We start from the raw sequence: 72,089 nt of genomic DNA, 5'->3' as shown, positions 1-72,089 counted from the left end.
GAATCTTAAATCAAGGAAGAGAAATGTCATAGTGTACTCTTGTATGGTCAGACAATGACTAGAGTATTATAGCCAGTTTATGCAGGACATTGGCCCTCTGGAAAGTATTAAAGACAGTTGGAAGTCTAGAAACTCTGACCTGTTAGGAGATTTAAGGAAAATGAGATGTTTAACTTGAGAAAACGTAATTTTAAAGAATATAACAGCTATCTTCAAATCCTAGAAAAGTTGTCACCTAAAGAAAATAATCAATTTATTGTATATTTCTTTAGTGGTCAGAACAAGGTTTCATGGAAGTTACAGTGAATCGAACATAACATTTATAATTGCCTAAATATTGGGCAGGCTGCCTTGGAAAGAATTAGGTTTAAGCAAGTCTGGAAAATCACTTATCGGAATAAATGCAGAAATAACTCCTATATGACTTTCTGGAAAAGACGTGAAGGTGAACTAAATCTAGATTATTTCTAAGGTCCCCTACAACTCCAAAATCTATGAAAAGTGACAAAAGTCATATAAGGCTTTGAAAGATAAGTAGGAGTTAAGCTTACTATGAAAGAGGCAGAGGACACATATGTGTATTATTTATGCTATAGTGAAAGAGTAAAATATAGCAGAGTAAAAGTTGTGTATTTCCTTACAGTGCTGTATACATAATAGGAGACAAATAACAACCTGGAGACTACTGAATTCAGTTTTGAAAGGTGTATTTGTTTTATTTATTTTTTATTTATTCATTTATTTTTGAGATGGAATCTCACTCTGTCGCCAGGCTGGGGTGCCATGGTGCAATCTCAGCTCACTGCATCCTCTGCCTCCCGGGCTCAAATGATTCTCCTGCCTCAGCCTCCCGAGTAGCTGGGATTACAGGCGCATGCCACCACGCCCAGCTAATTTTTGTATTTTTAGTAGAGATGGGGTGAAAGGTGTATTTTCAATGTTATCAGGGATCCTGAATAAAATCTGGCCTGTCCAAATTCCACCCCCCACAGGCTACAACTACAGGGGATGGAATCTTGAGAAAGGTAGGAAAAAGGTGAGCTACGAAAAAGGAGGTGTCACCCAAGACAAGAGCAATATTTCCATAAAAAATGAGTGGTCAAGAGTGGCAAATATAATTCGACAGTTCGAAGTAACACAAGACTGAAAAATGTCCTTTGGATTTGACAGTTAGAAGTTACACCTTAATTTCAGTAGTATGTTGGTACAAGCTAGATTTTCGAAAATCAAGGCAGTGCACCAATCCATTAAGATAAGTGAACACCTCCAGCAGGCAATCTGAAAACGCTGAAAAGAGTACCCATGCCAGGAAATTGTTGTGGATCGCCCCCTTCTCTGTTCCTTGGCTTATTTACAGATTATACTTCAGACTACTCTTGTGAATGTTTATCTGCCTATTCTGGATTTTTTGCTATCCTGTTGACAATTTACCACTAACTGCCACCTGACAAACCCTTTAATGTGGCTTTGTTTTACCAAAGCCCTTGACAGAAACAGTGGCAGCTCTGCCCAATCCAATTTCTCCAAGGAGCCTCTAGGTCTATCTCTGCACCCAGTAGGTGAGTGTAGACTATGTTTTGAAGCAGATTGGCTGGGAAAGAAAAGATAAAGATGAGAAAGGCTTGAAGATAATATTTTGGGACACATTCATAGGCTGAGAGGAATGGTCCTGTGGAGAAGGAATGGAGAGAGGGTCTCCCTGTTCCCAGCAATTCTTCCAGTGCCACTGAAAATTTTCTTCCTTAAAATTAATTTTGTATCACTCTACAAAATTTATGAACGGGGTGGCGGATGGGGGGGCAGGGCCAAAATGGCCGACTAGAAGCAGCGACATTCAGAGGCTCCCATCAGAAAAAACCATAATAAGCGTGTGAATCCTTTATGGGCAACCAAGTATCCAGGTTCTCTCATCAAAATTGACTTGAAGGCTGGTGTAACCCACGGAGAGAAGGAAGAGCAGTGTGGTGCGGCAGTCCACCTGAGAGCCACACAGGGAAGGGGAACCCCCTCTCCCCAGCCAAGGGAGGTGGTGAGTGAGTGCGCTACCTAGCCAGGGAAACTGTACTTTTTCCACGGAACTGTGCAACTCACGGATTGGAAGATTCCACTCACAAACCCACACCACCAGGGCCTAGCGTCCCAACTCTGGAACATGCAGATGCTTATAGCCTCTTAGCTGGAATCTGCTTAAGCCTACCCAACTCCCAGGGGTGGGGTGAAGGGACGACCAGCACCGGATGTGGCTGTGGCTGCCTGCTGTCTAAGCCCTTTGAGCTCCTTGTGGGAGGGGCAGCCACTGGCACTGGGACTCGCAACTGCCTAACATGCTAAGCTCTGTAGGTGAGGAAGGGCAGCACCCATTAGATACTCCACAAGAAGATCAACCCCAAGACACATACTCATCAGATTCTCCAAGGTCAAAATGAAGGAAAAACTGTTAAGGGCAGCCAGAGAGAAAGGCCAGGTCACCTACAAAGGGAAGCCCATCAGACTAACAACAGACATCTCAGGAGAAACTCTACAAGCCAGAAGAGATTGGGGGCCAATATTCAACATTGTTAAAGAAAAGAATTTTCAACCCAGAATTTCATATCCAGTCAAACTAAGCTTCATAAACGAAGGAGAAATAAAATCCTTTCCAGACAAGCAAATGCTGAGGGATTTCGTAACCACCAGGCCTGTTCTGCAAGAGCTCCTGATAGAAGCACTAAATATAGAAAGGAAAAACTGGTACCAGCCACTGCAAAAACACACCAAAATATAAAGACCAATGACTCTACAAAGAAATGGCATCAACCGGTTTGCAAAATAACCAGACAGCATCATGATGACAGGATCAAATTCACATACAATATTAACCTTAATGTAAATGGGCTAAATGCCACAATTAAAAGACACAGGCTGGCAAACTGGATAAGGAGTCAAGACCCATCAGTGTGCTATACTCAGGAGACCCATCTTACACGCAAAGACACACATGGGCTCAAAATAAAGGGATGGAGGAAAATTTACCAAGCAAATGGAAAGCAAAAAAAAAAAAGCAGAGGTTGCAATCCCAGTCTATGACAAAACAGACTTTAAACCAACAAAGATCAAAAAAGACAAAGAAGGGCATTACATAATGGTAAAGGGAATGATTCAAAAAGAAGCGCTAACTTTTCTGAATATATATGCGCCCAATACAGGAGCACCCAGATTCATAAAACAAGTTCTTAGAGACCTATAAAGAGACTTAGACTCCCACACAATAATAGTGGGAGACTTTAACACCCCACTGTCAGTATTAGACAGACCAACGACACAGAAAATTAACACGAATATTCAGGACTTGAACTCAGCTCTAGATCAAATGGATCTACTAGACGTCTACTGAACTCTCCACCCCAAATCAACAGAATATACATTCTTCTCAGCGCCACATGGCACTTATTCTAAAATTGACCACATAATTGGAAGTAAAACACTCCTTAGCAAATTCAAAAGAAATAAAATCATAACAGTCTCTCAGACCATGGTGCAATCAAATTAGAACTCAGGATTAAGAAACTCACTCAAAACCAAACAATTTCATGGAAATTGAACAACCTGCTCCTGAATGACTCTTGGGTAAATAAGGAAATTAAGGCATAAATCAAGAAGTTCTTTGAAATCAATGAGAACAAAGAGATAACGCAGCAAAATATCTAGGACGCAGCTAAAGCAGTGTTACGAGGGAAATTTATAGCACTAAAATCCCCATATCAGAAAGCTAGAAAGATCTCAAATCGACACCCTAACATCACAATTAAAAGAGCTAGAGAGACAAGAGCAAACTAATCCAAAAGCTAGCAGAAGACAAGAAATAACTAAGATCAGAGAAGAATTGAAGGAGATAAAGACACGAAAAACTCTCCAAAAAAAATCAACAAATCCAGGATCTGTGTTTTTTTTGAAAAAGTTAATAAAATAGACTGCCAGCTAGACTAATGAAGAAGAAGAGAGAGAAGAATCAAATAGACACAATAAAAAATGATAAAGGGGATATCACCACTGACCCCACAGAAATACAAACTACCAGAGAGTACTATAAACACCTCTATGCAAATAAACTAGAAAATCTAGAAGAAATGGATAAATTCCTGGACGCATACACCCTACCAAGACTAAACCAGGAAGAAGTTGAATCCCTGAATATACCAATAACAAGCTCTGAAATTGAGGCAGTAATTAATAGCCTACCAACCAAAATTTTACAATCTACCACCCATCTGATGAAGGTCTAACATCCAGAATTTACAAAGAACTTAAACATATTTACAAGAAAAAGACAATCCTATCAAAAAGTAGGCAAAGGATATGAACAGACACTTCTCAAAAGAAGACATTTATACGGCCAACAAACATATGAAAAAAAGCTCAATGTCACTGATCATCAGAGAAATGCAAATCAAAACCACAATGAGATACCATCTCATGCCAGTCAGAATGGCAATTATTAGAAAGTCAGGAAAAAATAGATGCTGGCGAGGCTGTGGAGAAATAGGAAGATTTTTACATGTTGGTGGGAATGTAAGTTACTTCAACTATTGTGGAAGACAGTATGGTGATTCCTCAAGGCTCTAGAACAAGAAATACCATTTAACCCAGCAATCCCATTACTGAGTATATACCCAAAGGAATATAAATCATTCTACTATAAAGACACTTGCACACATATGTTTATTGCAGCACTATTTACAATAGCAAAGACATGGAACCAACCCAAATGCCCATCAATGATAGACTGGATAAAGAAAATGTGGTACATATACACCATGGAATACTATGCAGCCAAAAAAAGGAAAGAGATCATGTCTTTGTAAGGACTTGGATGAAGGTGGAAGCCATAATTCTCAGCAAACTAACACAGGAACAGAAAACTAAACACTGCATGTTCTCACTCATAAGTGGGAGTTGAACATTGAGAACACATGGACAGAGAGGGGAACAACACACACTAGGGCCTTTTGTGGGTTGAGGGGGTAAGGGGAGGGAACTTAGAGGATGGGTCAATAGGTGCAGCAAACCACCATGGCACACGTAGACCTACATAACAAACCTGCACATTCTGCTCATGTATCCCTTTTTTTTTTTAGAACAAAGAAAAAAAAAATTACGAACCTCCCAGTAAAAGTCAAACCCACAATTTTAAGGCTAAAATCCTTAAATGACTTAATAAGATGTAACTACACCATCTACAAGATGGCACCCCATCAGTGATCAGATACAGGCAAGCATCAGCAGGCAAAACCAAAGAGGAGCTCAGCGAGTGGTGTTAGTTTTGCCCAGTTCCAAAGTTCCCTCCAACTCATGGGGCAAAACTAGCCAAATGATCAATAACAGATGGGTTCTAAAACATGGAGGGACCACGAAGTGACTTCTTCAATCACTCTAAAGCAGTGGTTCTCAAATTTTGGCATCTATCAGAACCACCTGGAGGCCTTGTTAAACACAGACTGATGGGTCCACTCCCAGTTTCTGATTCAGCAGCTCTGTGGTATCAGAAATTGCATTTCTAGTAATTCCCAGTTGATGCTGATGCTGCTGGTCTGGAACCCACACTTACAGAACCAGTACTAGTCTATAGCAGTAATTCTCAACATTGCTGAATATCAGATTATTTAAAATCCCAATTTCCAGGTGATATTCCAAACCCAATAAAGCTGAGTTACTGAGATAAGATGTAAGTATCAGTGTTTCTAAATCTCCCCCAACTGATTCCACTTCCAATATGCAAACAAAATTGAGAACTACTACTCTGAATTCTTCTTCCTTATGAGTAGAGCACAGCTGGCACTTGAATGACTTGTTTATATGTTTGGATAACTGTCTTTGTGAAGCTTATGATCCTGAGACCTCATCACCTAAACTTCCACTAGCAGATCTGGGTTAGAGCATAGAAATCAGCATTTCAACATTCACACCACCACCACCCACAGTTAATTCCTTTGCACATAGTACAAGAACCACATTTTGAACTTTAGATGATAAAGTTGAAGCTCCTTGTCAAAGCATACAAAGATGGCTGTAATTTGGCTCCTGTATCCTTCATAATCTCCCTCCTTAATCTTTTTTTTTTATACTTTAAGTTTTAGGGTACATGTGCACAATGTGCAGGTTACTTACATATGTATACATGTGCCATGCTGGTGTGCTGCACCCATTAATTCGTCATTTAGCATTAGGTATATCTCCTAATGCTATCCCTCCCCACTCCCCCCACCCCACAACAGTCCCCAGAGTGTGATGTTCCCCTTCCTGTGTCCATGTGTTCTCATTGTTCAATTCCCATCTATGAGTGAGAACATGCGGTGTTTGCTTTTTGTCCTCGCGATAGTTTACTGAGAATGATGATTTCCAATTTCATCCATGTCCCTACAAAGGACATGAACTCATCATTTTTTATGGCTGCATAGTATTCCATGGTGTATATGTGCCACATTTTCTTAATCCAGTCTATTATTGTTGGACATTTCAGTTGGTTCCAAGTTTTTGCTATTGTGAATAGTGCCACAATAAACATACGTGTGCATGTGTCTTTATAGCAGCATGATTTATAGTCCTTTGGGTATATACCCAGTAATGGGATGGCTGGGTCAAATGGTATTTCTAGTTCTAGATCCCTGAGGAATCGCCACACAGACTACCACAATGGTCGAACTAGTTTACAGTCCCACCAACAGTGTAAAAGTGTTCCTATTTCTCCACATCCTCTCCAGCACATGTTGTTTCCTGACTTTTTAATGATTGCCATTCTAACTGGTGTGAGATGGTATCTCATTGTGGTTTTGATTTGCATTTCTCTGATGGCCAGTGATGATGAGCATTTTTTCATGTGTCTTTTGGCTGCATAAATGTCTTCTTTTGAGAAGTGTCTGTTCATATCCTTCGCCCACTTTTTGATGGGTTGTTTTTTCCTTGTAAATTTGTTTGAGTTCATTGTAGATTCTGGATATTAGCCCTTTGTCAGATGAGTAGGTTGCAAAAATTTTCTCCCATTTTGTAGGTTGCCTGTTCACTCTGATGGTAGTTTCTTTTGCTGTGCAGAAGCTCTTTAGTTTAATTAGATCCCATTTGTCAATTTTAGCTTTTGTTGCCATTGCTTTTGGTGTTTTAGACATGAAGTCCTTGCCAATGCCTATGTCCTGAATGGTATTGCCCAGGTTTTCTTCTAGGATTTTTATGGTTTTAGGTCTAACATTTAAGTCGTTAATCCATCATGAATTAATTTTTGTATAAGGTGTAAGGAAGGGATCCAGTTTCAGCTTTCTACATATGGCTAGCCAGTTTTTCCAGCACCATTTATTAAATAGGGAATCCTTTCCCCATTTCTTGTTTTTGTCAGGTTTGTCAAAGATCAGATAGTTGTAGATATGCGGCGTTATTTCTGAGGGCTCTGTTCTGTTCCATTGATCTATATCTCTGTTTTGGTACCAGTACCATGCTGTTTTGGTTACTGTAGCCTTGTAGTATAGTTTGAAGTCAGGTAGCATGATGCCTCCAGCTTTGTTCTTTTGGCTTAGGATTGACTGGGTGATGTGGGCTCTTTTTTGGTTCCATATGAACTTTAAAGTAGTTTTTTCCAATTCTGTGAAGAAAGTCATTGGTAGCTTGATGGGGATGGCATTGAATCTATAAATTACCTTGGGCAGTATGGCCATTTTCACGATATTGATTCTTCCTAGCCATGAGCATGGAATGTTCTTCCATTTGTTTGTATCCTCTTTTATTTCATTGAGCAGTGGTTTGTAGTTCTCCTTGAAGAGGTCCTTCACGTCCCTTGTAAGTTGGATTCCTAAGTATTTTATTCTCTTTGAAGCAATTGTGAATGGGAGTTCACTCATGATTTGGCTCTCTGTTTGTCTGTTATTGGTGTATAAGAATGCTTGTGATTTTTGTACATTGATTTTGTATCCTGAGACTTTGCTGAAGTTGCTTATCAGCTTAAGGAGATTTTGGGCTGAGACAATGGGGTTTTCTAGATATACAATCATGTCGTCTGCAAACAGGGACAATTTGACTTCCTCTTTTCCTAATTGAATACCCTTTATTTCCTTCTCCTGCCTCATTGCCCTGGCCAGAACTTCCAACACTATGTTGAATAAGAGTGGTGAGAGAGGGCATCCCTGTCTTGTGCCAGTTTTCAAAGGGAATGCTTCCAGGTTTTACCCATTCAGTATGATATTGGCTGTGGGTTTGTCATAGATAGCTCTTATTATTTTGAGATACGTCCCATCAATACCTAATTTATTGAGAGTTTTTAGCATGAAGCGTTGTTGAATTTTGTCAAAGGCCTTTTCTGCATCTATTGAGATAATCATGTGGTTTTTGTCTTTGGTTCTGTTTATATGCTGGATTACATTTATTGATTTGCATATATTGAACCAGCCTTGCATCCCCGGGATGAAGCCCACTTGATCATGGTGGATAAGCTTTTTGATGTGCTGCTGGATTCAGTTTGCCAGTATTTTATTGAGGATTTTTGCATCAATGTTCATCAAGGATATTGGTTTAAAATTCTCTTTTTTGGTTGTGTCTCTGCCCGGCTTTGGTATCAGGATGATGCTGGCCTCATAAAATGAGTTAGGGAGGATTCCCTCTTTTTCTATTGACTGGAATAGTTTCAGAAGGAATGGTACCAGTTCCTCCTTGTACCTCTGGTAGAATTCAGCTGTGAATCCTTCTGGTCCTGGACTCTTTTTGGTTGGTAAGCTATTGATTATTGCCACAATTTCAGATCCTGTTATTGGTCTATTCAGAGATTCAACTTCTTCCTGGTTTAGTCTTGGGAGAGTGTATGTGTCCAGGAATTTATCCATTTCTTCTAGATTTTCTAGTTTATTTGCGTAGAGGCATTTGTAGTATTCTCTGATGGTAGTTTGTATTTCTGTGGGATCAGTGGTGATATCCCCTTTATCATTTTTTATTGCGTCTATTTGATTCTTCTCTCTTTTTTTCTTTACTAGTCTTCCTAGCGGTCTATCAATTTTGTTGATCCTTTCAAAAAACCAGTTCCTGGATTCATTAATTTTTTGAAGGGTTTTTTGTGTCTCTATTTCCTTCAGTTCTGCTCTGATTTTAGTTATTTCTTGCCTTCTGCTAGCTTTTGAATGTGTTTGCTCTTGCTTTTCTAGTTCTTTTAATTGTGATGTTAGGGTGTCAATTCTGGATCTTTCCTGCTTTCTCTTGTGGGCATTTAGTGCTATAAATTTCCCTCTACACATGCTTTGAATGTGTCCCAGAGATTCTGGTACATTGTGTCTTTGTTCTCATTGGTTTCAAAGAACATCTTTATTTCTGGCTTCATTTCATTATGTACCCAGTAGTCATTCAGGAGCAGGTTGTTCAGTTTCCATGTAGTTGAGCGGTTTTGAGTGAGTTTCTTAATCCTGAGTTCTGGTTTGATTGTACTGTGGTCTGAGAGACAGTTTGTTATAATTTCTGTTCTTTTGCATTTGCTGAGGAGGGCTTTACTTCCAAGTATGTGGTCAATTTTGGAATAGGTGTGGTGTGGTGCTGAAAAAAATGTCTATTCTGTTGATTTGGGGTGGAGAGTTCTGTAGATGTCTATTAGGTCTGTTTGGTGCAGAGCTGAGTTCAATTCCTGGGTATCCTTGTTGACTTTCTGTCTCGTTGATCTGTCTAATGTTGACAGTGGGGTGTTAAAGTCTCCCATTATTATTGTGTGGGAGTCGGAGTCTCTTTGTAGGTCACTCAGGACTTGCTTTATGAATCTGGGTGCTCCTGTATTGGGTGCATATATATTTAGGATAGTTAGCTCTTCTTGTTGAATTGATCCCTTTACCATTATGTAATGGCCTTCTTTGTCTCTTTTGATCTTTGTTGGTTTAAAGTCTGTTTTATCAGAGACTAGGATTGCAACCCCTGCCTTTTTTTGTTCTCCATTTGCTTGGTAGATCTTCCTCCATCCTTTTATTTTGAGCCTATGTGTGTCTCTGCACGTGAGATGGGTTTCCTGAATACAGCACCCTGATGGGTCTTGACTCTTCATCCAATTTGCCAGTCTGTGTCTTTTAATTGGAGCATTTAGTCCATTTACATTTAAAGTTAATATTGTTATGTGTGAATTCGATCCTGTCATTATGATGTTAGCTGGTTATTTTGCTCGTTAGTTGATGCAGTTTCTTCCTAGTCTCGATGGTCTTTACATTTTGGCATGATTTTGCAGTGGCTGGTACCGGTTGTTCCTTTCCATGTTTAGTGCTTCCTTCAGGAGTTCTTTTAGGGCAGGCCTGGTGGTATCAAAATCTCTCAGCATTTGCTTGTCTGTAAAGGATTTTATTTCTCCTTCACTTATGAAGTTTGGTTTGGCTGGATATGAAATTCTGGGTTGAAAATTCTTTTCTTTAAGAATGTTGAATATTGGCCCCCACTCTCTTCTGGCTTGTAGAGTTTCTGCTGAGAGATCTGCTGTTAGTCTGATGGGCTTCCCTTTGTGGGTAACCTGACCTTTCTCTCTGGCTGCCCTTAACATTTTTTCCTTCATTTCAACTTTGGTGAATCTGATAATTATGTGTCTTGGAGTTTCTCTTCTCGAGGAGTATCTTTGTGGCGTTCTCTGTATTTCCTGAATCTGAATGTTGGCTTGCCTTGCTAGATTGGGGAAGTTCTCCTGGATAATATCCTGCAGAGTGTTTTCCAACTTGGTTCCATTCTCCCCGTCACTTTCAGGTACACCAATCAGATGCAGATTTGGTCTTTTCACATAGTCCCATATTTCTTGGAGGCTTTTTTTGTTTCTTTTTATTCTTTTTTCTCTAAATTTCCCTTCTTGCTTCACTTCATTCACTTCATCTTCCATCACTGATACCCTTTCTTCCAGTTGATCGCATCATCTCCTAAGTCTTCTGCATTCTTCACGTAGTTCTCGAGCCTTGGCTTTCAGCTCCATCAGCTCCTTTAAGCACTTCTCTGTATTGGTTATTCTAGTTATACATTCGCCTAAAGTTTTTTCAAAGTTTTCAACTTCTTTGCCTTTGGTTTGAGTATCCTCCTGTAGCTCGGAGTAGTTTGATCGTCTGAAGCCTTCTTCTCTCAACTCGTCAAAGTCATTCTCCGTCCAGCTTTGTTCCGTTGCTGGTGAGTAACTGCGTTCCTTTGGAGGAGGAGAGGTGCTCTACTTTTTAGAGTTTCCAGTTTTTCTGCTCTGTTTTTTCCCCATCTTTGTGGTTTTATCTACTTTTGGTCTTTGATGATGGTGATGTACAGATGGGTTTTTGGTGTGGATGTCCTTTCTGTTTGTTTGTTTTCCTTTTAACAGACAGGACCCTCAGCTGCAGGTCTGTTGGAGTTTGCTAGAGGTCCACTCCAGACCCTGTTTGCCTGGGTATCAGCAGCGGTGTCTGCAGAACCGCGGATTTTCGTGAAACACGAATGCTGCTGTCTGATAGTTCCTCTGGAAATTTTGTCTCAGAGGAGTACCCGGCCGTGTGAGGTGTTAGTCTGCCCCTACTGGGGGGTGCCTCCCAGTTAGGCTGCTTGGGGGTCAGGGGTCAGGGACCCACTTGAGGAGGCAGTCTGCCCGTTCTCAGATCTCCAGCTGCGTGCTGGGAGAACCACTGCTCTCCTTAATCTTTTCCTTTTGCTTCCGTCAACCTTATTTCCTCCCCTTTCCAAGCAGCACCTATGCATTTCCAGCCACATGCCAGTCTCCTGGTCTACAATGCCCTTTCACCTTTCATCACATTTAATCAGTTTATATCCACCCACAATGAATATACAACAAATAAAATAAGAAAGATGCCAAAGGCAGGAAATATTTTTTAAGGTATAACATTTTAAAACTTGCATATATTAAAAACATTAATATGAAAAATGTAAATTTGAAGAAACATTAGCAACTTAAATGTTAGAAAAATTTTTATCCTTAATTTTAAAAGAAAAAATTCTCGTGGAGCAGCAGGAAAATGATAAAAGCCATAATAGAGAATAGGCAAATGAAAATTAAAAAGAGGTAATTTAAAAAACAAAAAAGGTAGCCAATAAGCACATGGTAACAGTGTTCAACTTCATTAGTAAACAAATAGATACAAGTTAAAACAACTTGTCAGGTTGGCAGAGACAAAAATGCAAAGCACCCATTGATTATAAAGGGGTGGGAAAGAGGCATTCCTACACACTTCTGATTTGGAGCGGAAATTGGTATAAACTTTCAAGACACTAATTTGACTATATGAACAAATGCCTTTAAAAAGTTATTTCCTCTAGAAATGTTTTTTACAGAAATAATCACGTACATTATGCATGGGTTGCTCAATTGGGATTTTTTCTAATAATCATTTATAGTAGCCTAAATTTGAAAATAGCTTAAATAATCAACAAGAAGAGATAGAATGCTATATATCAAGGAAAGAACAATGGAAGTACCTAATGGCATAGAACAGAGGTTGGCAAAATTTTTCTGTAAATGGCTAGAGAATACATATTTCAGACTTTACAGGCCCTACAGTATTTGTCACAGCTACTCAACCCTGCCACGGTAGCATAAAAGCAGCCACAGGCAAGATGTCAATGAAAGGATGTGGCTATATTTCAATAAAAGTTTATTTTAGGACACCAGAATGTGAAATTCAAATCATTTTCATGTGTCATAAAGTCTTCTTCTTCTTTAGATTTTTTTTTCAACCACTTAAAATGTAAAACCCATTCTCATCTCACAACCTCCACGGAAACAGGTGTACTTTACCAACCCCTGGCATAGGAAAATGCTCATAATATTGTTAAGGGATTAAAGTAAGTTACATAAAAGTCAATATGGAGAAAAGACTGGAATCAGATATCTGGGGATGGAACCCTAAGTTTTTTCATAGCTCTCTAGGGACAGCCAGGTTTGAGAGTCATTGCAATAAAATGTTAAATAGTGGTTATTTCTGAGGAATGGAACTATGAATGACTTATTTCTTCTTTGTGCTGTTTGTATTTTCCAGATTTTTTATGATGAACAGGCATTACTTTGCCTATCAGTAAATTATTAAAATGACTTTAAATTTTTTTAGCTTAGATCAGAGCATTTCAACCTTGCCACTATTGACATTTGGGGCTGGATCATGATCAATACTTCGTCATGATTGCAACAAAAGCAAAAATTGACAAATTGGATCTAATTAAACTAAAGAGCTTCTGCACAGCAAAAGAAACTATCATCAGAGTGAACAGATAACCTACAAAAAGGGAGAAAATTTTTGCAATCTATCCATCTGACAAAGGTCTAATATTCAGAGTCTACAAGGAACTTAAACAAATTTAGAAGAAAAAATAACCCCATTAAAAATAAGCAAAGGACATGAACAGACATTTCTCAAAAGAAGACATTCATGCAGCCAACAAATATATGAAAAAAAAAGCTCAACATCACTAATCATTAGAGAAATGAAAATCAAAACCACAATGAGATACAATCTCACACCAGTCAGAATGGCGATTATTTAAAAATCAAGAAACAACAGATACTGGCGAGGTTGCAGAGAAAAAGGAATGCTCTTCCACTGTTGGTGGGAATGTACATTAGTTCAACCATTGTGGAAGACAGCGTGGCAATTCCTCAAAGATCTAGAAGCAGAAATACCATTTGATGCAGCAATCCCATTAGTGGGATTTACATATCCCAAAGGAATATAAATCATTCTATTATAAAGATACATGCACGTGTAGGTTCTTTGCAGCACTATTCACAATAGCAAAAACAGGGAATCAACTAAAATGCCCACTGATGATAGACTGGATAAAGAAAATGTAGTACATACACACCATGGAATACTATGCAGCCATAAAAAGGAGAGAGAGAGAGAGCATCAGGAAGAATAGCTGATGGATGCTGGGCTTAATACCTAGTGATGGGATGATCTGTGCAGCAAACCACCATGGCACATGTTTACCTATGTAACAAACCTGCACATCCTGCACATGTACCCCAGAACTTAAAACAAAAGTTGAAGAAAAAAAAATACTTTGTCATGGGTGGTTGTCCTGTGCATTTTAGGATGGTTAGCAGCATCTCTGGCCTCTACTCACTAGATACTACCAGCACTTCCCCAGTGTGACAACCAAAAACATCTTCAGATATTGCCTAACGTCACTTGGGGGATAAAATCACCCTCAGTTGAGAACCAATGACAGAAGATATATCTGAACCTCTAGCATTTTTTTTTTGAAGGAAGAAAAGATTGAGTACTGCACTTGTTTTTCTAATCTTTAGGCCTCTTTGAAAATCCTTATGTCTGAGTCACACAGGAATAATATATTAGTAATGATAGTGCTTATGAGAGTAAACATTTGTAATTAAGATTGTACTGAGGCATATTTATGGTCAAGCAATTTTTTACAAAGGTTCCAAGAAAACACAAGGGGAACGGACAGTCTCTTCAATAAATGTTGTTACGATAACTGAATATCCACAGGCAGAAGAATGAACTTACCTCACAACGTATACAAAAATCAACTCAAAACAGATTAAAGACTTAAACATAAAACCTGAAACTATAAAACTACTAGAAGGAAACGTAGGGGGAAAGCTCCATGACTTTACCCTAGACAATAATTTTTTGGATATGACCCCAAAAGCACAGGTAACAAAACAAAAAATAGACAAATGGGATTATATCAAACTAAAAAGCTTCTGTGCAGCAAGGGAAACAATCAACAGCGTAAACAGACAACATACAGAATGGGAGAAAATATTTGCAAATCATATATTTGATAAAAGATTAACATCCAAAATATACAAGGAACTCACAATAGCAAGAAAACAAATAACCCAATTACAAAATAGATAAAGAACCTGAATAGACATTTCTCAAAAGAAGACTTACAGATGGCCAGCAGGTAAATGAAAAATGTTCAACATCACTAATCATCAGGGAACTGCAAATTAAAACCTCACACCTAATAGAATAGGGATTATAAACCAGGTACAGTGAATCATACCCTGTAATCCCAACAACTCAGGAGGCCGAGGCAAAAGAATTGCTTGAGCCCACGAGTTTAAGGTTGCAATGAGCCACAATCAAGCCACTGAACTCCAGCCTGGATGATAGAGCAAGATCCCAACTCTAAAAGAAAAAAAGAATAGAGATTATCAAAAAGACAAATGATAGGTGTTGACAAAGATATGCAGAAAAGGGAACCCTTGAACACTGTTGGTGGGAATGTAAATTAGTATAGACATTATAGAAAAAAATACGGAGGTTCTTCCAAAAATTAAAAATAAAACTACCATATGATCCAGCAATCCCACTACTGGGTATATATCCAGAGGAAATGAAATCAGCATCTCGAAGAGATATATGCACTCCCATGTTCATTGCAGCATTATTCACACTAGCCAAGATATATAATCAACCTGTGTCCATCAATGAATGAATGGATAAAGAAAATGTGGTATGTATACACACAACGGAATACTATTCAGCCTTTTCAAATAAGGAAATCTGTCATTTGCAACAACATAGATTAACCTAGAAGACATTATGTTAAGTGATGTAAGCCAGTCCCAGAAAGACAAATAATGTATGATCTTGCATACGTGGAATCTAAAAAAGTTGAACTCATAAAGGCAGAAAGTAAAATGATGGTTACTAGGGGATAGGGGTTGGGGGGTTGTGGATATATCGGTCAAAGGATACAAAATTTCAGTTAGACAGGGAGAAATAAGTTCAAGAGATCTATTGTACATTGTGGTGACTATAGTTAATAACAATATCTTATATTCTTGAAAAGTGCTATAAGAATAGATTTTGTGTTCTCACCACAAAAAATGCTAAGTATGTAAAGTAATGCATATGTTCATTAGCTCCATGTAGCCATTCTACAATGTATACATATTTCAAAACATCATGTTGTACATGATAAATATATATAATTTTTAATTGTCAACTTTTTAAAATAAATAATTTTGAAATGATTATAGTGGCACTTGCCACATAATTTCTTGTTTTTACTTTTTCACAACTGTCTGATTAATCAATATTCTGGCCCTAAAAACCCTTCAGAAGGGTGTATTTGTTGACTTCTTGAGATAAATGTATTGAATCACATGAGTTTTATAACTACAGTTATAAAATGAGCGTTTTTTTCACAGTTACAATGAGGTGACTTAGGCTCCTGCAATTGACAATGTAAAAGTGTGTTTTGTAAGCTTATTTTTATATGACATGAGGAAATGTTTTACACCCAAACTTTTTATTATAAAATATTTCAGACATACAAAACAGAAGTGAGAATTATATACCAGCCATGGACTAGCCACCAGACCAGCAGAAACCTTATACATACAATACAAAACCTGTACTGCCCATCTAATACATTTTCATCTTCCCAAAAGTAACCACTCTCCCAAGTTATCACCCCATACATTTATTTATACTTTTTAAAATGGTTACACAGTCTGGTTTTAGCTATATAACCAGCAGGGTATATCCCTCAGTAAATTTGTGCCTTAGCTCCCCTGAGACCAAGGTACCTCATATCTTAGCTAACAGATCTTAGTGGGTTAAAATCAGAAGGTGAAGTACATCCTGTGTGAATAAGGGCTCTGAGAACTGCACCTGGAAGGCTCGGCTTTCTCTATGAGCATCTGCATTTTCTTTATCCTGCTGTGCCATATCTTTATCTTTCTTAAATCCTTATATGAGTAGAGTCTTATGAGTCCTTTCAGTTATCCAACCTAGTGTAAACCTTCAATGATATTTTATCCGTGTTCATAGAATCGGATTACATTTATTCAAGGTAGATGAGGTGTATTTTTTATATGCCTTTTGGAAAGAGGATTTAAATTTTTTCTCATCCTTCATACTGAAAACTGTTTAAAAATGTATACAGTCACTATAAAACAACAATAGATAGCGCAGGTGATAATGACAAATTTTCCTCCTTGCCAATTTGTAGTATTTCTTCATTTTTGAAAACCTAAATGAATGTGCTTTCCCTTAATAAAATGTTTATATTTAAAAAATTGCTTTTCTTATCTCCAGTTGTAAAAACTGATTATTGTGCAAATGTTCTGATGAACATAATTTACACTCATAAATGGATTTCTGGTTTTTAAGATGAAAGCCTGAAAAAATCATTTTGACAATGTGCAGTAAGATCCCCTGGCCATGTCTTGATCTTCTCCCAGCTTGATTATGGCTCATGGTATGTTCTTCCTTTGCCTCAGGGCCAGTCTGAAATGCCCTCCTCCATCTCTCTGCTGATATAAGTTCTAGTTTCCATTTAAGAATAATCTAAATCATTTACAAGAACTATATTTGTAATGTATTTAAATTACTGATGTGAAAATTTTGAGAGAAAAAGGAGAAAGAGGAAGGGAGGGAGGAAGGGATGGAGGGAGGGATGGAGGGAGGGATGGAGGGAGGGAGGGAAGGAGTGGGGACAGGGAGGGAAAAAAAGAGGGTAGCTGAATCCTGAAGCTGTAGACATCTAGAGCTTGTACTAGATTGTTAGATTTATGGACAAACCCTTACTTTCTTTCTTTCTTACTTCTTCATGTACCTTTGTAATAAACCCTCATTAAATGAGGTAGCCTGAACATAGTTCTATTCCTTGCAAGCTAAAAAGGCTAATTAACAGAGATGTATAGGCTGTGCAGAGCATCAAAACACAAAAAATAATGAAACTGATTTAAATGCGACAGTAGGATATTTAACATAAATGTTTTTCTTCTCCCTCCTATCTGCGCCCCTTCCCAGAAGTAGATATTAAATAGTTTGGCATATCACCTTTCAGTCCTTGTTCAATGCATTTCCTTAAATATAATTATTTATGTTCATGTTCCATTTTCAATTTTTAATTAATGAGATAATGAAAAGTAAAAAAAAAAATAATCATCTAAAGTTTCATCTTCTCCATAAAAGTCTTACTGGACTGCCCCAAAGCTTTCCTATAAATTCCTTTAGAACACTATACCAGTGTCATTCAGTTGGCACTTAATGTGCATAATATTAGTACTATATTCCATTAGATAGACATGTAGCCTTTACAGAAAAATTTTAAGTTCTAGAAGAACAGATATCTTGGCTGGGCATGGTGGCTCATGCCTGTAATCCCAACACTTTGGGAAGCCAAGGTGGGAGAATCATTTGATGCCAGGAGTTTGAGACCAGCCTGCGCAACATAATAAGATCCCATCTCTACATTAAAAAAAAGAATAGATATCTTATCCTATATCTCTTGCTTTATATAGTTTTATGTTGACAATGCCTAAAAATCACTTTGCATATATTAAGAGCTTGAATAACATTTATAGATTTGTTTGATAATAAAGAACACAAAGGAGAACATTGTGTTCAAGAATTTGGGTTCTGCAAAGGAATATAAATCATTCTACCATAAAGACACATGCATGTGCATGTTCAGCACAGCACTATTCACAATAGCAAAAACATGGAATTAACCTAAATGCCCATCAATGGCAGACTGGATAAGGAAAATGTGGTACATATACACCATGGAATTTTATGCAGTCATAAAAAAGCATGAGATCATGTCCTCTGCAGCAACATGGATGGAGTGGGAGTCCATAACTTTAGGCAAATTAACACAAGAACAGAAAACCAAATATCACATGTTCTCACTTATAAGGGGGAGCTAAACAATGAGTACACATGGACACAAAGAAGGAAACAGAAGACACAAGGGCCTATCTGAGGGTAGCGGGTGCGGATTGGAAAACTACCTATTGGGTATTATGCTGGTTACCTGGGTAACAAAACAATCTGTACACCAAACCCCCATGGCATGCAATTTACTCATGTAACAAACCTGCAGGTGTACCCCTTGAACCTAAAAAAAAAAATGCAAAGAAAAAAAAGGCCTTGGGTACTGGATCCAGGATTGGTTGCATTGCTTACTACGAACTATTTACTTAACCTGTCTGCCTCTGTTTTCTCATTCACAAAATAAGGATAATTATAAAGTCTACCTCACTGATTGTTTTAAAAATTTGTAAAGATTAAATGAGATAATGCAAAGTGGCTTACCACACAGTAAATCACTAAGATCAGTAAGATCAAGAAGGGTATTTCCTCTTGCCCAACAATTATACTAGCTTCTTCAAGATGAGGAGATGATATTAATATATAAAATAAGAGCAACTCTACAGAATATTTGTTCCTATTCCCCAGGAACAAATCGGCTTGCAAAAGTTAATTTTTAAATCCACTATTTAGAACATCCAAATAAGCATCAGCAAGTCTGAAGGGACTGAAACCTGTAGACAATATACTGGATGATGCTGGTAATATTCTTTCTATATAATTCTGCTTTTCTTCTATCACAAAACATGTATTGTATCTAATACATAAATATAAACACTCCCAACAAATCAGTCCACACCAGAGAATTATAATTAGTTAATTCATGAATTGGGTGCTTTAGTACTTCATTATCAAATATATTTTTGGTTCATATTACATGTGCTTACTAAATCCACTACTGTCTATGAAGGCATTTTTAAATATTTAGCCTTCTTGCATTTATATTCAGTGACTAATGAGCACAAATTAGATTCAAGGCACTGGGTAGGCTATCTGAGGCATTTAAGAATGAATAAAACATATTAGATTCTCTTAAGAATCTGTATTCTCTTACAGGAGATTAAACACATACACAAATATCCATAATATAATGATGGGTAGGATAGCTGTCAAGAAAGAACTAAAAGAATTGAAATAAGGAAGAAATCACTTCCAGGTAAACAGCAGGGTAAAGTGGTGGTAGCATTTGAAGTGACTTTCAATCCACAGAGAAGTATGGAAAGATAAGAAGACATTTCACAACTGGGGCACTATCTCAAATAATATATTCAACCGTTTAAATTTGGAAATACTGAATTACTGATACCCATAACTAATATATAGGATCTAATTGAAACTAACAAATTTATTTTTTGAAAACAGAAGAGAAACAGAGCAATAATCATGAATTCAATTATTCCTTATTATGGACTTGATAATTCAAAGCCTTTGGCACTAGTTAGTAAATACACAGATTGCAAAGATTTATAACACGTCCTCACTAATAGCAAACTTTTGGGTCAGAATACACATACACACACACCTTGAATTATCTGCACCTTGTACTTAAAACCTGGGAGAAAATATTCTAATTTCCAACATCTTATTCCTTAATCTTCGAGTGCTTTAGAATATGAGAACACATGGACACAGGGAGGGGAACATCACACACAGGGCCCTGTCAGGGAGTGGGGGGATAGCGGAGGGATACCATTAGGAGAAATATCTAATGTAGGTGACGGGTTGATGGGTGCAGCAAACCACTATGGCACATGTATACCTATGTAACAAACCTGCACATTCTGCACATGTATCCCAGAACTTAAAGTATAATTTTTTAAAAAAAGATATTATTCAAATGCAACCAAAAACAGAATATACCATTCCCACCAAGCAATGAGCCATGCAGTGTACAGACCATATCTGGAATGTCACGTCCAATTTTGACATGTGACAATTTAAGGAGAACATTAACAAATAACCATTTGTACAGAGTAAGGCAAACAGAACAGTGAGGGTCCAGAAATTATAGTTTATAAAAGCTGGATACAACACTGGAACATCAGATTGATAAACCAAGTTCTTAGAGATCCACAAAGAGACTTAGATAACCACACAATAATAACAGAGGACTGCAACACCCCACTGACAGTATTAGACAGATTATTGGAGTAGAAAACTATTCAGGGCCTAAACTCAACACTTGATCAAATGGACCTAACAGATATCTACAGAACATTCCACCCAAAAACAGCAGAATATACATTCTTCTCATGTGCACATGGCACAAATTCTAAAATCAACCATATGTTCGACCATAAATCAATTCTCAACAAATTCAAAAACAACAAAAGCATATCAACCACAGTCACAGACCACAGCACAATGAAAATAGAAATCAATACCAAGATCTCTCAAAACCATATAATTACATGAAAATTAAACAACCTGCTTCTGAATGACATTTGGGTAAACAATAAAATTAAGGCAGAAATCAAATTATTTGAAACTAATGAAAACAAAGATAAAACATTTAAGAATCTATGGGACGCAGCTACAGCAATGTTAAGAGGAAAGTTTGTAGTGCTAAAGGCCCACATCAAAAAGTTAGAAAGTTCTCAATTAACAACCTAACATGACAGACACCTAGAGGAACTAGAAAAACAAGAGCAAACTGGGGGTGGAGCCAAGATGGCCGACTAGGAACAGCTCCAGTCTACAGCTCCCAGCGTGAGCGACGCAGAAGACAGGTGATTTCTGCATTTCCAACTGAGGTACTGGGTTCATCTCACTGGGGAGTGCTGGACAGTGGGTGCAGGACAGTGGGTGCAGCACACCAAGCGTGAGCTGAAGCAGGGAGAGGCATCGCCTCACCCAGGAAGCACAAAGGGTCAGGGAATTCCCATTCCTACTCAAAGAAATGGGTGACAGACGGCACCTGGAAAATCAGGTCACTCCCACCCTAATACCTCACTTTTCCAACGGGCTTATCAAATGGCACACCAGGAGATTATATCCTGCACCTGGCTTGGAGGGTCCTACACCCAGGGAGCCTCGATCATTGCTAGAACAGCAGTCTCAGATGAAACTGCAAGGCAGCAGAGAGGCTGGGGGAGGGGCGCCCACCATTGCTCAGGCTTGAGTAGGTAAACAAAACGGCCAGGAAGCTCGAACTAGGTGGAGCCCACCACAGCTCAAGGAGGCCTGCCTGCCTCTGTAGGCTCCACCTCTGGGGGCAGGGCACAGACAAACAAAAGATAGCAATAACCTCTGCAGACTTAAATGTCCCTGTCTGACAGCTTTGAAGAGAGTAGTGGTTCTCCCAGCACACAGCTTGAGATCTGAGAACGGACAGACTGCCTCCTCAAGTGGGTCCCTGACCCCCAAGTAGCCTAACTGGGAGGCACCCGCCAGTAGGGGCAGACTGACACCTCACACAGTTGGGTACTCCTCTGAGACAAACCTTCCAGAGGAACGATCAGACAACAGCATTTGCGGTTCACCAATATCCGCTGTTCCGCAGGCACTGCTGCTGATACCCAGGCAAACACGGTCTGGAGTGGACCTACAGTAAACTCCAACAGACCTGCCACTGAGGGTCCTGACTGTTAGGAGGAAAACTAACAAACAGAAAGGACATCCACACCAAAAACCCATCTGTACATCACCATCATCAAAGACCAAAGGTAGATAAAACAACAAAGATGGGGAAAAAACAGAGCAGAAAAACCGGAAACTCTAAAAATCAGAGCGCCTCTCCTCCTCCTAAGGAATGCAGCTCCTCACCAGCAACGGAACAAAGCTGGACGGAGAATGACTTTGACGAGTTGAGAGAGGAAGGCTTCAGAAGATCAAACTACTCCGGGCTAAAAGAGGAAGTTCGAACCAATGGCAAAGAAGTTAAAAACTTTGAAAAAAAATTAGATGAATGAATAACTAGAATAACCAATGCAGAGAAGTCCTTAAAGGACCTGATGGAGCTGAAAACCATGGCACGAGAACTATGTGACGAATGCACAAACCTCAGTAACTGATATGATCAACTGGAAGAAAGGGTGTCAGTGATGGAAGACAAAATGAATGAAATGAAGCATGAAGAGAAGTTTACAGAAAAAAGAATAAAAAGAAACAAAAAAAGCCTCCAAGAAATATGGGACTATGTGAAAAGACCAAATCTACATCTGATTGGTGTACCTGAAAGTGACGGGGAGAATGGAACCAAGTTGGAAAACACTCTGCAGGATATTATCCAGGAGAACTTCCCCAATCTAGCAAGGCAGGCCAACATTCAAATTCAGGAAATACACAGAACACCACAAAGATACTCCTCGAGAAGAGAAACTCCAAGACACATAATTGTCAGATTCACCAAAGTTGAAATGAAGGAAAAAATGTTAAGGGCAGCCAGAGAGAAAGGTCAGGTTACCCACAAAGGGAAGCCCATCAGACTAACTGCTGATCTCTCAGCAGAAACTCTACAAGCCAGAAGAGAGTGGGGGCCAATATTCAACATTCTTAAAGAAAAGAATTTTCAACCCAGAATTTCATATCCAGCCAAACTAAACTTCATAAGTGAAGGAGAAATAAAATACTTCACAAACAAGCAAATGCTGAGAGATTTTGATACCACCAGGCCTGCCCTAAAAGAGCTCCTGAAGGAAGCACTAAACATGGAAAGGAACAACCAGTACCAGCCACTGCAAAAACATGCCAAACTGTAAAGACCATAAAGGCAAGAAAGAAACTGCATCAACTAATGAGCAAAATAACCAGCTAACATCATAATGACAGCATCAAATTCACACATAACAATACTAACCTTAAATGTAAATGGGCTAAATGCTCCAATTAAAAGGCACAGGCTGGCAAATTGGATAAAGAGTCAAGACCCATCAGGGTGCTGTATTCAGGAAACCCATCTCACGTGCAGAGACACACATAGGCTCAAAATAAAAGGATGGAGGAAGATCTACCAAGCAAATGGAGAACAAAAAAAGGCAGGGGTTGCAATCCTAGTCTCTGATAAAACAGACTTTAAACCAACAAAGATCAAAAGAGACAAAGAAGGCCATTACATAATGGTAAAGGGATCAATTCAACAAGAAGAACTAACTGTCCTAAATATATATGCACCCAATACAGGAGCACCCAGATTCATAAAGCAAGTCCTGAGTGACCTACAAAGAGACTCAGACTCCCACACAATAATAATGGGAGACTTTAACACCCCACTGTCAACATTAGACAGATCAATGAGACAGAAAGTTAACAACGATATACAGGAATTGAACTCAGCTCTGCACCAAACAGACCTAATAGACATCTACAGAACTCTCCACCCCAAATCAACAGAATAGACATTCTTTTCAGCACCACACCCCACCTATTCCAAAATTGACCACATAGTTGGAAGAAAAGCCCTCTTCAGCAAATGTAAAAGAACAGAAATTATAACAAACTGTCTCTCAGACCACAGTGCAATCAAACCAGAACTCAGGATTAAGAAACTCACTCAAAACCGCTCAACTACATGGAAACTGAACAACCTGCTCCTGAATGACTACTGGGTACATAATGAAATGAAGGCAGAAATAAAGATGTTCTTTGAAACTAACGAGAACAAAGACACAACATACAAGAATCTCTAGGACACATTCAAAGCAATCTGTAGAGGGAAATTTATAGCACTAAATGCCCACAAGAGAAAGCAGGAAAGATCTAAAATTGACACCCTAACATCACAATTAAAAGAACTAGGAAGGAGATCCAAGATGGCCGAATAGGAACAGCTCCGGTCTACAGCTCCCAGCGTGAGCAACACAGAAGACAGGTGATTTCTGCATTTCCATCTGAGGTACCGGGTTCATCTCACTAGGGAGTGCCAGACAGTGGGCACAGGACAGTGGGTGCAGCACACCGTGTGCAAGCCGAAGCAGGACGAGGCATTGCCTCACTCGGGAAGCACAAGGGGTCAGGGAGTTCCCTTTCCTGCTCAAGGAAAGGGGTGACAGACGGCACCTGGAAAATCGGGTCACTCCCACCCGAATACTGCGCTTTTCCAACGGGTTTAGGAAACGGCGCACCAGGAGATTATATCCCGCACATGGCTCGGAGGGTCCTATGCCCACACAGTCTTGCTGATTGCTAGTACAGCAGTCTGAGATCAAACTGCAAGGCAGCAGCAAGGCTGGGGGAGGGGCGCCCACCATTGCCCAGGCTTGCTTAGGTAAACAAAGCAACCGGGAAGCTCCAACTGGGTGGAGCCCACCACAGCTCAAGGAGGCCTGCCTGCCTCTGTAGGCTCCACCTCTGGGGGCAGGGCACAGACAAACAAAAAGACAGCAGTAACCTCTGCAGACTTAAATGTCCCTGTCTGACAGCTTTGAAGGGAGCAGTGGTTCTCCCAGCACACAGCTGGAGATCTGAGAACGGGCAGACTGCCTCCTCAAGTGGGTCCCTGACCCCTGACCCCCGAGCAGCCACATAGTTGGAAGTAAAGCCCTCCTCAGCAAATGTAAAAGAACAGAAATTATAACAAACTGTCTCTCAGACCACAGTGCAATCAAATTAGAACTCAGGATTAAGAAACTCACTCAAAACCGCTCAACTACATGGAAACTGAACAACCTGCTCCTGAATGACTACTGGGTACATAATAAAATGAAGCCAGAAATAAAGATGTTCTTTGAAACCAACGAGAACAAAGACACAACGTACCAGAATCTCTGGGACACATTCAAAGCAGTGTGTAGAGGGAAATTTATAGCACTAAATGCCCACAAGAGAAAGCAGGAAAGATCCAGAATTGACACCCTAACATCACAATTAAAAGAACTAGAAAAGCAAGAGCAAACACATTCAAAAGCTAGCAGAAGGCAAGAAATAACTAAAATCAGAGCAGAACTGAAGGAAATAGAGACACAAAAAACCCTTCAAAAAATTAATGAATCCAGGAGCTGGTTTTTTGAAAGGATCAACAAAATTGATAGACCGCTAGCAAGACTAGTAAAGAAAAAAAGAGAGAAGAATCAAATAGACGCAATAAAAAATGATAAAGGGGATATCACCACTGATCCCACAGAAATACAAACTACCATCAGAGAATACTACAAACACTTCTACGCAAATAAACTAGAAAATCTAGAAGAAATGGATAAATTCCTCGACACATACACTCTCCCAAGACTAAACCAGGAAGAAGTTGAATCTCTGAATAGACCAATAACAGGATCTGAAATTGTGGCAATAATCAATAGCTTACCAACCAAAAAGAGTCCAGGACCAGAAGGATTCACAGCTGAATTCTACCAGAGGTACAAGGAGGAACTGGTACCATTCTTTCTGAAACTATTCCAATCAATAGAAAAAGAGGGAATCCTCCCTAACTCATTTTATGAGGCCAGCATCATCCTGATACCAAAGCTGGGCAGAGACACAACAAAAAAAGAGAATTTTAGACCAATAGCCTTGATGAACATTGATGCAAAAATCCTCAATAAAATACTGGCAAACCGAATCCAGCAGCACATCAAAAAGCTTATCCACCATGATCAAGTGGGCTTCATCCCGGGGATGCAAGGCTGGTTCAATATACGCAAATCAATAAATGTAATCCAGCATATAAACAGAACCAAAGACAAAAACCACATGATTATCTCAATAGATGCAGAAAAGGCCTTTGACAAAATTCAACAACGCTTCATGCTAAAAACTCTCAATAAATTAGGTATTGATGGGATGTATCTCAAAATAATAAGAGCTATCTATGACAAACCCACAGCCAATATCATACTGAATGAACAAAAACTGGAAGCATTCCCTTTGAGAACTGGCACAAGACAGGGATGCCCTCTCTCACCACTCTTATTCAACATAGTGTTGGAAGTTCTGGCCAGGGCAATGAGGCAGGAGAAAGAAATAAAGGGTATTCAATTAGGAAAAGAGGAAGTCAAATTGTCCCTGTTTGCAGACGACATGATTGTATATCTAGAAAACCCCATTGTCTCAGCCCAAAATCTCCTTAAGCTGATAAGCAACTTCAGCAAAGTCTCAGGATACAAAACCAATGCACAAAAATCACAAGCATTCTTATACACCAATAACAGACAAACAGAGAGCCAAATCATGAGTGAACTCCCATTCACAATTGCTTCAAAGAGAATAAAATACTTAGGAATCCAACTTACAAGGGACGTGAAGGACCTCTTCAAGGAGAACTACAAACCACTGCTCAATGAAATAAAAGAGGATACAAACAAATGGAAGAACATTCCATGCTCATGGCTAGGAAGAATCAATATCGTGAAAATGGCCATACTGCCCAAGGTAATTTATAGATTCAATGCCATCCCCATCAAGCTACCAATGACTTTCTTCACAGAATTGGAAAAAACTACTTTAAAGTTCATATGGAACCAAAAAAGAGCCCACATCGCCCAGTCAATCCTAAGCCAAAAGAACAAAGCTGGAGGCATCACGCTACCTGACTTCAAACTATACTACAAGGCTACAGTAACCAAAACAGCATGGTACTGGTACCAAAACAGAGATATAGACCAATGGAACAGAACAGAGCCCTCAGAAATAATGCTGCATATCTACAACTATCTGATCTTTGACAAACCTGACAAAAACAAGAAATGGGGAAAGGATTCCCTATTTAATAAATGGTGCTGGGAAAACTGGCTAGCCATATGTAGAAAGCTGAAACTGGATCCGTTCCTTACACCTTATACAAAAATTAATTCAAGATGGATTAAAGACTTAAACGTTAGACCTAAAACCATAAAAACCCTAGAAGAAAACCTAGGCAATACCATTCAGGACATAGGCATGGGCAAGGACTTCATGTCTAAAACACCAAAAGCAATGGCAACAAAAGCTAAAATTGACAAATGGGATCTAATTAAACTCAAGAGCTTCTGCACAGAAAAGAAACCCCCATCAGAGTGAACAGGCAACCTACAGAATGGGAGAAAATTTTTGCAATCTACTCATCTGACAAAGGGCTAATATCCAGAATCTACAATGAACTCAAACGAATTTACAAGAAGAAAACAAACAACCCCATTAACAAGTGGGCAAAGGATATGAACAGACACTTCTCAAAAGAAGACACTTATGCAGCCAAAAGACACATGAAAAAATCCTCATCATCACTGGCCATCAGAGAAATGCAAATCAAAACCACAATGAGATACCATCTCACACCAGTTAGAATGGCGATCATTAAAAAGTCAGGAAACAACAGGTGCTGGAGAGGATGTGGAGAAATAGGAACACTTTTACACTGTTGGTGGGACTATAAACTAGTTGGACTATTGTGGAAGTCAGTGTGGCAATTCCTCAGGGATCTAGAACTAGAAATACCATTTGACCCAGCCATCCCATTACTGGGTATATACCCAAAGGATTGTAAATCATGCTGCTATAAAGACACATGCACACGTATGTTTATTGCGTCACTATTCACAATAGCAAAGACTTGGAACCAACCCAAATGTCCAACAATTGTAGACTGGATTAAGAAAATGTGGCACATATACACCATGGAATATTATGCAGCCATAAAAAATGATGAGTTCATGTCCTTTGTAGGGACATGGATGAAGCTGGAAACCATCATTCTCAGCAAACTATCGCCAGGACAAAAAACCAAACACCGCATGTTCTCACTCGTAGGTGGGAGTTGAACAATGAGAACACGTGGACACAGGAAGGGGAACATCACACACCAGGGACTGTTGTGGGTTGGGGGGAGGGGGGAGGGAGAGCATTAGGAAATATACCTAATGCCAAATGACGAGTTAATGGGTGCAGCACACCAACATGGCACATGTATACATATGTAACAAACCTGCATGTTGTGCACATGTACCCGAAAACTTAAAGTATAATAATAATAAAAAAAGAAAAGAAAAACAAGAGCAAACCAACATCAAAGCCAGCAAAATAAATAAGATAACCAAAATCAGAGATGAACTGAATGAAATGGAGATGAGAAAAACCATACAAAAGATCAATAAATCCAAAAATTGGTTATTTGAAATAATAAATAAGGTTGATTAGCTGCTAGCTAGACTAATAAAGAAAAAAAGAAGATGCAAATAAACACAGTCAGAAATGACAAAGGGAATATTACCACTGACCCCACAGAAATTTTTTTAGAAAGGCCTCAGAGACTATTACATGCACACAAACTAGAAAACCTAGTAGAAATGGTTAAATTCCTGGAAACATACAACCTTCCAAGATTGAACTACGAAGAAACTGAAATCCTGAACAGACCAAAAATGAGTTCCAAAATTGAATCAGTAATAATAAAAAAACACTACCAACCAGGAAAAGCACTGGGCCAGAGAGAGTCACACCCGAATTCTACAAGACATAGAAATAACTCATACCAATCCTACTGAAACGATTCCAAAAAAATTGAGGAAGAGGGATTCCTATCTAACTCATTCTATGAGACCAGCATCATTCTCATGATGTACCAAAACCTGGAAGAGGCACAACAAAAAAAGAAAACTTCAGGCCAATATCCCTCATGAACATAGATGCAAAAATTCTCAACAACATACTAGCAAACTGAATCAAGCAGCACAAAGAAAAGCTAATCCACCACAATCAAGCAGGCTTTATTCCTGGGATGTAAGGTTGGTTCAACACACAAAAATCAATAAATGTGATTCATCACATAAATAAAACTAAAAACAAAAAACACGTGATCATCTCAATAGATGCAGAAAAGGCTTTTGATAAAATTCAACATCGCTTTATGTTAAAAACCCTCAACAAACTAGGTATTGAAGGAACATACGTCAAAATAATAAGAGCCATTTATGACAAACCCACAGCGAACATTATACTGAATGGGTAATAACTAGAAGCATTCCCCTTAAGAACCAGAACAAGACAAGGATGCCCACTCTCACCACTCCTATTTAACATAGTACTGCAAATCCTGGCCAGAGTAGTCAGTCAAGAGAAAGAAATAAAAGGCATCTAAATTAAAAAAAAAAAGAAGTCAAACTATCTCTCTTCACTGACAATATGATGATTGTATATCTAGAAAACCCCATAGTCTATGCCCAAAGGCTCCTCAATCTGATAAACAACTTCAGCAAAGTCTCAAAAAACAAGATCAATGTACAAAAATCAATAGCATTTCTATATACCAGTAAGGTCCAAGCTGACAGCCAAATCAAGAATGCAAACCCATTCACAATAGCCACAAAAAGAATAAAATACCAGGGAAGTGAAAGAGCTCTACAACGAGAATTATAAAACACTGCTGAAAGAAATCAGAGATGACACAAACAAGTGGGAAAACATTCCATGCTCAGATAGAATTAGTATTGTTAAAATGGCCATACTACCCAAAGCAATGTATAAATTGGATGCTATTCCTATCAAATTACCAGTGACATTTCTCACAGAATTAAAACTATTCTAAAATTCATATGGAAACCAAAAAGAGCCCAAATAGCCAAAGCTATCCTAAGTAAAAAGAACTAAGCCAGAAGCATCATACTACCCAAATTCAAACTGTGCTTCAAGGTTACAGTAATTAAAACAGCATGGTACTGGTACAAAAACAGACACATAGATCAATGGAACAGGTGAGAGAACCTAAACATAAAACTGTACACCTACTGTCATCTAATCTTCAACAAAGCCAGCAATAACAAGCAATAGGAAAAGACTCCCTATTCATTAAATGGTGCTGGGATAACTGACTAGCCATATGCAGAAGATTGAAACTGGGCCCCTACCTTTCACCATATACAAAAATTAACTCAAGATGGATTAAAGACTTAAATGTAAAACCTGAAACTATAAAAACTCCAGAAGAAAACCTAGGAAATACCATCCTGGACATAGGCCCTGGTAAAGATTTCTTGACAAAGACACCAAAAGCAATTGCAACAAAAACAAAATTAGGTACAAGTGGCACCTAATTAGACTAAAGAGCTTCTGCACAGCAAAAGGAACTATCAACAGAGTAAAGAGACAATCTAAAGAATGGGAGAAAATATTTGCAAACTATTCATCTGACAAAGATCTAATATCCAGAATCTATAAGGATCTTAAATCAACTAACAAAAAACGAACAATCCCATTAACTAGTGGGCAAAGGACATGAACAGATAATTTTCAAAAGAAGACATACACATGGCCAACAAGCATATGAAAAAATGCTCAACATCACTAATCATTAGAGAAATGAAAATCTAAACCACAATGAGATACCATCTCACACCAGTCAAAATGACTATTATCAAAAACTCAAAAAATAACAGATGCTGGCAAGGTTGCAGAGAAAAGGGAACACTTATTCACTGCTGTTGGGAATGTAAATTAGTTCAGCCATTGTGGAAAGCAGCATGGCAATTTCTCAAAGAACTTAAGACAGAAGTACTATTTGACCTAGCAATCTGAGTATTGGGTATATACCCAAAGGAATATAAAACATTGTACCATAAAGACACAGGCACATGTATGTTCACCAAAGCACTATTCGCAATAGCAAAGACATGAAATCAATCTAAATGCCCATCAGTGGTAGACTGGATAAAGAAAATGTGGCATATATACACCATGGAATACTACACAGCCATAAAAAACAACAAGATCATATCCTTTGCAAGATCATGTCTGTGTTGCTACACAGATAGAGCTGGAGGCCATTATCCTAAGCGAACTAACACTGGAAAGGAAAACTAAATACCACATGTTCTCACTTAAAAGTGGACATAAACATTGAGCACACATGCACACAAAGAAGGGACCAACAGACACTGGGAGCTACTCGAGGGTGGAGAGTGGGAGGAGGGTGAGGATCAAAAAACTACCTATCAGGTACTATACTTATTACCTGGGTGACGAAATAATCTGTACACCAAACCCCCACGACACACAATTTACCTATGTAACAAACCTGCACATTTACCTGTGAACCTAAAAGTTTAAAAATAAACAAATACCGGAGGCTTTAAAAAATCTTTTAAAGTGAAGTGAATAAAGCATTTTATGTAGCATTAAAAAAACATTAAAAATGGGCAAAGCACATGAAGAGACACTCCTGAAAAGAAGACATACACATGGCCAACAAGCATATGAAAAAATGCCCAACATCACTAATCCTTAGAGAAATGCAAATCAAAACCACAATAAGATACCATCTCATACCAATAAGAATGCTTATTATTAAAAGTCGCAAAATAACAGATGCTGACGAGGTTGTAGAGAAAAGGGACTACTTATACACTGCTGGCGTGAATGTAAATTAGTTCAGCCACTGTGGAAAACAGTTTAGAGCTTTCTCAAATAACTGAAAACATAATTACCATTCAACCCAGTAATTCCATTATTGGATATATACCCAAAGGAATATAAATCATGCTCTCATAAAGACACATGCACATGCATGTTCATCACAGCACTATTTGCAATAGCAAAGACATGGAAACAACCTAGCTGCCCATCAACAGTGGATTGGATAAAGAAAATGTAGTACATATACACCATGAAATGCTACACAGCCATAAAAAAAGAAATCATGTCCTTTACAGCAGCATGGATGGTGCGAGAGGCCATTATCCTAAGCAAATTGATGCAGGAACAGAAAACTAAATACTGCATGTTCTCATTTATAAATAGGAGCTAAACATTGAGTACACATGGACACAAAGAGGGAACAATAGACACTGGGGCCTATTTGAGAGTGGAGGGCAGGAGGAAAGTGAGGATGGAAAAACTACCCATCAGGTACTATGCTTATTACCTGGGTAACAAAACAATCTGTACACAAAACCCCCGTGACACGCAATTTACCCATGTAACAAACCTGCATGTATACCCCCAAATCTAAAATAAAAGTTGGAAAGAGAATAAATAAATAAATAAAAATCTTACTCTCAACAGATAAAATGAAAACAAAAAATAACAATAACAATGGGACGGCATAAAAGGGCATAAATAGCCCAAGGTGAGAAGACTAAGGGTGGACTATCTGAGCTATATTTAAATATTTGATGAACTCATGTGTTTTACTCTGGCGATGAGTAGCAAATAATTTGTTATTTTTAATTATTGAAGTTTGGACATTTGCAAGTGATTTATATAAACCAGAAAGGGGTCAATGTTACCAGTTGTTCACTCCTTCATTTGCATTTCGGTGTTTACTTAAATGATCCAAAGGTGTAGTTATAATATAGCCAGTTACATATATTATCTATAATCCCATATATGTGTCAGACAGTGACCTCTCTAAGGCTAAAAGACCGTTATACAAAAGGGCTGACATCTGCTGTTCTAGAGCTAATGAGTAGAATTAGAAGTAGGCAGATATGAACTCAACCTAAAAAATCACTTTAAAGCTGTTCATCAAGGAAACAATCTTCCTAAAAAGTATTAAGCTGTTCAGTACTGAAAGTGTCCAAGCCAAATCTACAGGGTTCCCTGACTTGTTCTAATAGGACCACAGGGATGACTTCTTAGACCCCTTGTAACAATAAGAACCCATGGAATAGAATAGATGAAAATGTCTGGAAAACACATTGTAGTTCTTTTTTTTTTTTTTTTTTTTTTTTGAGACAGAGTTTCGCTCTTGTCTCCCAGGCTGGAGTGCAATGGCACAATCTCGGCTCACACTCACTGCAACCCCTGCCTCCCAGGGTCAAGCGATTCTCCTGCCTCAGCCTCCCAAGTAGCTGGGATTACAGATGCCCACCACCACGCACAGCTAATTTTTGTACTTTTAGTAGAGACGGGGTTTCACCATGTTGGCCAGGCTGGTCTTGAACTCCTGACCTCAGGTGATCCACCCACCTGGGCCTCCCACAGTGCTGTGATTACAGGTATGAGCCACCACACCCGGCCACATCGTAGTTCTTTAACTCCAAAACAAATATTTGCCAAGGCCAAAAAATTGCAACAATCTTTCCTCTCTCTGAGGGAGCTTTCTAGGAACACAATCCCTTCCATAATGGGTATAGTAGAGAAAACCCTGAGAACTGTGAGTCCCATCCCCTACATGGAAAATTCTTAGACTCACTTACAAATTCAGGATTATAGGAAATGCTATCACTCACAACTTATTAGAAGAATAGGAACAAGGTTTCTCTAAGGAAAAATCATACACAACTAGGATAAAAAAGCATTTGAATAAGGGACAACTCGTAGATAATTTGTTTAAAATCTTAATTGTTTTGTCAAGCATAGAGAGCTGAATTAAAGACAGGCAATCAAAGGCAGTGATTATAAAGCACTTATCTAGTTGGAGTCATGCTAACAATGGGATCCCCTAGCCATCATGTAGCACTGATATTATTTTGACATTTTTATAAACAATCTGTGAGAGGAAGACATCTCCACATTTGAAGAATAAATTTTGCTTTTCCAAGTACTGAGCTGTCAAACTGGTTGGGGATAAACTGCCTAAAAATGTCACATGATTGAAGGAGTGGGCAGCAGAAAAGAGGAAGATGGGCTTCAAGGTGAATGCCAGGTAATACTTTTAAGCAAAAATTACCCCAAGAATCAACCACTTAATAATGAATGACTCTCGAATCTCTATATCTATTTCTGACCTCCCTTCATGAAGACCAGGCTTTTATAGCCATCTGCCAATTATATATTTCCACCTGTATGCCTTGCACACACATCAAACTCAAGATATCCCAATCTGAACTCTTTATCTCCCCTTCTCCTCTCACTTCAAATCCTCCTTCTGTATTCTCTAACACATTTGCTGAACCATCAATCATCAATTGCTCAAACTAGAAACATGGGAGTCAACATCCACCAGTCTACCTATAGCAAAGACTGCCAGCTGTCCACCAAAATCTATGTGATATATACCATACATCCCAGTCTCACTTGTGGTTTAGGAGTTGTCTTATGACAAGGTTCTCACACTTTCCCCTTCCTAAGGATGAGAATGGCAATAATCAAAGCAATCATGGAAGCTATATGTTGAAGGTGGTCTAGGTGAGATCACCTGGGATCCCTAAAAGATGAATCAGATCTATCCACTACTGCCATCAGCAGCACTCTAAAACACACACCAAACCTAAGAGAGGAATAAACTTTGAAGGTGTGAGCTATTCGATTTTGAGATCTCTTTGTTATGGCTGTTTGGCCTAGCCTGACTAATACATTACCCTTATCTCCCCATAATCATGAATCACTAAGTTCTGCTTCCTACATATTTCTCAAGTTCATTTCCTTCTACCTCTCCCTACTTCCATGAACAAAGTTCCTTATCACTTTGCTGTTTCATCACCTCTTTATATATGTCTCTCACTCCAGGCTTGCTCTGGATATCTTGCTCAACAGGATACCTGTTGAGTTTCTAACCAGCCTAAATTTATCTATTACATCTTCCTAACAGCCTGTGGGGAGGCTGTCCTAAAGGGAACCATGTCTCCCTCATTGATGTAGCAGCCTTCTTGAGTTAAATAAACACCATCCCCCAGCCTCAATGGAGGTCCTTGATGAAATAAACCATTCAAATAATTCCATCCTCCTTGGGACACTGATTGGTTCAGTAGTGAACATGTACAATCAGAAATCCGGTTGAGAGCATGAGAGGTGCTCTATATGTTTTTCTTTCTTTCTCTCTCTCTCTCTATCTCTCCCTCTCTTTCTCCCACTCTCCCTCTCTCCCTCTTTCCTCCCACTTTGGACATGGTCAATGAAGTTTACAGTCCCAGGAGCTGTTGGCAGTCATCTGGCAACCAGGAAATGGTAGAGATAACGCATGAAATACAAAGTTGAGGTGGAAAATGTGTTTTTGGTGACATCATTGAGCTGCTTGGTCAAACCTACCTTTCTACCTCTAGGCGTTCCACTCCTGTGTGTCAATAAATTCCCTTCTTATTTAATTCAACTTGAGTTTGATTTTCTTTTACTTATAATGCAAAGGGTACTAATTGAAACACTCCTTATTCCAATTTTAGTTCATCCTCCACATAACCCACCAGAACAATGTCTTTAAAATGAAAAATTGATCAAATAACTCCCCACTTAAGATCATTCAAAGCTTCCATTGGGCCCTTCATCCCATCTACCTCTCCAAATTCATGATACGGTCTTCCTACCTGCATAATTCACACCCAGAAATAGTAAGAAACTTTTTGTTCCAAGAACAATAAACTGTTACCCTACACCACACTACCTTCTCAGAACTGGTTTCCCTATGACTCAGTAATTTCCTCCTCCTAGATGGATGCAGTAGCTCTTGAAATTACATACATCCTTATTCACGTTAAAAGAGAGACAGAGACACATTATTAGAGGACATTCATTGCAGTACCGTGTGCATTAGTATAAAGCTGGCAACTCAAATGTACATCCATGAGACAATAAATTAATTATGACATTTATATAGAATTATAAGACAATAAAATAAATAACATATATCAACATGGAGAAATCTCAAACACATGATGTTGAGGAAAAATGTCAAAGAAGAACTCACACAGTGTCACCGAAACATGCAAAACAATAATGTTTATTGTAGAAGTAAAAATACCCTTGAAAAGGATATTTCTGGGGAAAGAGGGAGACAAATGATATTAGGGAGAGTATACAAGCAGCTTCAAATCTGTATGTAGTACTCCACTTCTAAAACAGGATGTAAAAGAAATGTTGCAAAAAGGATAAAGTACAGCACGGTGGGTGGTGTTGTACAAGAATGTTTGTTCTAATACTCTTTAAAATTTTTGCATGCTTGAAATATTTTCTAATAAAATATATTTGTATCTATTATGTAAAATATATTTAAAAGCTTTCTTACCTTCCTTCTCCAACCTCATTACCTACATTAAAGTTGGCTTCATAGCAATTGGTCTATGACTAGGATAATGATGAAGATCTGGTCTCTAAACTTCAAAAAAGATACAATCAAGCTAAGGAAGGTTCACAAAAAGCAACTGAAATAGCACACTGTGTTGGTGGGACAGTAAAGAAACAGCTTCTTGTAAGCCGCTCGTAGGACTATAAATTTATACACTCTGTGAGAATGCCTTAACAATGTCTATTAAAGGAAAGGAGAAAGGAAAGGTGAAGGAGCCTGAGTCAGTTTATGGGGGATTTTTAGTAATGCTTCTTGAGGAACTGTTTTGATGACCTCAAGCTATTAATAAAGGTTTCTGGGCAACTCAAATGCATAATTTGCTAATCAATATGGCAGGAGGTAAGACAATTTTATTTCTTTACTCAAAGTTTTACTTCAGATTTCTTTTTTTTTATACTTTAAGTATTAGGGTACATGTGCACAACGTGCAGGTTTGTTACATATGTATACATGTGCCATGTTGGTGTGCTGCACCCAGTAACTCATCATTTAACATCAGGTATATCTCCTAATGCTATCCCTCCCCCCTCCCCCCACCCCACAACAGGCCCCGGTGTATGATGTTCCCCTTCCTGTGTCCATGTGTTTTCATTGTTCAATTCCCACCTATGAGTGAGAACATGCAGTGTTTGGTTTTTTGTCCTGGCAATAGTTTGCTGAGAATGATGGTTTCCAGCTTCATCCATGTCCCTACAAAGGATATGAACTCATCATTTTTTATGGCTGCATAGTATTCCATGATATATATGTGCCACATTTTCTTAATCCAGTCTATCATTGTTGGACGTTTGGGTTGGTTCCAAGTCTTTGCTATTGTGAATAGTGACGCAATAAACATACGTGTGCATGTGTCTTTATAGCAGCATGTTTTATAATCCTTTGGGTATATACCCAGTAATGGGATGGCTGGGTCAAATGGTATTTCTAGTTCTAGGTCCCTGAGGAATTGCCACACTGACTTCCACAATAGTCCAACTAGTTTATAGTCCCACCAACAGTGTAAAAGTGTTCCTATTTCTCCACATCCTCTCCAGCACCTGTTGTTTCCTGACTTTTTAATGATCGCCATTCTAACTGGTGTGAGATGGTATCTCATTGTGGTTTTGATTTGCATTTCTCTGATGGCCAGTGATGATGAGGATTTTTTCATGTGTCTTTTGGCTGCATAAATATCTTCTTTTGAGAAGTGTCTGTTCATATCCTTTGCCCACTTTTTGATGGGGTTTTTGTTTTCTTCTTGTAAATTCGTTTGAGTTCATTGTAGATTCTGGATATTAGCCCTTTGTCAGATGAGTAGATTGCAAAAATGTTCTCCCATTCTGTAGGTTGCCTGTTCACTCTGATGGTAGTTTCTTTTGCTGTGCAGAAGCTCTTTAGTTTAATTAGATCCCATTTGTCAACTTTGGCTTGTGTTGCCATTGCTTTTGGTGTTTTAGACATGAAGTCCTTGCCCATGCCTATGTCCTGAATGGTATTGCCTAGGTTTTCTTCTAGGGTTTTTATGGTTTTAGGTCTAACGTTTAAGTCTTTAATCCATCTTGAATTAATTTTTGTATAAGGTGTAAGGAACGGATCCAGTTTCAGCTTTCTACATATGGCTAGCCAGTTTTCCCAGCACCATTTATTAAATAGGGAATCCTTTCCCCATTTCTTGTTTTTGTCAGGTTTGTCAAAGATCAGATAGTTGTAGATATGTGGCATTATTTCTGAGGGCTCTGTTCTGTTCCATTGGTCTATATCTGTGTTTTGGTACCAGTACCATGCTGTCTTGTTCTTATAACAGGAAATCTCCTTAACCATAAGGTTTATCTATAAAAACTCTAACACTTACATTTCTACTTACATAGCAGCCAAAGAGTTGCTGGGTTGCTAGAAGACAATTTTTCATAAAATTAAATCTGGCTCACCACGTCTAAATCAAATAATTTCAAAAGGCCTAAGAGAGGTTAATAAAAACCACACAAGTAGAAATTGTACACTCTGCTAACAAAAGCAACTGGATGATAGAATATAGAAAAATAGAGAGACAGACAGTGGACATTTAGGTGCATATAGGCAAGTTTACACTAACCACTATCAGCTTTGTTTCTGATTATGGGAGTGTAAAGAATCACATATAAACATGAAATAAGGCTCTCTACAATTTTTAAGTTTGCAGTTGCAAATTTTCCTAAACACAAATGTCATAGTTAGTATGGTAATTTGATTATATCAGTCACTAATGTTGAATAATCACATCATAAATTAAGAATATACTGAAATTCTGAGTATGTATTGTGTAGGTGTCAAAACTAGCTTAATTATAATCTTACCATGCCTTTAAATCATAGTTCAATTAGGGAATAAAAGATATTTTAAGGAAATTCTGAGAAGAAACAATTTTAAGTTCCTGAAGAGAGATAAGATACCAAATATTCCATGGTATGAAGAGATGGAGAAAGCAGCAAATCTTTTTCTTAACACTGATTAAAGGCACTACGTAGTGTAATTTTCAATTCTGTTAAATATCATTAACCTCAAGATTAAATGGAAGCCTAAATATAATGTTTGTTCTGATTCATAAAACACTCACTCTATTCAAGAACACTGGCATGCCACAATCAGATTTGCAATTATTTATTAACTGCTGCACTGCCCATAATCTACAACACAAAGAACCAAGAGTCATACAATGCATTGTTCAGTAAAAGTCATTGACGGCTTGTCAGTAAACTATCAAGCCAAAGCCCTCCAGGAATGCCAAGGGAGAGAGGTCATGGAAATCAAAACAAGTGTGGTTATGAAAATGGTTCATTTACCACAACCCATAATTTATACTAGAAAACTTTTAAGCTATTCTTGTGGTTGCATTTTGAAAATATTTGTTACGTGCCTGCCCTCTGCTAGGGACTGAAAATGCACAGCAATACAAACTTCTCCCTCTCCATCTATGATATGCAATCAGTTGCCACGTTTGATAAATTCTGTCTCCTTGCATGCTTGTGTCTCCCTCATGTTCTCTCATCGCCTCCTCTTCCTTCCGTTTGCCACTGCTGTGGTTCAGGGCCTTATCACATGCTCACATTTGTGCAAAATAACCTATACACATATAGAATATTCACTATAGCATTGTTGGTAACAGCAAAAAACTGAAAGTCTAAATATCTAAATATCCGTTAATAAGGAACAGACTAATAAATTATTGTCCAATAATGGAATTCTAGGAAGCTATTAAGAAGAACTAGGCAACATTCTATGTAATGATATGAAATGACCTCCAAGATATAAGTGAAGATAGCAAGATGCAGAATATGTTTGTAGTATGCTACATAGGGAAAGAATGATTTCCTTTCTTCGCCCATTGTTAGGTTTATGGCTGAGGCCCCTATAACAAAAGACAGATTAACAAGAGAAAAATATACAAATTTATTTAAGATGTTTGTGATATGGGAGCCTTCATAAGGAAATGAAGACCCAAAGAAACAGGTAAGCTTGTGTATTTTTATGTTTAGGTTTGAAGAGTGGAAAGTTTTGGAGAAGTATGATTGGAGGACAAAAGGCTATGATCTAATGGCAATAAACTGGAGAGAACTTAGCAAGGCCTGTTTGTTCAGATTCTTCTTTGTGCCTCTGTGTTACTTTTCCCAGAGATAAGGATGTTACTTTTCTCCAGGTATAGGAAAAGCACCTCTCAAATGAACTGCTTCAGCGCAGAAAGGTAGGAGATGGTCAGAGAGTGACCTTCCTAGATTTGATGACCTGCTTCAGGGTAGAAAGGTGGCAGAAAGGTGAGAGTGACCTTCCTGCTTCTGCTGTTTTCTCAAATGCCAGGGTGCCATATTATGAGGTAGCATATCCTAAACCCCATAAACTACAAGTTGATTTTAAAATAATATATATTTGAATACACACATATATGAATATATACACAAGAGATATATTTATATTTATATATAAACACACAAATACATACACATTATGCATAGACTCAAAATACATAAGAATCTGATAACTATGTTTTCCTCCAAGGGAAGAGAACTAGATGACTGGCAGATAGGAAGGGAAGGACACTTACATTTTACTTTAAACCTTTTGTTCTTTTTTGAAGCTTGTGCCATGTGCATGCCTATTCAAAAACTACATAAATATAATACTTTTAAAATAAATACTTTTAAAATGTATCTCACATCAGGACTATCATGGTAGTAGTCTTCTAACTGCTCACTCTTCTATTTTATTTTTCCTATTGAGGTAAAATTTACATGACAAAAAATTATCCATTTTAAAGTATACAATTCAGTGGCTTTTAGTACACTCACAATGCTCTGCAAGTATCACAATTATCTAGTTCCAGAACATTTTCATCACTTCTAAAGAAACCCTGTGCTCATTAAGCAGTTACTCCTCATTATCCCCAGATCCTGACAACCAACTAATCTTTCTGTCTCTATGAAATTACCTATACAGGATATTTCATATACTTGGAATCATGCAATATGTGACCCTTTGTTTGCTCCCTCAGTCCATCCTTCATTCTACTTCTGAGTTAAGTGCCCCCTCACACGTGGCCATAGCACCTTATCCTTGTACTTGCCTTTCACACTATATTCTAATTGCTATCTTGACTGTATACATCATAGAGTTTAGATTTAAGAGGGTAGGCCCCATGCCCGTCTTGTTCCCCCATTATATCAATAAACACATGATGTTGAAAATGAATGTTGCTAAAACACAATCTGATCATGATATTCCCTCAATTATTTAACTGGTTTATTGAATAAACTAGACTTAATAGAATGAAAGCCACTTCCTCTTCCCCAGAGAGAAAGTGATTTTCTCCCACCATTATTTTCAGATTTGCTTTGTTGGGTCAATCTCCTAGATGATATTTCAGCTTTTTGGAGAGGCAGAAAAAGTCCAATCTAAATCAGGAAAGAAACATGATTAGGGAGCTTAACACAGGATAGAGGCAAAAGGCATCCCCAGAATGACTGCAAAGGGCAGTCCTGAGATGTAGACTATGCAGTGGGCCTGACAAGCCAATCCATCCAGCCTGAGTCAGGAAGATGGGATTTCAGAAAGGACAGTGCAACAGAAAAAAAAATACAACTAATAGATTTTTCCTCATTGACTATATTGATTATTATGTACAAAATTTGGAAGCAGAATTAGTGAAAAGTACATAGAAAACTAAATAATTAAAACCAGGAAGAGTAAAAAGTAGTACACAGAAATATTATTTGCTCAGCTGCAAATCTTCCTGTTTACTAGGCATACTAATATAAACATGAAATACTGATTTAATAAAAATAAATCACAATATAATTATATTGGGAAGATGGATAGGCGTACATGTGTATATTGGGAAGAGAAGAGGCAAGGTGGTAATGAAAGATATCTAAATCCTCATTTACCATGAAACAAAGTTAATAGAGAATGCTTAAAGTTGAAAAATCAGGATGTAACAGGAATTTTGAAGTAAATAGCAGAAGCAACAGATAAAAATGTTGAGTTAAACATGAGTGCCTCCAAAAAGTAGAAATCAAAAGGCAGAATGGGATAGAGATAGGGACATGTGTTTTTGTCTTAAGTGTGATAGTGCTGTTTAAATCATTACTATTTGATTAAGCACATTACTTTCATAAAGTCCAATCTAATCTAAATCAAAACATCCAATTCCCATTCAATTTGAAGCTTCTCCCTTCTCCCAGCTCAATCCTGAATCTGGCCTGGAAACTCATAGCGGGTGTGTGTCCAGACTGGCAATGAAGTCAAGTGGATGAGTCCAGAACGGATTGTGCGCTCTGAGAGCTGCCCTCTCCCATCTCTGCCATTACAACTCTTATTCCTCTTCTTCACTCAAAGTTTCAGCCTAACACACATCTTTCATTAGCTAGAACAGGGGCCCCCAACTCCTCCCTCCATCCAATGCCCACCCCCGCCTCACACCAGTTGGTGAGCAGCAGGCGAATCAGTGAAACTTCATCTGTATTTACAGCCACTCCCCATTGCTCACATTACTGGCTGAGCTCCGCCTCCTGTCAGATCAGCAGCAGCATTAGATTCTCATAGGAGCATGAACCCTGTCATGAACTGCACATGTGAGGGATCTAAGCTGCATGCTCCTTATGAGAATCTAATGCCTATTGATCTGTTCCCAGATGGCACCATCTAGTTGCAGGAAAACAAGCTCATGGCTCCCACTGATTTTACATCATGGTGAGTTGTATAATTATTTCATTATATATTACAATGTAATAATAATAGAAATAAAGTACACAATAAATGTAATGCGCTTGAATCATCCCAAAACCATCCCCACCCCTCTCCGTGGAAAAACTGTCTTCCATGAAACCGATCCCTGGTGCCAAAAAGGTTGGGGACCGCTGAGCTAGAATAAATGCTTTCTCTAGCTTCTGGCCTGTATATACCCTGGGCTGGAAAAACTCTCTTCCATACCTCCTTTGCCCAGTATGTTTCAATCACACTTTACTTCAGGTCTTAGCTCAGAAAACCTTCCTAACTTCCAAGTCCACTAAAGTAGTGACCCACCTAGGCTACCTCATACTTCCCTTAGCACAACACTGATCATGGTGTATAGTAAGAGCTTAATTGACTATCTCTCTACTAGACTGTAAGCCCCATGAAAGCAAAACTCTGTGTTTTACTCAATAAATACATGTTGAATGAATAAATTATCATTACATTCTCTCTGTTGACAAAACTCTTTAGGAAGACCAATTGTAGTTAAAAGTTTGTTTAGTAAATACAGCATCAGAGTTAGGGGAAGTGGGTTAGGATTTGCCCAGAACAGTCCTATTTGTACTGATACCCTGAATTAATTATTAACAGCACTCCCCTTTCACTTTCTATAATGATGCCCCAATTTGGATGATTCATTCTGTGTGATGAATAAACACTGTAGGGATGGAATACGCCTGCTTCTTAGTAACTAAACCAGGGCAACTTCTCCTCAGGATATGCTAGAGACACATGGTCATTATCCCCCCCGTTTTCTATGCTGCATGATGGACTAGCCCTCCTCACTCTCTACCCTACCCACAAGGATCCAGGTTTTCATTACATGGACTAATGTCTAGCCTCAATTGAAAGGCAACACCACATCTCTTTAGGATGTTTCTGCATAACTCCTAGGATCTATTTGTTGTTTCTTTTATAATTAAACGCTTCAGGCCACCTTAATTCCCTGGGGAAGAGGGAGTGGTCAGTAGTAGATACTGTTACTCCCTAGTTTTACCTACAGAAACCTTGCTAGCTGTACATGCTTCATAACTCAATCACAGTGGAACAGTAGCCAAGTCTGCTAAGATACACTTAACCTGTGGATAGAAACGTGACAGGAACTTTCGAATTCATCAGACAGGGAAAAGATATTTGTTTTGATGTGAAGAACCTCACACACTGAATAACATTTGAACTTGCGTCAGCAAAATTCAAAATTTAAAAAAAAAAAAAAGAAAGAGGAAATTCCAATCTATTGCTCCTTTAAAATTGCACCTGGGCCTAGCACTTTGGGAGGCTAAGGCAGGCAGACTGCTTGAGCCCAGAAGTTCAAGACCAGCCTGGGTAACATGGAGAAACTCCATCTCAAAAAAAAAAAAAAAACCCTACAAAATTAGCCAGACGCGGTGGCACACATCCGGAGTCCCAGCTACTTGGGAGGCTGAGGTGGGAGGATTGCTTGAGCCCAGGAGGTTAAGGCTGCAGTGAGCCCTGATCATGCCACTGCACACCAAATGGGTGACAGAGCAAGACCCTGTCTCAAAAAAATAAAAATAAACTGCACCTGGAACAAGAAACCAAAAATGTTTAAATACTGCCAAAAAAAATACTACTTGTTTCTGAATCAAGGAATTCCGTTCCCAATTTAGTTGGATTTGTTTGTGGAGTGTTTTAAACATACATTTATTGTTTTAAGCTTCATGGAGTTATCCAAAATGCAGAGCTGACAAGGTTTCTGTAGGTAAAACTAGGGGTAATGGTATTCACTGCTGACCACTTCCTCTTCCCCAGGGAATTAAGATGGCCTGAAGAGTTTAATTATAAAAGAAACAATAAATAGATCCTAGTATAGTTGTGTAGAAACACCCTAAATAGATGGGGTGCCCTTTTGGGGGAAAAGTGATGCTATGATGTAGAAATATATAATTTCACAGTTGGTAGAACTTGGCATGTAGCAGCAGTGTACAGAGGGCTTGGCGGGACTCCAGGAGCAGTCCGGTATTTCTCCACTTCCTTTCTCAGATGCTTCCAATTCCCGTTCCCCTGGCTATTGGGTTTTTTAACCATCTTCTATCAACCACCTTGGCACAGCAGCCACAGCAGCAGCAGCCTGCTCCTTTGTAAATGATGGGTATATGGTAACTGTGGCTGTGACTGGAGGACAATTAAAGCTGTGAATTCAGTCAGTCCTCTATCCACAGCTCAGTTAGACAAGGCTCTTTTAAAGGATATGATACTGTGTGGTCTCTTTTTAAAGACCTTGTCTCAATCCTCCAAGCAGGAGCTTTATCAGATGTTCTACTTTCTGTTAGGCTCCAGCTGTTTGGAGGCATGAGCCACAAATATCACGTTCAGTAATATGGCTCTATTGATATATAAAATGATTTGAAGGACTTCAGTATTCCAGGACAACCTTCAGACTGAAGGAAATTTCAAAATGTCATCTTAGCCTCCCAAAAACAAAATTCAATAAAAATTAGCAGGCTAGCTTTAAACAAAATATTACTCCCCACCCCACCCCACCCCATTCCATATTTCCCGATCTCACAAAGGAATTCTTTGCATATGTTGTAATAACTGTTCCCATATAATGTTGAAATTTGGCGACAGGTAGGGAATAGAAAGAACCATATAAGCCTGTTAAACCAAACTGAATTTGGCCTCAGTATGCCTCTGTACTCAAGTCTTTACATTTAAAAATAAAAAATAAAAAACTGCCACCTAACTTAGTACAGAAACTAACTGGAAGACTAACTTAAGAGTAGTGTACAGGTATACTCTGGTAACAAATAGCTGAGTCTCCGTTGATTACAGCAGCTGAGCTTCTATCAGTTGCGGGCATCCAACTGATTCAAAAAAAGCAAAAAAAAAAAAAAAAAAAAACAATGAGGTGCAACCAATTAAGCTGTCTATTTTATTTCCATCGTCTGTCCATAAATGCTGCCTTCCCATGTTGCAGGCCAGAGTTCATAGGACTTGTTCTGGTTCTGAGGGCTGCCTGATTCATGAATCATTCTTTGCTCAATTAAACTCTGTTAAATTTAACTTGCCTAAGGTTTTTCCTTTAAAAGAAAAAAGAAAAAGCCAAATACCTTTTTTTATTTAAAAAAAAGATTTCTGTGAAATCATTTCTCTAATACATCACAAAAAAAGGGAAAAAAAGTAGCAAAAAAAATAAGTTGAAATCAAATTAAAGAAAATATTACATTCCAACACCATAAACTGATAGCGCAGAAAAGAAATGGAATTCCAAAATATAACTAACATAATGTGGCAAGGCTTTCCACTTAATTTTTCCTCACCTCTCAAAAGCTAGATTGTGAGTCATAAAGATCATGGAAATTCTCATTCAGATCCACAAATTTGGAGAGTATCTAACTGAGCTGGCATCTTTTCCCACTTTTAACAGGGGCATGATGGAAATGGCTGCTACAGAGAAATAAGTGAAATGAAAGAAGCTTTTTAGAAAGAGGTGAACTTTTGGATGAAGTGATAGGGCTCCAGAGCTGCAAGTTGAATTGGAGAACAGATCCAAAGCCTATGGTATTGCCCTCCCCACCCTCGCCCCATGTTCTCACCATGTGAATGGGATATACTTCTTATCTAGGGGAAGAAACCTGGTTCAGGGCACTTAATAAAGTATCAGAAGCCCAGGGATTTTAACTAAAATACTCCCTTAACTGAGTCTCCCATCCCTTGCCATGTCCCCAAATTATAAAAAGAGGTTAAGCACTAAATGCCCAATTTTCTGTGATTTTTAGTACAAATAACATTGATCTCAATAAAGTGGAAAGTGATAAGGAAATTATGTACACTAGATGAGAACAATCAAAAGCTATAGATGGAGCTGTCCAAGTAAAGTATGAGAAAAGTAAAAAATAGCAAGGAAAATATGCAAGAACATTACAGCAAAAAAGGCAGAGAAAAGGAAAGAACAGAAAAGACAAAGAAATCAGTCCAAGCAAAAATGTTATCTAAAGAAGAGAAAAAAATTATCACCACAAATAATTAAACGATATAAGCAAATAATATGAGCTCCATGTAACAAAAGCTCTTTTTAAAAGACTGTATTTTTATTTTTGCTTGAATGTACATAAACTCCAAAAGGGCACAGAACTCATGAATAACACTGGTTATGTATGGGGGAGGTAAACTGGATGGATGGAAGAAGACAGTGAGTATTTTCACATAGAGCTTTTCTTTGATTTTTGAACTATGTAACTATATTACCCGTTTTTTAAAAAAAACTAAGCAAAAATGAATTCTGGTTAACAAAAAAGAACAGAAGCTCAAAAGCAAAATGATAAAAGGAGATGAAAAGGGAGACTGCAGATATAAGAAACTAATTGAGGATCAAACCATGCCAATAGAGAACTAATAAATAGAATGGAGGGAAGAAGGCATAGAATTGATAGGGCCAAGATTCACATAAGAGGCAATGAAAAATAAACTTGTGATAATCAAATGATTGCAAATTAAAAACTCAAAGCTATCAGAGAAAGCTAACGGTAATGAAGGAAAGACAAAAACAATCCAAAAGAAAGACATTTGATGCCCCTAAAGCAGAGAACTCATCAAAGAGATCAGAAAAGCATCCAAAAATGTAATAGGAAATTTTCCTGAAGAAAAACATAAATATGCAAAACAAAAAAGCACACAGACCAGGAAAAATGGTTCCAGAGCACTCATCATATTCTGGTGAAGTTATTCAACTTTAAAAATAAGGAAAGAATTTTTCAGGCATATGAGGGGGGTGGATGGAAGCAAATTGGTACAAAGGATGATAGGGTAGGTGGGGAGGATCAGGCTGTGATCAGTCTTCTCACAACAATATTCAAAGACAAGACAGTAGAAATGTGTCTACGACATTCTAAAGGAAAATATATCCAAGAATATTATACCCAGTCATGATGACATTCAAATAAAAAGGCAACAGGCAAACATTCTAAACCATGAAAAACTCAGGGAATACAATACACATGAACCTTTCTTGGAAAACAAGATATGAGTTTTCAATCTATCCAATTGAGATGTATCAAAATGAAGAACACATAATAAAAGAATTAGTAGTAAAAGTCCTCCCATTTAAGGCCAGGCACGGTGGCTCACACCTCTAATCCCAGCACTTTGGGAGGCCAAGGTGGGTGGATCACCTGAGGTCAGGAGTTTGAGACCAGCCTGGCCAACGTGGTGAAACCCCATCTCCACTAAAAATACAAAACTTAGCTGGGCGTGGTGGCATGCACCTGTAGTCCCAGCTACTCGGGAGGCTGAGGCAGGAGAATCATTTGAACCCAGGAGGTGGAGGTTGCAGTGAGCCGAGATCATGCCACTGCACTCCAGGCTAGGCAACAGAGTGAGACTCCATCTCAAAAAAAAAAATAAGTCCTCCCATTTAAATATATATAATTTTTTTATAACTGTGTGAATTATCAAAATAGGAAACAAATACAGTATAAACCATAACAATTCAAAAATAATAATATAATAAGATAAAAAGGAGGTGAGGAAGTGGAAGAATAAAAATGATAATGTCAGCTGGGCACCATGGCTCACACCTATAATCCCAGCACTTTGGGAGGCCGAGGTGGGCGGATCACCTGAGGCCAGGAGTTCGAGACCAACCTGGCCAACATGGTGAAACCCCACCTGTACTAAAAATACAAAAATTAGCTGGGCGTGCTACCAGGTGCCTGTAATCCCAGCTACTCGGGAGGCTGAGGCAGGAGAATCGCTTGAACCTGGGAGGTGGAGGTTGCAGTGAGCCGAGATTACACCACTGCACTCCGGCCTGGCAACAGAGTGAGACTTCATCTCAAAAAATTCAAAAAAAAAATAGAAAAATGCTAATGTCTTCATATTTCATATAAGGAATTTCAATTAATACTACATAAAACTAAAGCATGTGTATATATAAAACTAAGGTAGATCTAACTACACACAAATAAAAACCTTAATTTTTCATATTCTCTTATGTTAAAAGGGATCATGGGATAATTTAGAAAATAATAACTCTTGTGATTAAATTCAAACATTAAGTTAAATTGAAACAATTCTTTTAGGTTTACTTCAATGTATTTTAATTTTCTTAGATTCAGGTGAAATTAAAATTGTATCTAATAAAATAGTTTGTGTCATATAATCCTATTTTTAAAGTAGATTATCTTTCTATATAGGTGTACAAAATAATATTTGAAATGATGGTTACTAATGTCAATATCAATTGTTTCAGGTACAGTAGGGGGATTTTCCTTTCTTTACTGTTTAAATTCTTTATAGTGAGCAAGTATTAATTTTACAAAAGAAAGTGATATTTTAAAAATACAAACCAAGGTTCACATAGATCAAATTGGTTTTCAATCCAATTCTATGAGTATTTTTATGAGCACTTACTATATGCCAAGTCCAATGCTAGGCCCTGGGAATAGATTGGTGGAGAATATAAACACGACTCCTGCCATCACACCGCTCTTTGTCTAGTGAAGGTTTTTACTTCATTCAGATCCACTTATCTGAAATCATTTGGACCTTAGTCTCCACAGACGACAATGTTTAATGGCAACTTTATAGAAGTCGTTCTTTGGGCTAAATTTATGAGGAGGCCATGCAGACAGATACCTTTAAGGACAGCAACATTTTTGTTTCAGTGTCAAAATCATTTTAATCTGCTACATTTTGCCCACATTGATTTGGGTACTTGAGAGAGGGTGGAGTAGGAAGCTGGTTATGAATTCATATTCCAGCCCCAACAATTAATGCCACTGAGACTTTGACCAGTCATTTAATCTGAGCCTCCATTTCTTTTCCTGTGAAAATTGGGGACATAAATGTATTGTTATAAGGATACAATTAAGTGTTAAAATACATAAAGCATTTAGAAAAGCATCTCAAACACAGTAGGAACTAAATGTTAGCTATCGTTATTTTTAAATTGCATTACTTCCATCAAAATCACGATTTATTAAGATATTTGTCATCGTTGGTTCTATTGTCATCAAGGTGGTCTAAAATTAATTTTAAAACTTTTCTAGACTGTGTGAGCAGATAATTAAAACATTTAAAAGTAGTGAAAGTTCTTTTTGGGTTAAGAGTTACCTTAAAGTAAATTAGCTCTTCTAACCTTTTTGATAAATGAAACTCCAATATAGTCATATTACAAATGACTAAAGGCATATAATAAAAGGTTTGTAGCCACCAAATTACAAGGTATTATTACAAAAGTATAGATTATGTGTCTGATTAGCCTTGAGGCAAGGAGCTTGAAGTATCTTAATTGCTTGTTACTTTTCGTCCACCTTCTATTGATAAACTTGAAGATAAAAGAGGGTAAATTTGATTTACTCAGGCAAAGAGAACAGATGTTCCATGTTATAAATTATACTAAAAGCCAGTAAGATAAGAGAATGCATATACATGGTTGCCTAAGTATTTCCAATTTAATTTATGTGGTACAAGTAGAAACATTAGGGAAGTTTTTGCTTCTTCCTGCCCAGTACTGATTAAATCAATATGAAGAATCTCCCACTAAATTAATCACCCCGAAGACAGTGTTCTTTATGACTTCTAAGTTATTGTGACAATAAAAATACTAAGAATCATAGATTTCTCATAACAAAACCAGGGAACAAACCAAGAAAACATAAGGATACATAAAATAAGTGAGAAAAAATTATTATAGATTAGATAACCATGACTTAGGGTTAAAAGTCTCAAATATTAGCTCTGTGGAGGAGAGGATATTCTTACTAGTTTGGTGAAGAATTATCATCTATATACAGCCTAAAGGGGAAAAGAGACAGGAAATCAGCAAAACATAACACATAGAAAAAGAGAACATTTAGAGGATGGGTTGGTTTTTATCATAATGTGAGCTTCAAAAGGGACTCCTATGTTACCAAAATTGCCATACTCTAAAATTCTCCTCAAAGGCAGAACTATAATCTACAGGTTTCACAGATACAAGAAAAACAAAAAGCAGATATTCTTTCTTCTTTCAATTTGAGCCTAGACAGAAAGGATATCCTACAATGTTAAACACCCAAACAGGAGCAGGTCAAACGGATGCAATATAGCTGAAGTTATTCAATTCAAACCAGAGGCTTGATATTGCAATTCTGTTCTGAAATTCTCCAGGAATCTTAGAAATCCAAGGTTTTAATTAACTTTGTTCCATGTCTTAGTTTAAACAGTTAAGAAAAATAAAATGGGGCCAGGCACATTGGCTCACGCCTGTTCTCCCAACACTTTGGGAGGCCGAGGCAGGTGGATCTCATGAGGTCAGGAGTTCAAGATCAGCCTGGCCAACATGGCGAAACCCTGTCTCTACTAAAACCACAAAAATTAACCCAGCATGGTGGCAGGCACTTGTAACCCAGCTACTCGGGAGGCTGAGGCAGGAGAATCACTTGAACTTGGAAAGCAGAGGTTACAGTGAGCAGAAATCATGCCATTGCACTCCAGCCTGGGTGACAGAGTGACACTCTGACGAAAGAGGGAAGGGAAGGGGAAGGGGAAGGAGAAGGGAAAAAGAAAAGAAAAGAAAAGAAAATGGAAGTTGAGTAAGGGGTCAGGCCAGGCCAAGTGTTTATTATAAATGCAGATATAATAATACTAATTACCACATATAGAGCACCTAGTATCCTTCAAGTATGAGGCTAAATCCTTTACTTACATCATATATGTATTCTTTTATAAAACTCCTAGTAGGCAAATATTTCTGCTTTACAAATGAAAAAGCACAGGATCATAACAAGTAAGTAAACAGAGGTTGCACAATTCCCTGTGATCTCACAATTTCAACCCTCAGGCCCTTGTTCTCTGGCTAACACCTTTGAAGGCCTACATGGCACTGAAATCTTCAAATAGAAACAGCTTTATGAAAACAACATTCTGTAAAGGGGGTTTTCTTTACTGCCTATTTTCCTCCATTTAAGGCCCAGGAATCTCACCTTATATAGCCTATTAGTTTCTCCCACTCTAAATGTCTATTTCTAACCATTTCTGGAGGACTTAATAAAGCAGCACTTTGTTGAAAACAGTAACAACAAAGACTGGATCCACACTATGGAATGAAACAGTTGATCAACAATCAGTTAATCAAGCAAAGTGATTTAACAAACTACAAATGGAATTTGTTATGCTTCTTATTTTCACTTCTAGTCTTCCGAAGCCGTTAGGAAGTGTAGATGAGAAAAAATGTCTCTACTTTCACCCTGTTCATCTTTCTCTTCCCTTGTTGTCCAGATTCTGTGGATCTCCTTCTGTATGGCTGACATACTTCCGGTCCCAGACCAGTCCTCACTGGGATGAGACTGTATTCCATGTGGACCTGCAATAATAACTGCAGATGCTCTCAATCTGTCTGGAGTCACACAAAAATCACTTGAAGCAGTGAATCTTTACCAATGGCACACCTTCACTGTCTCTGCAGAAATGTCTGTTACTAATTAATTAATCCCTACCACTTCACCTGTACTGGCTTCCCCCGGGACCTCTAACCTCCATGTTTTCAGCATTCTTCCTGGCAGCCAACTGCAGGAGTGGTGTGTTGTGGTTCCAGCTTTCTCAAAGGAAGAGTAACTTCCTGACAGAGGTCCAACTTAAAAATTCCTTCTTCACTGGTCAAATTCTGGGTGCCATAGTACCTCTACTGAAGACAAGTGCTCAGATTTGTAGTTTTTAAATCACTTCCCCCACTATCTTCTGGGTTTCCCTTCTTGGTTCACCATAGGCTCTGCTTTAAATGTTCTTCAAGATGGCAAAGATTTAAATCCAATCTAAATGTTAGAAAACCTCCTTAAACTTTGCTAACTACAAAATAAGGAAGAAGAAAAGCAGAGCGGCAAAAAGAAGAAGGAAAAAGAGAGGGGAGTTATACTCAACAGAGAAATGCAGACATCAGGAATCAGTCAGAGTGAAATGTGATCCCAACAGCACTGTAACTCTCTGCCTGTACCTTGACAGCCCAGGCATAGTTCCAAAGTCATCTCTGCATCAGGTCAGTGCGTTTGACATCCATCCTGCCTTAAGGATCCCCTCTATCCTCCCACCAGCCCAAAGTTCCCAAATACCATCAGTAGACTTTCAAGCCCAACATCTGAGTCTAAAGGCATAGCAGCATAACACTTAAAATCTCTGTCATTCAGAGCCTCACTATGGCACTCATACAAAAAAATATCAAATTGGAAGCTTTTCAATCATAATTTAATTCCAGGCATGCTCATATTTGAAGAGATTAAAATTATTTAATTGATTTTGCTTGAGATTTTTAACAAAATTAGATAGTAGAAAGAAATGTGAGAAAACAAAATCATCCCTATTTACAACTGATATGATTGTACACCTAAATAACCTAAGAGAATCCACTGGAAAATAAATAGAAATGAAGTGGAGTATAAAGTTAATACGCAGAAACCAGCAGTCATCCTACATCCAAACAACAGCCATAAGCCAACATAATGGAAGAGATAATCCTGTATATAAGAGCAGCAAAGAGGATTAAATATATGGAAATAAACTTAACAAGAAGTGTACAAAATCTATATGAGAAAGACCTTGAAATAATCTCAAAAGACACAAAAGTAGACCTGAAAAATAGATATACCATGTTCTTGGAAAGTAACTCTCAGCATTATAGATACATCAATTATCCTAATTAATCTATAAATTTAATATAATTCTCATAAAATACTAATAGATATTCTGAAGTAGACAAGCTGGTTCTAAAGTTCTACAGGGAAAATTGAAGGATAACCAGAAAACTCTTAAAAAGAAGAAGACTGGCACTACAAGATATCTTAGTAGATACCTGAAAAAAACTGCTGGATCTACATTTTACACTACATGGAGATAAGTTCCAAATGTATCAAATATTTAATCATAAATCTTAAAACCACTAATGTGCTAGAACATGTAAGTGAATTGCTTTATAACCGTGGCATTGTGAAGGCCTTTCTAACTTACCTTTTAAAATCCTAAAGCCTAAAAGAAAAGGTAAAAGTCAACAAAATGAAAACTAACAATTGTTTCACAGAAAAAAAAAACACATAAGCAAAGTCAAAAGACAAATAATACTAGAGAATTAACTTGAAACATACCACTAAGTACTAATCTCCACTTTATGTTTTTAAAAAATATCCAGAAATTGAGATGGAAAAGATTAGCATCTCAATGGAAAAAAATGGACAAAAACATGTCTAGCTATAGATGAAACATATGACCCTTAAACGTGATCATAAGCTCGATCTCACTCATAAGGTCCCAAAATATGACAAAACACACCGTCTGTTAGTGAGGCTTTGCAAGTAATTCATACATGGCTGGTTAAAGTACAAAATTTTAAAACTCCCAGGAAGAACAATTTAGCAATATCAAAATTACAAATAAATTTGCCCTCTAATTCAGCAATCCCACTTCCAAAAAATCATTTTATAGGTATACCTGCACATAGAATAAATAACACATATACAAGATCATTTTATAGCACTGTTTATAATATCAAAAGATTGGAAACAATCCAAGTATGCATCAAGAGGTTGCTGACTAAATAAACTATGATACATTCACACAATAAATGATTATGCAATCTGGAAGTTCTCCATGTAATTATTCAGAAAAATTTCCAAAAATAATGTTAATGAAGAATGATACAGAAGAATGCACATAGTATATTAGCCTCTGTATAAGAGAGAGGACAGAAGAAAATATATTTGTGTCTGTATCTACATAAATACTGGAAGAATAAATAAGAAACTCATAGGAGGCAAGGGTGAGGATCAGGGAGAACAAGGGCAGGAATGGGAACATGACTCCTGTTATGGTTTGAATGTATGCTCCCATAGTTCATGTGTTGGAAACTTAATCCCTGATGCAACAGTGTTGGGAGGTGGGGCCAAAGGGGAGGTCCTTAGGTCATGAGGGCCCCAGCTTCCTCATAAATGGATTCATGCCAATTATAAAGGGCTTGGGGCTGTGAGTTCAATGTCTTGCATGTGCTCACTCTCTCGCGCGCTTTCTCTCTCTCTCTGTCTCTGTCTCTCTCTCTCTTTCTCTCTCTCTCTCTCTCTGTCTCTCTCTGTCTCTTTGTCTCTCTGGCCATGTGATGCCTTCTTCCATTTTATGATGCAGCAAGAAGGCCCCCACCAGATATGGTCCCTCAGTCTTGGACTTCCAAGCCTCCAGAACTGTAAGAAATAATTTTCTTTTTTTTTTTTTTTTTTTGAGACGGAGTCTTGCTCTGTCACCCAGGCTGCAGTGCAGTGGCGCGATCTCGGCTCACTGCAAGCTCCGCCTCCCGGGTTCACACCATTCTTCTGCCTCAGCCTCCCATGTAGCTGGGACTACAGGCGCCCACCGCCATGCCCGGCTAATTTTTTGTATTTTTAGTAAAGACGGGGTTTCACTGTGTTAGCCAGGATGGTCTCGATCTCCTGACCTCGTGATCCACCCACCTCAGCCTCCCAAAGTGCTGGGATTACAGGCGTGAGCCACCGCACCCAGCCAAATCTTTGCTCTTTATAAATTACCCAGTCGGTGGTATTCTGCTATAGCAGCACAAAACAGACTAAGACAACTTCTGAATGTATACTTTTTTGTATTGTTCTGAATTTCAAACCATGGGAATATACAGAAAATTAAATGTAAATTTAAATAAAAAATATTAGCTTACAGAAGACCATTAAATACTTTTTAAAAACTTAATTCTCCAAAATGTCTTAAGTTCCCAAAAGAAACCATATTTCAAGGGCTCCCATGGTGTGGTGGAAGGCAAGTCCCAACTTTCTTGCCTTCCCCACAAGTTGGTCCCAAACCACTTACCCAGCTTCAATCCCGCAAATGTACCCTTCATTCCAGCCATTTACCAGCTGTTAATATGTGTGATAGGGTCTTATAGAGGGAAAAAAAAAAAACAAAGGGTTAGAGGTTATGAAGAGGAGACAGCCAACTACAGGTATGAAAGGGAGTATCTATAAAGAGAGATCTCCTTGGGTGAGCCTGTGTTAGGACTGAGTGGGTCCAGATACCTGAATGTTTGTGACATGGGCCCACAGACTCTTCAACAACATCAACCACAAGACAATATTAAGACTACATCCTCTACATTGGAGCTGGTCTCAGCTCTTTCACTTAGGAAAGGAGATTTCAACGCTAAGAGCCTGTAGATAGTCTCTATGAACTCCACTAGTTCAGTAAGTAGCACATTGCATTATTGGTCCTAAATTTTACCTCTCTGTATCTATACCCTTTGCCAAGTTACTAACAGTTGACCCACCTGTTTGCTTATACATTGAGTTCTGTTTTGAAAGAAAAACATTTTTTATTTCATAATTTAAAATGAATGTCTCAAAATACAAATGTTATTTGGAGGTAACTGCTATGGGCTGAATTATATACTCCGAAATTAATATGCTGAAGTCCTAACCACCAGTACAACAGAATATGACTGTATTTGGAGATAGAGGTTCTAAAAGGTTAAAGTTAAATGAAATCATTAGGGCGGGCACTAATCCAATATGACTGATCTCCTTATAAGAAGAGGAGATTAGGACACAGACAAAGACCATGAGAGGACACAGGGAGAAGACAGCCATCTACAAGCTAAGGAGAAAGACCTCAGAAGGAATCAACCATGCTGACACCTTGATCTTGGACTTCTAGCCTTCAGGACTGAGAGAAAATAAATTTCTATTGTTTAGGTCACCCAGTCTGTGGCATTTGTTACTGCAGTCCTAGCAAACTAATACAGATTTTGGTACCAAGAAGTGGAGTGCTTCTTTTACAAATACCTAAAAATGTGGAAGTCACTTTGGAACTGGGTAATGGGTAGACAGTGCCTTAAACATCATACTTCTATAAGAAAGTGCATTAAGTAACAAGGTGAGGTGCCAGAAACATACTTTCTCTGGTATGGGGAAATTGAGCTCTCTGTTCCCACCATGCCTATATCTCTTCAGTTTAAAAATTGATTGTGATTCAGCCTTGGACGCTACAGATAGAGAATGGGGAACTATCCTCACACCGGTCAGTCATCAGGGCAAAGCATAGGGATAGGTGCCAGAGCTAGTTGTCTGAGGTGAATGCTTCAAGAACTTAACCTCCAACCTAGAGTTGCCAGATAAAATTACAGGACACCCCGTTAAATTTTATTTTTTTCAGATAAATAGCTCATTTTTAAAAAAATAAAAGTACATCCCAAATAGTTCATGGAACATTCTTATATTAAAAAAGTATTTATTGTGTATCTGAAAATCGAATTTAATTCTGCATCCTGTATTTTTACTTGTTAAATCTGGATAAATATCTCTCTACTTCATTCTTGCCCAGGATGGAATCTATAATATTAATAAGAAACAGTGATGGGGTGGTTTCAGACAAACACCAGTCAAGAAAGGGGGGCAGAAGAAAAGAGATGTCACAAAATATACATTTCTTATCGACAGACGAATAAATGAAATGCGTTGTATACATACAATGGAATGTTATTCAGCCTGAAAAAGAGATGAAATTCTGAAAACATGAATGAACCTTGAAACCATTGTGCTGAATGAACCTTGAAACCATTGTGCTAAATGAAATAAGCCAGACACAAAAGGACAACTTTTGCATGGTTCTACTTACAGGAGGCACCTAAAACAGGCAAATTCATAGAGATTACTAGGAGCTGTGGGTAGGGGAGGATGGAGAGCTACTATTTAATGGGTACAAAGTTTCTATTTCAGAGGATAAAAAGTTCTAGAAATGCATAGTGGTGATGGTTGCACAATATTGTAAATGTATTTAATGCCAATGAGTTGTACATTTAAAAAGAGTTAAAATGGTAAATTTTGTTGTGTATATTTTACCACAATTAAAAAAAGTACATTTATAGAAAAGAGAATCCCCAAGCCTCCTTGCCACTAACTGAAGCAGTTTTTCACAAGCCAGTCAGTCATTTGTCAGTAAGGGATATACATCAGTTGAGAGCTAATACGTTACTTTTTAATGACTTGCATGTCTTAGTCCATTTTGTGCTGCTATAACAGAATACTGCAGACTGGGTAATTCATAAAGAGTAGAGATTTATTTCTTACAGTTCTAGAGGCTGGGAAGTCCAAAGTTGAGAGGGCTGCATCTGCTATCATCCCATGGTGGAAGGCAGAAGGGCAAGAGAGCATGTTGAGGGGGAATGGGGCCACACCTATCCTTTTATCAGGAACCTACTCCCACAATAATGGCATTAATCCATTCATGAGGGCTGGGCCCTCATGATCTAATCACCTCTTAAAAGTCCCACATCTGGGCCAGGTGTGATGGCTCATGCCTGTAATCCCACACTTTGGGAGGCCGAGACAGGCAGATCACGAGATCAGGAGTTCAAGACCACCCTGGACAACACAGTGAAACCCTGTCTCTAGTAAAAATACAAAAAAAGTAGCCAGCTATGGTGGCAGGTGCCTGTAATCCCAGCTACTCGGGAGGCTGAGGCAGGAGAATTGCTTGAACCTGAGAGGCAGAGGTTGCAGTGAGCCAAGATGGTGCAAGTGCACTCCAGCACAGGCAACAGTGCGAGACTCCGTCTCAAACAAACAAACAAACAAACAAAAAAGGCTGGGTGTGGTGGCTCATGCCTGTAATCCCAGCACTTTGGGAGGCCAAGGTGGATGGATCACTTGAGGTCAGGAGTTCGAGACCAGCCTGACCAACATGGTGAAACCCAGTCTCTACTAAAAACACAAAAACTTAGCCGGGCGTGGTGGCGGGGCCTGTAATCCCAGCTACTTGGGAGGCTGAGGCAGGAGAATCGCTTCAACCCGGGAGATGGAGGTTAGAGTTAGCAGAGATCATGCCATTGCACTCCACCCTGGGCAACAAGAGCAAAACTCCGTCCCCCCCAAAAAAAAGGTCCCACATCTGAACACTGTTGCATTGGGGATTAAGTTTTGAACACACGAACTTTGGGGGATATATTCAGGGCATAGCAGTATATATGACTAGATCGTGCACTCCTTTTTGTTACAAAGTCATGCTTCTTTATATCTACCCCAGTGTTATGCGCATAGTAGGTGCTGAAATTACTGATTAAAACAATTAACGCCTTTGGCCATACACAGTTGTCCAGCAGTATCCACAGGGGATTGGTTCCAGGACCCACTGTGGATATCAAAATCCAAGGATTCTCAAGTCCCTTATACATAATAAAATGGTATAGCATTTGCACATAACCTATCTCCATCTTCCCGTATATGTTAAATCATCTCTAGATTACTTATAATACAGAGTACAATGAACATGCTATATAAATACCTGATATACTGCATTGTTTAGTGAATAATGACCAAAAAAATTCTGTACATCTTCAGTACAGGTGCAGCTAATCTTTTTTTTTTTTTTTTTTTTTTTTGAGACAGAGTCTCACTCTGTTGCCAGGCTGGAGTGCAGTGGCGTGATCTCAGCTCACTGCAACCTCTGCCTCCTGGGTTCAAGCAATTCCCCTGCCTCAGCCTCCCAAGTAGATGGGACTACAGGCACATGCCACCACACCTGGCTAATTTTTTGTGTGTATTTTAGTAGAGGCGGGGTTTCACCATGTTGGCCAGCATGGTCTCGATCCTCTGATCTCATGATCCACCCACCTTGGCCTCCCAAAGTGCTAGGATTAAAGGCATAAGCCACCACGCCCAGCCAATCCATTTTTTTTTTTAATATTTTCTCTCCATGGACGGTTGAATCCACAAATGCAGAACCCACAGGTACAGAGGACTGACTGTGTTCCTTTTTGGTCAGTGCAAATTAGCTTATGTAAGCAGCTTCCCATCTACTGAACATTTTTACTAATGACTCATTATGACTTCTGAGTGGCTCTTCTGGACCAATTTTTACTATCTGAACAGATTTTAAGACATTACATTAAACTAGTTTCATCAAGCCTACATCACAGATAAAATCCCAAGTCCTTCTTAGACTGCTTGCTGCTATTACAGTAGCTTATAGAGCAATAAGTAATTTATACATCAAATACTTAAGAGACCGATGTCTACCAAAAGAACTTCACAAGAACTTTGAACCTGGAAAATAATATCTACAATGTTCTTGTAACTCATATTGATCTTTTAAGTGTTCAGGTAAAAAAAAAATCCTCATTCCTCTATGAACCCGACATCAGATGAACGGCTATAATAAAACACAATGAAAAAAGTTTATTTTATTACATCTTTAAATATGAAAACAATATGCCCCCATATGACAACTGTGAACATAACTTATAAGAAGGAATTATCAAACTGGATTGACAAGTGAAAAAACACTGTATTAACTGTCAGAAGATGAGTCTCTCCTCACATCATTTGTTTCCTCATGTGTAAAAGAGATTCAAAAATATCTAACTCATCTACCTCACAAGTTTGTTTTGAGTCAGATAAGACAAAAACTTTGGAAACCTGTAAAGTACTATTCAATATTACGTTGATGCTATAAACTTCAAGAGTGAAACTGAACTTATCCCAACCATAGATAAGGAGCTAAACCATCAGCAAAACTTTTGCATTAGAAAGTCCAACATGATGTCTAATCCTTAGGAGATTATATTCATATTCCAGTAAACACATTAGATTCTAGGGCAATAATTAATAGGATAGTAAATAGGACCACGTGTCTGGACCAATTTCAATTATTTATTCAAAAAATTCACTGAAGTAACCAACATTTGGTTTGGGAGTATTTGAAGAGGGTTTTTGACATATTCAACAGATGAGAAGTACATAATTTTCTAGAGATGAATTTAAAAACCACGTTTTAAAAATATGTGAAATAACAAAGTCATCAAATAAGTTGTAGACAAGCTAGTATCTTATAAACTACATACTGTGCCAAGTACAGACAGCTATTATCTAAAATGATCTTTTTCCTTGGTGGACTCTAGATACTATGGTAAAAGTCATGTTCATTAGAAGTCTGAATGTTGGAAACAATTTCTGCTAACTGAGCCAAAAATGTTAAATGGTTCCTGACATAATTGTATTGCCTTGGCCTCATCATTGTTTCATTCTAGCCAACTAAGCTGAGAGTCTCTCTCTCTTTCACTAATGACTCTCAAAAATGTAAGCAAGAATCTCCCCTTTTTTGAGAGCATGATGTAGGCAGGTAAGGACAGAATAAGTAGGAAGAGGCTTATAGAATATCAATTTCAATGTTGAAAAAGAAAGTTACAAGGATCATGGACTTACTCAATTTCTAGGGAAAAAAAATATATCCCCAGACTCCACTAAGGAAGCACAGAAAATGGTGTAAAAGTTTTGAAAATTATATTTGTTTGCCCTGAAAGATAAATAAACAGAGTTTAACACCCAACTTTGGAAGTTCTTAATGATTCTCCAATTTGGTTAGAAAATTAAATTAATTTACTTCAAGATTCTCAGGGTTTAAAGATTTATTCTTAAGAAGCTCTCTATTTGAATTGTTATTGTTGAGGACAGATTTAAAATGCATTAGGTATATTCAGAAAACTAAACGGAAAAATAACAACACTAATTAGGCTGACCCTCCTGCCTCCAGAAAGTTAAGATATATGTTTGACAGGTAATTAAATGCAATATTCTAAAATGGGAGTGAAATCAACAGAGAAACTCAGCAGAATACCAATAGCGGAGCAGCTTATGTTTCTCTTACGTTCTCTGACTCCCACAGAATGTTTTCCACTAAAGTGTCACTAAAATGGATATTAGAACCACTGCCAAAACAAAGAGCTTCTCCTTGGGAATAATGCATATTTTGCATATGGTTACTGAGGTAATTTGGTGCTGAAAAAATCATGAGCTTTAACATTTTATACAGAGGGGCCCAAATTCTGGTTTTGTCACTTACCAGCTTGTGATGCTGAGTTACTTAATCTCTTCAATTTTCGAGTTTTTTCTTCTGTAAAATGTAGACAACAATATCTACCTTGCAAGACTGTTAGGAGAATAGGAAGTTTTATAAATATTTATATAGCCCATTACAGTGCTGGAGCATAATATATTCACAATAAAAGTTTTTGAACTGCATACATGGTAAGAATGTCAATCTCAGAAGTAATCCCTGAAAGAGAACATCATAATTACAATGATAATAGCTATTATTTTCCTGAAAAGGATGTAGTTAACTTCTCTTGGGACTATTATTAGTGCTAACACAGATCTAACTTTGGTCTGAGCACTCAGGCCCCAACCATAAGCAGATTTAATCCACATCATTATTCTCTTTTAAAAGGGTTACAATAGTATGAAACATTGAAGGTTTTGATTGGATAACTAAAGGGATTTTTTACCTGCTGTGATTCTAATTGGCTGAGAGGAAACAATAAACCAATCACATGTAGGTTGACCTACAAAACTCATTTTCCAACCAAAAACAAATGGACATTTTAGAAAAAGAATATCATCTCCAAATGGGAGGAGAGAGTTGTGTTTTTCCGTCACATTAATCGTTTCCCTCCTGTTGTATTTCTTTAGGACCACTCGGAATAAGATTTGCAAATAAAATGAAAAAGGAATGCTCGTGCCTCATTTAAGGGCTTGCAAAATGCTAATGAAATTTTTGAACTCAAAAAATCCTCATAGAAATAAAAAAAATAAAAGGAAATCCACAAAAATTAATCAAGATAAGTGCAGAAAAAAAATTCAGAGACTGAATACATATTATATGTCAATGAATAGGTCTGCTTGGGTTTAACACAATAAAAAAAAGTATGGCCTATTTGTGGTGATTTCCTTTGGTGTGAGCATGGACAAATTTTCTCTCCACTAAGAATGGGTTCTTTTATTCTCAGTTTCATTCAGGTAATAGTGGACTCAACTTTCCTTAGTATTGTGGAATACCATGCTGGGGAAATGGCTTCAAATAATGAGCACTGGGCTGGTGAATGAAATGCTGCTCATGTTTACACTGGCACACAGGCACAAACAAAAGCTCCAGCACACCAGCAGCATTCTGCTGATCTGCTGATTTTCTCCGATATGGTTCCTGCGGAGACACAATAACAAGGGAAAACAACAAAAAGTCAGCTAAAAGATCTGTTATGTGGATGGCGAGCAAAGTCTTTTTAAAATAAGACTATAATATGTTCATATAGTGCTGAAATTCACCCATACTGGTCAAAATAATTCATAAAGATGAAGTTTCAGCCAGGCGCAGTGGTTCACGCCTGTAATCACAGCACTTTGGGAAGCCAAGGCAGGTGGATAACCTGAGGTCAGGAATTCGAGACCAGCCTGGCCAACCTAGTGAAACCCCGTCTCTACTAAAAACACAAAAAAATTAGCTGGGTGTGGTGGCAGGCACCTGTAATCTCAGCTACTCGGGAGGCTGAGGCAGGAGAATAACTTGAACCCAGGAGGCGGAAGTTGCAGTGAGCCGAGATCACACCATTGCACTCCAGCCTGGGTGACAGAGCGAGACTCCATCTCAAAAAAAAAAGAAGTTTCAAGTCTATTGGAAATATTGCCACAGGGAACTCTATTGGTGCACATCAAATAATAGAGTCCAAGTGCGTTAGCCAGTCTAAAGGAGATGTTCATTATCTGTGCTACCCCATTCTGCCCACCCTTCTTACCCACTACCCAACTGAAAGGTATTGCTGGAGGCAGCCAGTAGTAGGTCACGTGGCCAGAAGTGGTCACAGTTCGTAACGGACGTGTAGTGCAAAACATGAACAGGGTCATTTTATGATCTGTGAACTTCACCACTATCCTCCCCACAACTTTTTATGAAACAATCACAATTTTAGATTAATTTATGAGATTTCCTATTAGAAGACTGAAGTCAATACCAGGTATCTAATTGACCTTCCCATCCAAGAGAACATTAATTTTATATTAGCATTTATTAGAGATTAAATTCCCATAAGCTTTAGAAGAAAGGAAAAGAAATGATCTAACCTGGGATTCCCTTAATTAGTTATAAGGTTCTGTATTTCTAAAAATAGCCTTGAACCAAAGCCTTCAACATCAGTTAACAGAATGGAAGGCACAGCACATTTTGCAGTGATTTGTTTTGATATCTCAGTAATGAATCAACAGCATTGCAGCATGCCATGGTGCTGGTAGGTACATTACAAAAAGAAGTCTAGGTGTAGGGAAATGGCTGGCCTTAACCCTCAAATTGTTAACGGAATAAAAGTAAAAGCAACAGAAAAAGCCACATAATGAATTTAATGACACTCAAATCGCTTGGTCTCTGCTGGATGCCACGGGCCTCCCTCTAAACATCCTATTCATGCCCCTCACAATACCAGCAGCGTCACCAACAATTTTCAATTTGCCCTGATTCTTTGGACCAATTCTTCCATTCAATCACTGGAACTGAGAGTTGGAACAAAGGTAAGTTAATGACTCAAAATAGTTTTTTCTTTAATTTATATGTCACTTCTTCCCCTGCCACCATGACTCTCCCCTCCCCACTACCCAACTCCTATCTTCCTTTCTATATGTATGTATTAGGTAGAGGAAAGTTTAAAGAGAAATGGAATGGAAGGGCTGGGAGGAGGAGAGAAATTAAGGCCCAGTACCAGAACCTACAATATCATTCCACCGATGACATGCAGATGGGAAAAAACTAGAAAATAATTCATCAGTGAAACCACACTGGGAAGCAGTCTTGACCTTAGATGACAGAATTTGAATTCAAATACTCCTATCTGGAAAAGCAATGAGACCTAAGGGAAATTAAGTTTAATAAAGATTATAAGGAGTGGATTCATCAGCCATCTTTTAGTTGCAATTGACAAAAATCTAACGCAAGGTAGCTAAAACAAAAATAAATGAGATTTTTTTCTAATTATTAATTAAAAAGCAAGGGAGAGTCTAGCTTCAGGAGTGGTTTGAACCAGGAGCTCAAACACCATCTTTAGGATTCCTTCTCTATCTCTGCATTCTTCAGCTCTATTTTTCTCAGTAGGTTCTTTCCTGTCTTTCATCCTAACAACTCAACTGACCCAGTAGAAGAAAAAGAAAACTTCACATTCTGAATATTGCCAAAACAAACAAACAAAAAACCACCCAGGTGTGAGTTCCACTGGTCAGGGCAAAGTCATATACACATCCCTGTAATGAGAAGTAGGGGTAGTATATGGTATATTGGCCCCACCCAAAATTTCATGGCTTAAGAATTTTCCAAAGGAAAATTAAAGCGCTATTACCTCAATCAGAGGAATGGACACAAGGCAGAACAAAGCACAAGCTATTCACCGACATAGGGCTACATGCATAAGGAGGAAAAGTCATCCAGATATATATAATTTAGTTACTATAACAGAAATAGCAAATGGATGCCCAGTATCTGATTTTTCTTTCTTTCTTTCTTTTGGTAATAGCCTCCCCAAATTTCATCTGATACATGACTACCCTTACAGCTAGGTGTAGCTGTTTGACTAACTTTGGGCTGACGGGATGTGAAAGTCTCACATGCAACTTTCAAATCATCATCTCAGAGATGAATATATTTCCAGGATCTAGATCCACAACTACAACTGTCACCTTGGACCAAGATCTGGAAACTGCATACTGAAGATGGCAAAGTTGACCCACTAGCCTGGGTCACTGAATGGCCTGGTGGAATAGAAACATTTGCCCAACGTAAACAACTTATCTACCTTTAGACTTTTATCTGAGCAGAAATAAGGACCTTATCTATCTATCTTATATGTCTTCCTTAAGCCACTGTATTTGGGGGTTATCTTCTGTTTAACCTGCACCCCAACTAACACACTAAAAGACTCACTCTGGCCAAGTTCTAGAGAAAAATAGCCAAAAGTGCTTTAAAATAATAGATCCATAAGGGTTTGTGAGTACATTTTATTACATATGTAGTATTTTATGTAACCACAATATCGGGATATATAATAAGAACATATTTCTTAATCTTGATAATGTTAGCTCCTTACACAAGTAAAAAGATAATAGTTATCTCTGGGTTATAGATTAAACGTTGTTTTTACTCTCTTCTTCCTGCTTGTCTTCACTTTGTAATTTTTCTAACATTAACTTATCATATGTTTGAAGTAACAAAGAGGTTATTATGAATCTTACATAAGGGAAGAAAATGGCTTTCCAAGATTATTCTATTTGGGAAATTAAGGTAGACATACTGCTTGGTAAGAGATGATATAGCACTGGTCAAGGGCCAAGTAAATAATCTCAGATACCATGGCAAAAATGGCCACATATTATTTACATTTGTGTATCCATACTCCTTTCCAATATGACTTTGTAACTCCTCCCATCAAGAACTGGAACCTATTCCTCTACCCATTGAAATCTGAGTTTGGCCATGTGACTTGCTTTGGCCAATGGGATATTAGCAAATGTAATGTAAGCCAAAGCTTGAAAAGTGTTTGTACATTGGATTTTGCTCTTTTTGCTGCTCTTGGGAACCCTGAAAACACCACATGTGATCAAGCCTAGGCTAGCCTGCTGGATGATGACATATGCCTAAGTCATCCCTGTTACCCCAGATGACATCAAGCCAACCACCAGACGTGCTGAATGAGGCCATACTAGACCATACAGTCCTGGCCATGCTGGTCCATACCAGAAGATTCACCCAAATGATCCACAGAAGAAGTCCATAGCATTGGTTGAAAGCCACTAAGATTTTGTGGTTGATTGTTCTACACCCTGCTCAATCCAGGATGTCCTCTAGTTTAATCATGTTAAAGAGTAAAGTACATATTGTACAGGTTTTTTGTTTTTTGCTTGTTGTTGTTGTTGTTGTTGCTTTTTTGAGACAGACTCTCGCTCTGTCGCTCAGGCTGGAGTGCAGTTGCACAACCACGGCTCACTGCAACCTCCGCCTCCTGGGTTCACGCCATTCTCCTGCCTCAGCTTCCCGAGTAGCTGGGACTACAGGCGCCCGCCACCACGCCCAGCTAATTTTTTTTTTTTTTTTGTATTTTTAGTAGACACAGGGTTTCACCATGTTAGCCAGGATGTTCTCGATCTCCTGACCTCGTGATCCACCCTCCTCGGCCCCCCAAAGTGCTGGGATTACAGGCGTGAGCCACCACACCCGGCCTTCTACAGGCCTTATTGGTAAAATGATGAATTTACCAGTGAATACATATCACTGTTTGAGTTCATTTGACCAAAAGCATAGAAAAATACGACTAAAGCAGGATTTAAACATTGAAAGCAATAGATAATAGCGATAACAAATGAGGCATTTTTTAAGTTACAAGGTTCATGTAGCATTATACAACATTTTCAAAATTCTTGGAGAAATGTAATGGGAAGGAGGCTCATGGATACTTTAAATAGGAAAGGAATTTAGAATTCATATGATTCATGCACCTTGCTCTACAGTGGTGGAAACTGAGACTTAGAAAGGTATGTTGGTTTCCTATGTTTTACACAATCTATACCAACTCCACAAAATGTTTCACTGGATTGTGAAGGCCTCTTGATTCTAACTCCAAGTTGTAGGACAATTTCAGAACCTCAGGAATGATGGGTTCAGAATTTTGAATCAGAACACCATCTGACACTTAGTAAGAGCTCAACACATGAAGATCACAACAAGCAGGTAGTTTGTGTAACAAGTTCACAGTTAATCCAAGGAGCTCTCCATAAACATGGGCTCACTTCCAAAATAGCATCCTTGTGATCTTCCTCCAAAATACAGCCAAAAAGAAAATCTAAGGTAAATGCAATTTTGAAAGTCGGGAGAATAGATGCATTTTTATTGGCAATCAGAGATAACAGGAACTTTTTAAAAGTCTTAGATTTCTTTTCTGTCACACACACTTGATGAAAATATGTACATATGAAATGCAAATCCTCTAGAATTGCACATTCAGTTTATTGCTGTAAACCAATTACCTCAAAACTCAGTGGCTTAAACCATCAACAATATATTATTAGACACAATTCTGCAGGTAGACTGGGTGATGTTTTTTGGGTTTTTTGTTGTTGTTGTTGTTGTTGTTTGTTTTTTGCTGATCTATCTGGGACTTATTCACGCAGCTGTACTTAAGCAGCAGGTCAGCTGGTGACTGAGTTCAGCTGGGACAGATGGCATAGCTGAACTTCTCTTTCCCTCCATGTGGCCCTTCATCTAAGACGTCTTTATGGAATGGTGGTCCCAGGGCAGTGGTCAAAGAGGATGAAGGCTCTGGAACTCCCACATAACATTCCACTGGTCAAAGCAGGCTACATGGCCAACCCAGACTCAAAGGATGGGACAATATACTCCATTTTTTGATGAGGTGAACTGCAAAACACTGTAGCTGTGCTTTTGAACCTACCACAAACAATTCTGATCCAGGCTCAAATATCCACTTTTCTACCATTTACACCTAATGAAAAATTACAGAGCTGAAATGAAAATCCCCTAGAATTGCACATATAATCTTTCAGCTGCACCAAACTCAAATCTTTCTGCAGGGAGATACTGTGGTATTTGCCTTATTGTGATTATCAAATGCATTAATAACCTTCCTAAACAAGATGCTGCATTAGGAATTATACTGAATAGTTATCACTATCAGTCATTTCCAAGGTGATTATAAATAATATCACTGATACGCAATGCCACAAAAGGAAGAAATGCTAGAGTCTTTTCCATCTAGATGGATTTAAGATTTGAATGTTTAAAAACGTACCGATAGGAAATATAGGTGAAGCTTTTCAAAAATAATCTTTAGGTTAAGATCTTCCTAAGCATGACCCGCAGGCAGAAACCACAGATGAAAAGATTAATAGATCTGAACATATGCAAATTTAAGATTCTGTATGACATAAATATATCACATTAAACAAACAATAAAAATAACAATTACTGATAGTGTTTACTAAGCACCAAGCGCCATTCTAAGTACTTTGCATATTTTAATTCATTTGATCCTTACAATAGCCCTATGAGGTAGATACTATTAGGTGAGCAAACTAAGGCACAAAACAGTTATATTAGATAACAAACTCAGCTGGTAAGTGACGGAACCACAGTATTTGAACCCAAGCAGTCTTGGCTCCAGGGTCTAAATTCTAAATCACTGAGCTCTACAGAAAAGTGGGGAAACACAAGCAAAATACATATGATGAAAGCTTAGGATCACTGAAATGTTCAGAATTCATGCAAATGAAAAACAAACAGAAAAATACACCATTTTCTATGGACAAGGCCTATGAACAGACAAGTCACAAAAGGGAAATGTAAATAACCTATAAAATAGGAAAAACGTTCACCCTCACTAGGAATTGTAAGAACTCTAACAAGATACCATTTGTCTTCTGGCCAATTTTTAAAAGACAAAAAAATGATAATGCCCGTGGATATTATCTCCTTGTTGGTGGTAAAATAAATTGGTAAAAGATTCCTGGAGGATTATTTGAAGATATATATATATATATTCTTCATACACACACACACACACACACAAATATATATACACCATTCAACCATTCAAATATGCATAAAGTTTGATCCAGCAATTTTACTTCTAGTAACTTTCCCATAGAAATAATCACACAAGCACATGAAATGTAGGTTAAAGAAATTTGTCATAGAACTGTTCATAATATTTATAAAAATATGAGAAAATGGAAGATTGACTAAATGCTATAGTTCATCCATTAATTGAATACTAGTTACCTTTTAAAAACAATGATGCATATTTATATTTACTGACATGCAAAAGGGGTCGTGAGATACTATTAAGGAAAGCAGAAGGGTTACAAAACTGTATAAAGAGTATAATCTCATTCTTTAAAATCTGTATATACATTGATTGTATATTCTCTCTGGGTCATGGGGGTTTTTTATACCTTTATAATGTTATACTTTAGTTTCTGCATTCCTCTTCATGTATGACTTCTATAATCATAAAAAATGCCAATCACCTTATTTCTAATAAGTTTAGGGAACTGAAACTCTTCCCAAGCCCTATAATAATTCTCTTTAGAAAAACCTACAAGCAAGATGACTTTTCTGTTTCCCATCTCAGTGAACACCTATGTGATTGATTTTGCTAGAAACACAGGGAGAACATTTACTATTACACAGTAAGGGCAGTTTGATAGTCAGAACTACCCAGGGGTCATTGCCTCGTGGCCTCCAACACCATATCTCCTGCCTGGTCAGCTTTCTAATCACCAGTCATCTCGGAGCTGAAAATAATGATAGAGATGACATATCACAGCCCCCCAGAGCTCATGAGCCAATGCAATTCAAGGGGGAAAAAAATCAGCCCAGTAATATATACTATCAAATGGGTTTGGGGAGAGAGGATGAGAGCCCAGGAAAACTCACTTCATAAGTGCAGGCAATTAACAGTCACCACATTGCAGGCCTTCTTAAGCAAAGATGTCACATGCTCCAAGTCAGGGACAGTCAGAAGCTGCAGAATGTCCTCGCCTGCTGACTGATGAAAATGACTGACGCTGGGGCGCCAGCTGAAAAATCAATTATTCACATCTACTAGGCAGTTGCCCCCTATGAGCAGCGGCAGGTCGCAGGAAGGGGAGATTGTTGTGGTTTGTTTTTAACATGCACTATCCATTTCTCTGGTCTTCGAGCTCCACAATAGCAAAATCAATAGGCTGCTCCAAAGTAAGAAACAGACAGACAAGTTGGGCACCAACTGCATTTCAAGCACCTGGAAACTTTCTAACAATGCCCATAGACAAACGGCAAGGGGGAAGAATCTTCATCCCACCATCATCATTTCCCATATTTGGTGCCTTTCCTATCTCCCACAGTAATAAGGAGAACCCAAAGGTTTTTGTTGTTCCTAATCGTGAGTTCACTTTTGCTAAAAATGGAAAATAGGTATTCATGCTCAAAAGGCACCTCAGCTGGTTTTCATCCTTTCATCCATCTCATCTCATTGTCTTATGTCATGCTGGCTGAAAACGCCTCCTTTTTTTAGTTGTTTTTTCAAAGAGCGAAACCAAATAAGGCTAAGAAGTTTGGAAAACTCATTTCAGTACTTGCCAAACCTTGTGAAATAAAGAAAACATGAAGCTTGCTTTCTCAAATCATTTATGTTTTAAATGTATTTTAGGAAAATATTTATTTGTATGGTTCTAATGTCTGCTTCTCTTTATAAATTAAAGCCATGCAATTGTGGGGGTGTAAAATGGTACCAACATTTTGGAAAACAGTTTGGCAGTTTCTTATAAGTATAACCTTACCATAAGACCCAGAAGTCCCACTCCTGGATGAAATAAAAAATTTATGTTCACATAAAAACCCCTTGTATGACTGCTTATAGAAGCTTTATTCATAATATCCAAAAACTGGAAACAATGGAAATTTCCCTCCCCTGGGGAATGGGAAATTGGCAAACAAACTGTTTTATATAAATGGAAAGAAATATTGGTCAGTAACAAAAAGGAACAAACCACTAACACATGCAAAGACATGGATAAATCTCATATTTCACTAAGTGAAAGAAGCCAGACTTAAATGTTACAAACTGTATGATTCCATTTATATGACATTCTAGATAAGGAAAAATTATAAAGACAGAAAACAGATCAGCGGTTGACAGCAGTTGCCGGTGGGGGGAGAAGCTGACTACAAATGGGCAGCGGGCAGGGGAGTTATTTGTAGTGATGGAACTATTTTTTATCTTGATTGTGGTAGAGGTTGTATGACTCTATGTGTTTGTCAAAACTCACAGTTTTCCACCAGAAGAGCGAATTTTACTGTATGTAAATTGTACTTTCATTTTAAAAAATGAAGTAGGAAAAAGAACTCAAGTAACTCCTCTACAGTGATAAACTACTTCATCTCTCATCCCAATACATTTCCCTACTGTTTTAACTTCCTTGCTTATGCGGCATTCTCCCCTGTTAAATCCACATTACAGTTGCAATGCAATTTGGAGCTGGAGTGGACAGGACTCTCCAGGTCATATCCCTCCTTGTAAGCCTCTATTACCATGGACAGAGACACTAGCCAAGGCCAGTGCGGATTTAAAAAAAAAAAAAAAAAATGAATTCACGGCCAGGTGCAGTGGCTCGCGCCTGTAATCCCAGCACTTTGGGAGGCCGAGGCAGGCGGATCACGAGGTCAGGAGATCGAGACCATCCTGGCTAACACGGTGAAACCCCATCTCTACTAAAAATACAAAAAATTAGCCGGGCATGGTGGCGGGTGCCTGTAGTCCCAGCTACTCAGGAGGCTGAGGCAGGAGAATGGCGTGAACCTGGGAGGCGGAGCTTGCAGTGAGCCGAGATCGTGCCACTGCACTCCAGCCTGGGCGACAGCAGAGAGAGACTCTGTCTCAAAAAAAAAAAAAAAAATGAATTCACGGCCAGGCTCGGTGGCTCACGCCTGTAATCCCAGCACTTTGGGAGGCCGAGGTGGGCAGATCACCTGAGGTCAGGAGTTCAAGACCAGCCTGACCAACATGGAGAAACCCCATCTCTACTAAAAATACAAAATTAGCCGGGCGTGGTGGTGCATACCTGTAATCCCAGCTACTCGGGAGGCTGAGGCAGCAGAAT

The sequence above is a fragment of the Pan paniscus genome, chromosome X (genome assembly GCF_029289425.2).
Source record: "Pan paniscus chromosome X, NHGRI_mPanPan1-v2.0_pri, whole genome shotgun sequence".
Classification (NCBI taxonomy): Eukaryota; Metazoa; Chordata; class Mammalia; order Primates; family Hominidae; genus Pan; species Pan paniscus.
The sequence above is the reverse complement of the archived record's forward strand: the minus strand, read 5'-3'. Positions refer to the sequence as shown.